Source organism: Micromys minutus (genome assembly GCF_963924665.1).
Source record: "Micromys minutus genome assembly, contig: SCAFFOLD_112, whole genome shotgun sequence".
Lineage (NCBI taxonomy): Eukaryota > Metazoa > Chordata > Mammalia > Rodentia > Muridae > Micromys > Micromys minutus.
The window spans coordinates 675697-747785 of record NW_027667875.1 but is presented as its reverse complement, the minus strand read 5'-3'; the positions used below and the strand labels follow the sequence as shown (position 1 = coordinate 747785).

The window sequence follows — 72089 nt, the reverse complement described above, 5'->3', positions numbered from 1 at the left end:
AGATAAAAGAAAAAAATTTTAAACATTTGTGCATAAATGTATATAAATACAATTGTGTCAGTGCTTGGATTATTTTTTTTTTTTTTAAGTTTGATACTCTGTATTAAGGTCTTACTAGTTACAATGAGCAAAAAGTACATGTAAAACAGAATGTAACCCGGAATTAGTCAACATTTTCTTGGTGTGTAATGATTGAGCATGACATGTTTTTTGTTGTTGTTGTTTTGTTTTGTTGTTTTTATGTTTTTTGTTTTTTTTTTTTCTTGAACTTCACACTGTCTGTGAGTTGTTTCAGGGGCCATCCTAGCCTCTGGGGTTAGCATCCCAATATCAGTGACTGCATATTATGTCTGTTCTTTTGTGACTGGGTTATCTCACTCAGGATGAGATTCTCTAGATGCATCCATATTCTTAAGAATGTCATAAAGTCATTCTTTCTGATGGCTGAGTAGTACTCCATTGTGTAAATGTACCACAATTTTTGTATCCATTCATCTACTGAAGGACATCTGGGTTCTTTCCAGCTTCTGGCTATTATAAATAGAGCTGCTATGAACATTTTGTTGCATGTATCTTTGTTGTATATTGGAGTGTCTCTGGGGTATATGCCCAGAAGTGGAATAGCTGGATCTTCAGGTAGTACTATGTTCAATATTCTGAGGAACTGCCAAAATGATTTCCAGAGTAATTGTATCAGTTTAGAACCCCACGAACAGTGGAGAAGTGTTCCTCTTTCTCCACAACCTTGCCAGCATCTGTTGTCATCTGAGTTTTGGATCTTGGCCAATCTGACTGGTGTGAGATGGAATCTCAGGGTTGTTTTGACTTGCATTTCCCTGATGGCTAAGGATGTTGAGCACTTCCTTAGATGTTTCTCAGCCATTCCATATTCCTCAATTGAGAACTTTTTGTTTAGCTCTGTACCCTATTTTTTAATAGGGCTGTTTGATTCTCTGGTGTCTAGCTTTTTGAGTTCTCTGTATACCTTGGATATTAGGCCTCTATCTGATGTGAAGTTGGTAAGGATCTTTTCCCATTCTGTTGGCTGCCATTTTGTTTTCTTGTCTTTAGCCTTACAGAAACTTTGCAATCTCATTAAGTCCCATTTGTTTATCTTTGACCTTAGAGCTTGAGCCATTGGTGTGTTGTTCAGAAAATTTTTTTCCTGTGCCTATGTGTTCTAAGGTTTTCTCTGCTTTCTCATCTAATAGTTTCAGTGTATCTGGTTTAATGTGGAGATCTTTGATCCACTTACACTTGAGCTCTGTACAAGGAGATACGAAAGGGTCTACTTTCATTCTTCTGCATGCTGAGTGCCAATTAGACCAACACTCTTTGTTGAAGAGGCAGTCCTTTTTCCATTGAATGTTTACAGCTCCCTTGTCAAAAATCAGGTGACCATATATGTGAGGGTGAAAAACCTCCGAAGGGAGACCCTCACTCAAATCTCAGGAGAGGCGCGCACCCAGCGAAGCACCGAGACCAGACTTGCTGCAATCGCATGAGGAAGTTTATTGAAAGTGAAAGAGTGAGATCTCAGGCCAGCATGCTGGGGTCGAGACTCATACACCACGCAGGGGTAGAGGAGTTCGACCCCGGCCTGAACTTGTAACAGGCTTATAAAGGCAAAAATCACAAAGGAGGGAGAGGACAGGGGGAATGAGGAAATTCATAAGGGGAAGAATCATACATTTTTTTTATCAGTACACCCCCAGGCACAACTAGGGCGTTGGAACATTCCACAGAGGTCATCCGGACCTTCTGTGGTATTTTGGGAACTCAAATCTCAAGAAAGTGGGATTTCCTGGGTGGGATTTCCTGGGAGAGGCAGAGGAAATCCCTAGGGTAAGGAATCAGTGTCCTTTGACAACCTTTTACTCTTCATTTCCCCGTTTTTCTTTTTGTAAAAAGCTCTAATCTTAGAGCGATCCCTAAGCTTCTTGTAATATCTGGTATTGTTGTCTTAGGACCATTACCTGTACAGCACTCACCCTTTCTTTTATAAAAGTCACCAGTCTATTGAGGATGCATGGCCCAAAGGTTAGGATTAGCATTAAAATGAGTAAAGGCCCAACCAAAGCAGAGACTAGCTTAGAGAACCAGGGTGACTGGTTAAACCAATTTTCAAACCATCCTTGGTATGTTTCTCTTTCTTTTTTTTCTGTTTTCTAGTCTTTCTCTAAGCTTTGCCATAGAATCTCTTATGACACCAGAATGATCTAAGTAAAAGCAACATTCTTCTTTTAGGGCAGCACAGAGCCCTCCTTCCTTTAGAAAAAGCAGATCTAATCCCCTCCTGTTCTGTAGCACTACCTCTGATAATGAAGTCAATGACTCTTCTAGTTTGGTTATGGACTGTTCTAATGCTCCCAGGTCTGCGTCCATAGCTGCTCTGAGTTCATTATAGTAGTAAGGTTGTTGGATGAGGGCAGCTGCCCCTGTTCCAATTCCTGCTGCCACTCCAAGTCCTAACAAGACAGCTAAGGTCAAATTAGCAGCGGTTAAAAACAACAAATGCACTATCAAGCAGATTGAACAGGCGGTCCTCAGTTCTCATAGGGAGATAGGAGGGTGTGGTCAAAAGGGGATACGAGTCCTCCTTTGGTGACAGAGTGAGACAAGGAGGTCTCTCAGGCCTGGGTGCAGGGCTATCAAGCACCGAATTGGGGCCTACGGGTCGTGTGGGCAGACTCTTTATCTTTATCTTAATAACAAAAACAAATCCAGGGTCCCCTCTGCCAGTATAGACTCTCCATCCCCAACGGTTTCCTCTTACCCACTGAAGATCTTCTTTTCCCTATGGGGTGAAGCTGATATTTAGAGGGTTACAATAACTGTCTTTGCACGGTCCCTGAGGGCTACCGGAGCTTTCAGAGGCACACACAGTCCTATAAGCCAGGTATTTGGATGGATCTCTTTCCCTTTTCTCTGGCTCCCCTGGCCTACAACCCTTTTTAACTATAATTAGATCCCAAGTGGAGGAAGGGTTCCAGTAGGCTTCTCCAGTGGTCTCACATCCCCATTTACTACAAAAATAGTCTGAGGCCCCTCTCTTCATTTCCCTGGTGTGTCCCTGTCCAGGGCAGACATAGAAGTCTGCTGCCTGAAGGTTGGCTCAGTAAAACTGTCCTGAACACCCCAATGTGATCCCTATGCCATGAGGGACACACTGTTCTTCTGGGGGTGGCTTTTCTAAATTGGTATAACTGGAAAGATCCTAGGCCATAGAGCCGGCTGCTAACTTACAGACATCGGGTGCAAGATCAGGCCACCTAGTCCAAGGGGTAGTTGACCACACGATGTCGCCCACTTCATTAAGCACTTCCCAGGTTAATTTTTGAGGGGCATGGGGGTTATTACCCAAGGTTGGGGCTACGACGAAGGTGCAGCTTAAGAGAATTGTCACCAGCTGCCACTGTACCCAAGCAGCAATCTCGTTGACCTTGACTGCCGAGGGGGTAGTCAACAGCACCAGGTAGTGTCCCTTCCACCGGGGCTCAAGCATGCCAGCGCGATGTCGTCTGACCAGAACTGAGTCTCCGACCTGGAACCCGTGGGGCACCGCGGTGTTTCCTGGAGTGTAGGCTTCTTTGATTCGACTCCAGATCTGTGTTTTAATAACTTCTAAGGCCTTTAAGTGGGCAAATAGAGCAGAGGAGGAGGGGGAGTTAGTGCCAGGATCCAATATCCGCACGACTCCGTTAAGGGGGGCGGTCCCCCATGTAGGAGTTCATAAGCGGTAAGGCTGAAATGCTCCGGTGAGTTTCGGACTCTAAGAAGCGCAAAGGGGAGAAGGGTCACCCAGTCTTTACCGCCGGTCTCAATAGCTAATTTAGTAAGGGTCTCTTTTAGAGTTCTATTCATTCTTTCTACCTGTCCTGAGCTCTGGGGTCTGTAAGCACAATGTAATTTCCAATTAGTCCCCAATAAACAAGCTAATATCTAACTTACCTGGGCAACACAGATGGCCCATTGTCTGATCCAATTACCTTAGGGGTGCCAAACCTAGGGAAGATCTCTTCTGGAATCTTCTTAGCTATGACCGCTGCTGCCATTTCTCTCTTTGTGGGGAGGCTTTTACCCACCCAGAAAATGTATCTATAAAGACTAATAGATACTTATATATCTATATCTTCTTGGCTCAGTTCTGTAAAATCCACTTCTCAGTAAACCTCAGGTCTATCTTCTCTCCTCCCAGCCTTCTACATACATTTGCTTTCTAACATGGCACACAGTTATCTAGTCAAATCTGGCACAAAAGAATTTGACCTCAAGACAGTCTTTACAAGTTTGTCTACCTCTAGATGAGTCCATTGATGCATTTTCTTCAAGTCCAGTGCTGTACACCAGGTCCTGGATAGGGCAATGAGCTCAACAGGTTATAGGGGTTAAGTACTGTGAGGTGGAGTTCTGCCACCAATTTGTTTACCTCCCAGAGATCTTGAGCTGTCCAGCAGTCATTGGTTCCATGTTTCCGCACCAGTAGGAGAGGCATACCTCAGGATGATGGACACATACGAAGTTGTTGGAGTAACCGAATGATGAGTGTCTTGATCCCGTCTCATGCCTCCTTTGATATGGGGTACTAACGCACCACTAGCCTGGACTTTCAGCTCCATATGGGCAGGGGCTGGTTCTTAGCCTCTCTCATTCCTGCAGTCTCTGCCCAGGCCTGTGGATATGCCTGCAGCCACCAGTCCGTCTGATCTGAGGCAGGCTGTTTAGAGTTTGTACTTGTCCTCCAACTGAAAGGTTAGAACCTGCACAGGCTCCCCTTCTGGACCTCTAACCTGTGTTCCATCAGAGTGGAAGTGAATCTGTGCTCCATCTTAGTCAGGAGGTCTCTCCCCAACAGGGTGCAGTGACAGTCTGGCATTACAATGAATAAGTGGGATACCCGGCCCACTCCGAGATCCACAGATCTTCGGGCAGTCCATAAATATTTAAAACTTTGGAGCCACATGTCCGGGGCTTCTGTTGCTGGTGTCCCCTTTTTTTCTTGTTGGGGCAATTCTTGTCTCAGTGGCCTTCTTCTTTATAGTAAGCACATTGACCTTTGTCAAGAGGCTCCCTCCTAGTGCCAGACTTGATTCCTAACTCCCTGGCCCTTCACTACTGTGGCCAAAATCCTACAAATTCCTTTTTTGTCTACTACCCTCCGGTCCTCTCTTTCCTCTGCCTTCTGCTTCTCTCTTTCTCGCTTCTCTTCCTCAGTCTCCTCCTTATGAAACACTTTCTCTGATTCCTTCACCAACTCCTGCAAGGTATAGTTTTGGAACCCCTCTAGCCATTGTAACTTTTTCTTAATATCTGATGCTGACTGCTGTATAAAGGCCATAGCCACCTCTGCCTGCTGACCCTCAGAGGTTGGGTCAAGGTATAACCCCTGTCAAGAAACACAAACGGCAGCTCAACAGGTCCCTGAAGAACCTCTCTTACCTTAGCCAAATTCGTGGGTCGCCTTGCGGCTCCCTTGAGACCTGCCACTAGAGCCCGGCGGTAGACCTTGAGACGCTCCTTACCTTCTGCAGAGTTGTAATCCTAGTCAGGGCGGATCAAGGGAAAAGCTGCATCTATAAAATTAGGGATATTGGTGGGGGTCCCATCTGGTCCTGGAACATTTTTTCTAGCTTCCAGGAGGATCCTCTCCCTCTCTTCCGTAGTAAAGAGGACCTTCAAAAGCTGCTGGCAGTTGTCCCAAGTGGGCTGATGAGAAAACATCAGGGACTCAAGGAGTCCTGTTAGGCCCGAGGGGTCCTCTGAAAAAGAGGGGTGGTTAGTTTTCCAGTTATACATATCGGCTGATGAAAACAGCCAATACTGTAGTGGGACTACTTCTCCCGTAGCTGGGGCGGGTCCATAAGCCCGTAATGGTAGGGCAATAGCAGAGACAAGCCCCGCGCCATTTCCCCCTGGGCTTCGAACACGGGGGCTTCGGGTCCCGGCTGCTGGTCCTGTTTCAGAGGCTGTCTGGGAGTCAGTGGGAGTCGGCGCCTGTGGGGGAATTGCATGAGAAGGCAGTTGAGGGTATGGGGGTGGAGGGTTGTCGAGGAGAAGAAAACCATCATCAATTTCAGGATAGATCTGCATGGGGGCCGATGGAGCAGATGCCAGCTTGTTGGAGGCCACGGCCACCATTGCCGTTTCTGCCCCCGCTGTCCAGGGTCTCACCCAGGATGTCGGGTTTTGGACCAGGTCCTCCCACACGATGATGTATGGAACCTGATCGGGGTGTCCCCCTGAAGCCTGAAAAACAATTAGCTTAACAGCGGAGATAAGAGAAAGATTAAAAGTTCCCTCCGAAGGCCATCCTACGCCAAAACTCGGCCATTCGGAGGAGCAGAAAGTTTGCCTCGGTCCTTTCCTGACTTCAACAGAAAGATTATGGGCCCTTGTCTTAACGTCTGTCCAATGGTTCAAAGTCAGTGTTAGTGGGGTTGTCACAGTCTGGCCCATTTCTAGTTCTGACACACACACACAAAACACTCAAAGATACTACAAAACAGAGAGACAAAGTCAGTCGCCGACCTCGAGTCGACCCGAAATCCCGAAAAGAGCCAGATGGCCCAGAATTGGCCCTCTGACACAGATCGTCAAGGAGAAAAACTGATCTCCCGACTTTTCCCGTGGGGGTCCACCAGGCGTCCCTGGTCCTCCCCCTGTCCTCCTGGGACATTTCCCAGGGCAAGCGAACGGTGGACCCTGGACACGTCTATCCCCGTCCACTCCACTCCTCCCTTGGAAGAGCAGACTCGGTTAGAGCGTTTGCGAATACCAAACTGCGATCGCACCAGACCTCTGAACAAATCACAAACACAGAATCACAATCTGGACAATCCACAAAAACAGAGTCACAACAGGACAACAAGAAAAAAAGGAAAGAAAATCCTTACCTCCAAGTAGGTCTAGGGCCCCTGGGTGATCGCGCAAATCCAGGACGAGCCCCCAAATGAAAGACCTCCGAAGGGAGACCCTCACTCAAATCTCAGGAGAGGCGCGCACCCAGCGAGGCACCGAGACCAGACTTGCTGCAATCGCATGAGGAAGTTTATTGAAAGTGAAAGAGTGAGATCTCAGGCCAGCATGCTGGGGTCGAGACTCATACACCACGCAGGGGTAGAAGAGTTCGACCCCGGCCTGAACTTGTAACAGGCTTATAAAGGCAAAAATCACAAAGGAGGGGGAGGACAGGGGGAATGAGGAAATTCATAAGGGGAAGAATCATACATTTTTTTTATCAGTACACCCCCAGGCACAACTAGGGTGTTGGAACATTCCACAGAGGTCATCCAGACCTTCTGTGGTATTTTGAGGACTCAAATCTCAAGAAGGTGGGATTTCCTGGGTGGGATTTCCTGGGAGCGGCAGAGGAAATCCCTAGGGCAAGGAATCAGTGTCCTTTGACAACCTTTTACTCTTCAAGGGCTCATTTCTGGATCTTCTATTCTATTCCATTGATCCATGTGCCTATTTCTGTACCAGTAACATGCAGTTTTCAGCACAGTTGTCTTGTAATATAGCTTGAGGTCAGGGATAGTGATTCCCGAAGATGTTTTTTTGTTGTTGAGGATGGATTTCGCTATTCTAGGTCTTTTGTTATTCCAGATGAAATTGCACATTGATCTTTCCAACTTAATGAAGATCTGGGTTGGAAATTTGATGGGGATTGCATTGAATCTGTAGATTGCTTTTGGTAGGATGGCCATTTAACAATGTTTATGCTTCCAATCCATGAGCATGGGAGATCTTTCCATTTTCTGAGATCTTCCTCGATTTCCTTCTTTAGAGGTTTGAAGTTCTTGTACTACAGGTCCTTCACTTGCTTAGTTAGAGTCACACCAAGGTATTTCATAGTTTTTGTGACTATTGTGAAGTGTACCTTTTCCCTAATTTCTTTCTCCACATGTTTGTCCTTTGAGTATAGGAAGGCTACTGATTTGTTTGAGTTAATTTTGTATGCAGCCACTTTCCTGAACTTGTTTATCAGCTGTAGGAATTCTGTGGTGGAATTTGTTGGGTCACTTAAGTACACTATCATGTCATCTGCAATGAGTGTTATTTTTAGTTCTTCCTTTTTGATTTGTATCCCCTTGATCTCCTTTTGCTGTCTAATTGCTCCAGCCAGGATTTCCAATACTATGTTGAATAGGTAGGGGGAGAGTGGACAGCCTTGTTGAGTCCCTGATTTTAGTGGGATTGCTTCAAGTTTCCCACCATTAAGTTTGATGTTGGCTGTTGGTTTGCTGTATATTGTTTTTATTAGGTTTAGGTATGGGCCTTGGATTCCTGTTCTTTCCAAGACTTTTAACATGAAGGGGTGTTGAATTTTGTTACATGCTTTCTCAGCATCTAGTGAGATGACCATGTGAATTTGTTCTTTCAGTTTGTTTATATGGTGGATTACATTGATGGATTTCCTTATATTAAACTATCCCTGCATCCCAGGGATGAAGCCTACTTGGTCATGGCGAATGATCCTTTTGATGTGTTCTTGGATTCGGTTTGCAAGGATTTTGTTGATTATTTTTGCATCAATGTTCATAAGTGAGATTAGTCTGAAGTTCTCTTTCCTTACAGGGTTTTTGTGTGGTTTAGGAATGAGGGTTATTGTAGCCTCAAAAAATGAGTTAGGTAGTATTCCATCTGATTCTATCTTGTGGAATAGTTTGGAGAGTATTGGTGTTATATCCCCAATAAATGTCTGATAATATTCTGCACTGAACCTGTCTGGACCTGGGCTTTTTTTGGTTGGGAGGCTTTTTATGACTTCTTCTATTTCTTTAGGTGTTATGGGATTATTTAGATGGTTTACCTGGTCCTGGTTAAACAGCTATTGCCACAATGAGGCACATCGTGCTTGGCATGTTGGTCTCGTAGTTCATACTTTTATAACCAGTTAAGACCATTGGTGACTTTTCACCTTTGGTACCATGGAAGCTAACTACCATTTAGGAAGCTTCCCAAATGATTTCTCGATATTTCACTACAAAAGTGTTTAGATCTTGAGCAATAGGATCTTCATATTTAGTTCTGGTGGGAAACTCAGAATAATGGCAATAGCCTGTTTTATTTGGGGGGAGGGGTCTAACAAAATCTCATTTGTCCACCATTGTCCGTATCCTGAGTAGAGTCCTCACCTGTGCTTGTATCTTGAAATGTACCCTCCACCTTCTTTTTCTCTAGCAGGCTCAGAGTGTCACTAAAGTTTTGTTTGTCTGTTTGATTTTCTATTTGAGTTAAATTTTGTACATGTGGGATATGGATCTTTCTAAATGAAGATGTTCCGTTTTTCCAGCACTGTTTGATTAAGATGTGTAATCTTTGTCAAAAATCAGGTAGTTTTACACGTGTAGGCTTATATCTTGGTCCTCTATGCTTTCTTTATTTGTTTTTTTAATTGCTTTTTGAGACAGAGTTTGTGTGTGTGTGTGTGTGTGTGTGTGTGTGTGTGTGTGTGTGTGTGTAGCCCTATATGTCCTAAAACTTGCTTTCCTGACCACACTTATCTCAATCTCAAAGATCTGCCTGTGTTCGCTTCCTGAGTGCTGGGATTAAAGACACGTACCACCAGAAACCAGCAACTCAAAATTTCTTATTTGCTCAGGTTTTTTTTTTTGGCTACATGTAGCCTTTCATATATTTCATTTATAAATTGTAAAATAGATTTTTTTCTGATCCTATGAAGAATGATCATAGAATTTAACAAAGATTGCATTGAATCTGTATATTTCTTTTGGTCAGATGGCCATCTTCACAAAACCAATTTTTGTAATCTGCAAACACACTTCCATTTTCTAGTGCCTTCCTCAATTTCTTCAGTGTTTTATAGTTTGCATGCTAAGATTCCTTCACTTTCTCCATTGGGTTTTTCCAAGGTATTCATTATTTTTGAGGCAATTGTAAATACAATTGTTTATCTCATTTCTTTCTAGGGTGTCTATCATGGTTTCTTATAATGTTCTTATGCTCTTATTAAATAATATGTTAATTTTGTGTCCTCCATTTTGCTGAAAGAACTCATCCACCCTAAGAGTTTTTGGTGGAGTCTTATAGGTCTCATATATTGAATGATACCATCTTCAAATAAAAGATATTCCCATGTCTTCCTCTCCTTTATATAGTTCTTTGTTTTCTGTCTAGTTCTCTATGGTCAAGGTCTTTACTGAATAGAATGGATAGAATGGATACCTTTGGTATGTTCCTAATCTTAGTCCATGTGCTTCAAGATTTTCTGCATTATCATAATGCTGGCTGTGTGGTGGTCTCATCACAGACAAAGGAGGAACCCACTGTTGTGAGCAGGGTTCTTTGCCTCAGTGTCTGTAAAGTGTAGCCACTTGAGGATTTATTAGGAAAAAAATAGAGAGAGAGAGAAGGGAGAAATAACAAATGTTAATTGAGGGTGACAATAATCATAGCACTATATATGAAATTATCAGAAAACAAGGAATAAAGTAGAAATTAAATACAAAACAAAATGCAGTATATAATACAGATCATGAAAGCATCAGACCACCAGAGGAAGAAGCCAGTCTTCCCCAGTACAGCATGGCAGCAAACACCAAGGCTATAAGGAAAGAAAGAAAGAACTACAAATTAGCCAACCAGACAGAAAAAGAAACAAAAACACACACAGAATAAACCACACCCTTTTTGAGCATAACCTTGATCTTAAATGGCTTTATCTCATCAATTAAAGTACACAAATTTAGGATTAGTTTAGAAAAACCAGTTCTAAAATTAGCTTTTTTTATAGAAAGGCACTGACATCTTTATATCACAAGCTAAGAGACTAACCTAGAAGTCAAACTATGATGCAAACCAGAAAATACAGATAAACCACTGTAGCAATGCTCAGATCTGATGTAACCTTCAAATCAAAACTTGTCAGAAGAGATAAAAAGGTCCACTGTACAGAAAGGAAGAAGCCCACCAACAGGACATAATGATTGTAAATATTCATGGGCCAAATACTGGGGCCTCCAAATCTGCCATGTGATTTGATACGGTATAAAAACACTCATATAGATCTAGCTACAGCTTAATGAAAGACTTACATATCTCACTCTCATATCTAGATAGATAACCCCCTTCCCCACCCCATGTTAAGAAAAATCAACAAAACACCTCAAAGCTAAATTACACAATAAATTAATTGGGCCCTGCAAATGTCTACAGAATATTCTACCTAGTGAATATAGAACACACATTCTTCTCAGCAGTACATGGAACTATTTTTAAAATGAGTACTTTGTAGGGCGCAAAACAAACCTTAATAAATACAAAAGAAAGAAAGAAAGATAAAGAAAATGATGCCTTATATCTTATCAAATCATGTAGGCTTAAATATTTGCAGCCTATTTTAGTAAACCTCTCCTATTGCTCACCACCCACCAGAGGTAGTAAAAGAGAAAAGTTATTAGGGTATGGGGGAAGCAGACTTGTTTAGTAATAGTTTTTGGGGGTGAGCTCAATCTTTATTGTCAGCAGTTCAGTCCTGTATCAAACACCAAATACGAATCAACAGCTGCAGTCCAGTCTTCTTGGCAGGCAAACAGCATGCAGGAACCAGCATCTGTAGTTTAATCCTGAAGAAACTGCAAGGCTTGTCAACTGACCCAAGGCTGCTGAAGTGGTAAGAAGACTCAGGAACCTCATAAGCAGTCCTTTGGCAAGTTGTGGTGTTACCCCAAGTAGAGCTCAGCAATGCTATATAAGGGGAACCAATACATGTGTGTCATTAGCAAAGAATAACACGGTGGAGCAAAGCAAAACAATGCTCCAGCTCCCACTGTCTGTGGGGTCAAATTTATACTCCTTCATCACATGTCCTTTCATGTGTTTGCTGACCATCCTTTCACTTGTGTCTGCTTCAGGAAACATTCTTTTATGTGTCTGCTTTAGCAAGACACTTTTTTTACCTGTGTGCTCAGGCAAAACATCATTTGACATAACTAACTTTCCAAAGAAACTAGAAGTTTCCACTTCATATCATAATGGGCTAAACTAGAAATCATAGCAAGATTAACCTGAGGAACACAAACACCTTAAGATTTTCTTAGAGTTATTATTGCTTTGATAAAACACACCATGAAGCCGAGCAAGTTGGAGAAGAAAGGGTTTATTGGGCATATACTTCTACATTGTAGTTCATCCCTGAAGGAAGCTAGGAAAAAAACTCAAATAGGCAAAAAATACGGATGTAGGAGCTGATGCAGAGACCATGGGTTGTGGAGTGCTTCTTACTGGCTTGCTTCTCATTGCTTGCTCAACATCATTTCTTTCTTTCTTTCTTTCTTTCTTTCTTTCTTTCTTTCCTTTTTTTTTCTTTCTGTTTCCCAAAGCTTTATTTTTTTTTCTTGGTCCAAGACTTGTGAGAGGTCCCAGGGCAGTTACAAAGCTGCCTAGTGGCTTCAGAGGCTAATTCAGGTGGAAGTCCTGAGATGGTTGGCACAGCAGAGGAGGGAGCCCCTTGGAAGCCACAGAGGCCTCCTAGTCATGCTTGAGAGTAGGTGCTCAAAGAGATACTCACACAGAGATTCCTGGGGCATGCCAATCTGTGCTGGTTGTGTCCCTGCCAGCCAACAGAGGTTGGTCAGGTGGTTACCTAACTTCTTGATGAGCTTCACTTTCTTATCCAGGAAGTGGCTTTCCAAGAAGGCACAGAGCTTCTTCTCCAGAGCCAAGGCAGCTTCCATCGCCTCCTAAGTTTTACTTAATTCATCTTGAGATGGTTTCTGCACACCCTAGAAGATTTCACAGCCCCCATGATGGTTCTGCAACTTGAGGAAATGTTTGGCACCCTCACACTTCTCTTCATTCAGTTCTCAGAAGAAGTGGCCTACGCCCTCCAAAGCCACATCATGCCAACCAAAAAGAAACCCAGAGAGAGGTAGGTGTAGGAGGCCCACAGGTGCAAGTTGACCAGGCGGTTCACGGCAGCTTCCACTTCAGTGGAATAATTCTGACGAATCTGGGGGGTCATGGCTGATCTGGAGCACGGGGCTAACCACAAAGATGGTGATTGCTGGTCCTAGAAGCCAAAGGCAACAAGCAAATGGTCCCAGAGGATGCGACTGGAGAGACTTATAAGGCACTGGAAGCTAAAAGGTGGGAGTCCCTGGGTCTGTTCTGTTCAAACGCTGTTGAAGCAACACACAAATCCACAGGATCTCAAAGGCTCTGCCTCTACATGATTTCTTACAGAACCCATAAGCCAAGGGATAGCAGCACTCACAAGGGACCTTGCCATCAACCACTGATGAAGTACAGGCCCTAGTGACTGGCCTACAGCCCGAATTTATAGAGGAATTCTTTCAATCAATGTTTCCTTCTCTCAAATGACCACACTTTGTGTCAACTTAACATAGATCTAGCCAGCATAGTGAGTAAACAATTTTTAAATGAGCAATGAGTCAATGAGTCACTGAAGAAGACAGAGGAAATTAAACAAGAATAAAATGAACTTGTGCACAGCCAGGAAACTTCCTAGAGATTTCATAATTCTTTGTGCTCACATTAAAAGTTGATAGGTTTTCCCAAAGAACACAATATGGCCTGGTTTGTGTTGTCACTTGTGGTGGTTTGAATAGGAGTAGCCTCATAAAATCATGTGCTTGAATGCTCAGCCATAGGGAATGGCATGGTTAGAAGGTGTGGCCTTGTTAGAGAAAATGTGTTACTGTGGGGGCAGAACTTTGAGGTCAGATATGCTCAAGCATAGTAGGAAGGAAACTGTGAAGTCTCTTTCTGCTGCCTTCAGATCAAATGTAGAACTCTCAGCTATTTCTCTTCTACCATGTCTGCCATGCTTCTCACCATGATGATAATGGACTGAACCTCTGAAACTGTAAGCCAGCCCCAGTTAAATGTTTTCTTTTAGGAACTGAACTTGAATGGGTCAAGAATTTAATTCTATTATAAAAAGTGAAAGCTGAACCATATTTCAATCTATTTCTTCTTGAACAGTGCAAACATTTCCACTGAAAAAAAATGGGTTGTTAAAAACAACAAACAAACAAACAAAATCTCTTACCAATATGAATAGAGAAAGAAGTCAAACTATCTTTATTTACAGATTACATGAATATATACTAGAGCTCAAATTCTGTCAGAAAACTTAAAACAATAAGAAACTTCAGCAATCTGGTAGGATATAGAATCAAACTATGCAAATCAAAAGCAGTTCTACACACATGCAATAAACATATGGAGAAAGAGATCATGGGCACACTGTCATTCACAATAGCCTCAAAAAAAAATAAAATATCTAGAAATAAATGTAACCAATGAAGGATTATCCTCTACAGTGAAAAGCTTAAACCCTGAAGAAAGAGATAGAGAAAGGCACTAGAAAATGGAAAGACATCGTATGATCATGGATTCAGAATTAATATTGCAAAAATGATCATTCTGCAAAAACCTATTTACAGATTCAATGTAATCCCTGTAAAAATCCCATCTCATTTTTCATAGAAATAGAAAAAACTATTTTAATGAGGTACCTAACAAGGTTCAAAAGGCATACAGAACACCAAATAGACAGGAGCAGAAAAGAAATTCTCTATGACACATAATAATCAAAACACTAAATGTACGAAAGAAAGGATACTAAACGCTACAGGGGGAAAGATGAAGTCACATATAAAGGCAGTCCCATTCGACTAACACCTGACTTCTCAACACAAACTCTGAAAGTCAGAAAAGCCAGAACACATGTTTTACAAACTCTGAAAGACCACAGATGCCAGGCCAGATTATTATATCCAGCAAAACTTTCAAGCACCTTAGACAGAGAAAGTAAAGCATTTCATAAGAGAACTAAACATAATGAGTCTCCAGGTCCACAGGAGACACTAGAAGGAAACTTCAGTCTGGAAAGGTTATATATACCCAAGAAGACAAAAGTAAACCCAGAGTAGTAAATCAAAGGAAAAAATTGGACTTATTATAACAACAAAGTAACAGGAATAAATAAATACTACTCACTGATAATTCTGGTATTACTGGTCTCAATTCTCCAATAAAAAGGTACAGAGTAATAGGCTCGATTTGAAAATAGGATATGTCTTCCTGATGCATCAACAAAACACACCTCAACATTAAAGATAGAAATCTCGTTAGGATAAAAGTATAGAGAACGGCATTCTAAAAAAAATGGACCTTAGAAGCAAGCTGATGCAGCCCTCTGAATGCCTCATAAAATAGATTTCAAACCAAAAGTATTTGAGAGATAGGAAAGGACACTCAAAAAAAAAAAAAAAAAAAAAAAAAAAACAAAAAACAACAACAACAAAAAAAAAAAAAAAAAAAAAACAAAGCCCTACAACAAGGTGGATTCTGTACAGAATTCTCCCAGAACTTCAAAAAAAAGTTAATACCAATATTCTTCAAATTAATATATAAAATAAAAACCATTATCTAAAACAATATACATATCTTAGTTTTTTACTAAGTTATTATTACTCTGATACCAAAGACACACAAAGACCCAGCGATTAAAAAATTATAGACCAGCATCCTTTATAAACAATGTTCAAAACTTCCCGACAAAATACTTGAATTCTGAAGTCCAAGAATACATCAAGGGGGAAGGAAATAAAGATGGAGCCAGAGAAAGCAGACCTGGATCCTGGTAGCCATAATTGGCAATAGGTAGAGAGAAACATTTTAAGGGATTTTATAGGTCTTTTATCTCATATGGAAGGACAGTTTGTATCTTTTTTTAGTTGATGTAATCTTATGGTATAGAGGATTTGTATACTGAGACTATAATGTATACACCTGCATGAAAAGCTAAAAAAAAAGAGAATTCATCAAAATATTCATAAACCATGATTAAGTTAACTTTATTTCAGAGATGAAAGGAATAGTTCAACATATGTAAAAATAATAAATATTACCTGAAAGACAAGTCACATAAACAGACTGAAAAACAAAACTATATGTTCATCTCATTAGATTTAAAGAGAAGGTCTTTGATAAGGATGCTTGCAGCTAACCACCAGACTGAGCACAGAGACTCCAATGGAGGAGCTAGAGAAAAGAATAAAGCAGTTGAAGGGGTTTGCAACCCTATAGGAAGAACAACAATATCAACCAAGAAGATGCTCCAGAGCTCCCAGGAACTAAACTACTAACCAAAGAATACACATGCATTGTCTGGCATCAATAGGAGAGGCCCTTGGTCCTGTAAAGGCTTAATGCCCCAGTGTAGTGGGATGTCAGTGTGGTGAGGTCAGAGTGGGTGGGAGGGGCAGCATCCTCATAGAAGAAGGGAATAGGGATACAAGAGGGAGAAATTGGGAAAGGGGATAAAAATTGAAATGTAAATGTATAAAATATTCAAAAATGCAAAAAATAAATAAATAAAAATATATGACTCATCTAAGGATGGGTTGTATGCCCTCTCCTGAAAACAATGCTGCTTCCAAGACAACAGATCCTAACTGGTTAAAAACAAAACAACAACAGCAACAAAAAGGCATTTGACAAAAATACAACCCTTTCTGATGAAAATCATGAAGAAATTAGGGACATACATCAATACAATAAAGGAGTACGGTAAGTTCATAGCCCAAATGAACAAAAAATGAAGAGACACTCCAAGCAATTCCAGAAAAATCAGGGCCAAGATCATGTTCGCTCTCCATACCTATACATAGTGCTTGAAGTCTGATTAAGAACAAAAAGACAACGGAAGAAGATCAAGGGGGAGATAAACAAGAAAGGAAGAAGTCAAGTATCTTTATTTGCAAACCATATGCTTTTATATATCAAAGACCCAAAAATTTCCACCAGCAATCAAAAAATATTTTGGGATAATTCTGTGAAAGTGAAAAACTTGTATGATTAAAAACTTTGTTAAAAATGTTTACTATTTTGTTTATTGGCATTCCTGCCATTGATCCTCACTCTCAGTCCCCCCTGCAATTCCTCATTCCATTTCTCTTGCTTCCAAGAGGGTTCCCCATCTAAGGATTCTCCCTTTCCTGGGGCCTCTAATCTCCCAAGGATTCATGTATCTTGCCCCACTAAGGCCTGACCTCTGCTATATTTGTGCCAGGGGCCTAGGTGGCTCAGTCTCTAGGCTCTCCATGGGGTCTGGGTAAGTTGAGACTGCTGGTCTTCTTATGGAGTCACTCTCCCCTTCAGCTTCTTTAGTCCTTCCCTTAATTCAACCATAGAGGTCCCAACTTCAGTTCAGTGGTTGGGTGTAACTATTTGTATCTGCCTTAGTCAGCTGCTGCTAGGGCCTCTGAGGGCACAGCCATGCCCAGCTCAGATTTGTAAGCACATCCCTTCAGTCTTTTCCCCATTTTTTCCCTGTGGTTCTTTTAGACAAGAAGAATTCTGGGTCAAGTTTTGACTGTGGATTAGTTATCCTGTCTCTCTATCAGATGTAGGGTTGGTGAAAATTTTTTTCCCAATCTGTAGCTTGCCGATTTGTCCTATTGACTGTGTCTTTTGCATTACTGAAGCTTTTTAGTTTCACATGGTCCCATTTAACAATCGCTGATCTTAGAGCATGAATCATTGGTTTTCCATTCAGGAAAGTTTTTCCTCTGCCAGTGAGTTTGAGGCTTTTTCCCACTTTCTCTTCTGTTAGATCTAGTGTATCTGGTTTTATGTTGAGGTCCTTGATCCACATGGACTTGAGCTTTGTGTAGGGTAATAAACATGGATCTATTTTCAGTCCTACATACAGACCACCAGTTAGACCAGCACCATTTATTAAAGATGCTTTCTTCTTTCCACTGTATGTTTTTGGCTTCTTTGTCAAAGATCAAGTATCCATAGGCGTGTGGGTTTACTTCTGGGTCTATTCCACTGATTCACCTGTCTGTTTCTGTAACAATACCATGCACTTTTTATTGCTACTGTTATGTAGTACAGCTTGAGGTCATGGATAGTGATTCCCTTGGAAGTTATTTAATTTGTTGAGAAGTGTTTTGGCTATCCTGGTTTATTCCCATATAAAGTTGAGAATTTTTCTTTCCATGTTTGTGAAGAATTGATTTTGATGGGGATTCCACTGAACCTGTAGATTTGCTTTTAGTAAGATGGCCATTTTCATTATGTCAATCCTACCAATCCATGAGCACTGAAGATCTTTCCATCTTCTGAGATCTTCTTTGATCTCTTTTTTCAGTTCTTGTCATGCAGATCTTTCACTTGCTTGATAAGAGTTACACCAAGGGGCTTGAGAGATGGCTCAGTGTTTAAGAGCACTGCCTGCTCTTTCAGAGGTCCTGAGTTTAAATATCAGCAACCACATGGTGACTAACAACTATCTGTAATGGGATCTCATGCCCTCTTCTGGTGTATCCAAAACCTCTTCTGAAGCTCAAGTAATCCATTAACTGTAACCCCTGTAAGACCAAAATTAAAAAGCAGATCACATACTTCCAATATACAATGAGACTGAATATGCTTGGCCATTCCAAAAGGGAGGAAAGAGAGCATAGAGAAGAAATACTGGACTAGAGCAACACCAAAAAAACCATCGTGGGAAACTACAAACTGCATCTGCATGTTTGATTTCAGAGTGCTCTTCAGATCTGCAATTCCTGTCAGATTTGTTGACAGCAACACACCTTTCTCTTTTGGGTTGGTACCAAATTGTTAGAAGTTCTTGACAGGTAACCTGTGACTGTGGCTCTCCAACACCTTAAGATCTCCAAAGCAATCCAGGATCACCTTCATAGCTTCATACAATGACTTTCCGGGGCCTCCGCAGGGACACACCTGATACACACCTGGCCTCAGCAGCTTCCAGTAGCCACCAAGGGAAATTAAATCCTTTCTTGTTTCCTTAATTCTAAAGCCAGAATGGTGTGGATAAGAGGAACACTCCTTCATTGCTGGTGGGATTGCCAGCTGGTAAAACCACTGCGGAAATCAGTCTGGTAGTTTCTCAGAAAATTGGACACTCTTTTTGTTCTATTTAGCATAAGGCTTTTATTTAACATTTATGTTTTTGAGCACTAGACTTTGCTCTATTTTACTTCCTGGTGCTTCCTTTCTCATTAAACTGTACACATTGCATTTTTTCCTTAATCATTTTGCTCCTTTAGATTATAGCTCTGCATAAGAGTGACCATTAGTAATCACATGATACAGTCAGTTCTAGCCTGTTTTGAAATCTCTGCCAATACCATTAATCCCAAACTATTCAGTTTAGCCTCAGGCAGAGATTTTAGACAAAAACAAAATGTAACCACATCCTTTTCGAAAATATCATGAGTTTAATCTCTAGGTCACTTACTAACATTCTCCTCTGAAACCTCTTTGGTAGGGCCATCATTAGTTACATTGCTCTCAGCACCACTGTCTTCCATGCTTCTACTAGTATGTCCCATTAAGCCCCACTTAAAATATTCAACTGTTTTCCTAATGCAAAGTCTATGTTCCAGCAGTCAACTGTACTCGTTAGTTTACGTTAACTTGACACAATCTGGAGTCATCAGAGGAGAGAACCTCGACTGAGTCTCCACAATATCAGGCTATAAGCAAGCCTGCAGGGAATGTTTGAAAACAGCTTAGGACACTGGTCATCTGTAAATAGTGTGTAGGTAGGTGTGTCCCAGCAGTCTGTCTGTCTTCACATTGGTAGAGGGAATGTTTTAAAACAGCTTAGGACACTGGTCATCTGTAAACAGTGTGTAGGTAGGTGTGTCCCAGCAGTCTGTCTGTCTTCACATTGGTAGAAGTCTTTTCTATGGAACCTTCACAGGGGCCTGGGCACCTTTAGGAGCCTTAGCTGGAGCTTTGGCTTCTGTCTTGGTTTGAAACTTGGGCTTTTGGTTGGCAGGGCCTTTGACCCTTCTCCATGTAGATTTAAATCTGCTTCCTAAGCTTGGGGTGGGTGATAAGACAGCTAAATTTGCAAATTCTTCTTGGTCTGATGGTCCTCGGTTCATAAGAAAGTAGGCTGGGAAAGCCATGAGGAGCAAGCCAGTAAGCAGCACCCCCTACGATCCCTACTTCAGCTCCTGCTTCCAGGTTTCTACCCTGTGTGAGTTTCTGTCCTCACTGCTTTTGATGATAAAATGTTATATAGGACTGCAAGTGAAATAAACTGGTTCAATTTGATTTTCGTCATGGTGTTTTATCACATCAATAGTAACTCTAAATAAGAAAATGTGCATATACAAATATGTGGGTTATATGTGTATATTTATGTATACGTATATTTGTATACAAGTATGCATTTATGTGTATGTACATATGTATTTTATATTTGTGTGGGCTTTTTGTATATTTTGATTGTGTGTATTTGTATATTTATAGTTCATACATGTATAAATTTTTGTGTGTCTTTATGCACATATTTATCTGTGCACATTTGCTTGTTGCTTGTGTGTACATGTATAAGTTTATCTGTAAATGCAATGTGGTCATTGTAAGGAAAAGATGGCGGGGCACCAATGAAAGGAAAAGTCACTGAAAGGAAGAGTCACAGGGCACCAATGTTGTGAAAGGATAACGATCCGAGTCACGGCACCAATGTTAGGGGAAGGATGAAGAGAGTGGGGGGCATATGGCCCATGGAGGTGCAGCGAGGCCTGGGGTCAAGGGAGATGCCTCTGAGGGGTCCATGTTGAAAATCCCTTCCCTGAGGGACCAGCCACACAACAGTATAGTACGGAATAGAGTTTATTCAGGTCACCGGAGAGTTAAGAGGGTGGTAGAGGCAGAGGCAGAGAGAGAGAAAGAGAGAGAGAGAGAGAGAGAGAGAGAGAGAGAGAGAGAGAGAGAGAAGTAGAGGAGTAGAGGCCAGCCATGAGCCCGTGGGACAGAGGGGGAAGGGAAGGGGACCCACAAGAGCACAAGGGCAAGAGTGGCCAAGAGAGAGAGGAGGGGTCAAGCAGCCCTTTTATAGTGTCAGGTCACTGGGGCAGAGCATACCTGGCCACTGCTGGGTAATTGAGGGGTGGGGCATACCTGGTTGTTGCTAAGCAAATGAGGGGTGGGGTTTACAGAATCCCAACAGTCATTGTGACCACCATGGCTAGCAGTGTAACAGTCTGCAGGTTAGGAAATAGTAGAATAAATGTAAAATCAAAGTTGATAGGTAGAATACTGGGCTGCTGGTGGTGGAAATACATAAGCAAGAAGGTATTTGGGAAGATAGGAGACACCTGAAGGTTACACTTGAAGGAGGAGCATATAAATAATGTGTGGAAATTTGCTTTTGCAACCCAAGTAAACAATATAATTGAAGGGAATGGTAGCATACATTTATATGAAAGATGTTATGGGGACTATTGAGGACTAAACATTTAAGTGGTACTGGGGACATAAATGGGGGAGACGAGGGGATAAGAGTTGGATTGACCAAAACTAAGATCGTATGAAAAGACTTATGGAAACTTAAAGCTAGTAAAGCTAATTTCTGTACTATAATTGAAAAAAGTAAAGGGAGATTAAACAGAAGTATACTGCATGGGTAGGCAATGTTATTCACAGAAGACATGGATTATTAAACAAAAAATGCATAACGAGGCAGTTACTTCCATATGAGTAATTTATCAATGAGGTCCTAGAGGGCTCCAAAGCAAACACAGGCCATTGTCCCTTCTTTTGCTTACATATTGTGGTAGTTTGAATGAGAATGTGCCAGTGAAATTCATGTATTTGGACATTTGGTTCTCAGTTGATTACAGTATTTGGGATGCTATGTGGTCTTATTGGAGAAAATGTAGCACTGAAGGTTGTGGAGGTCACTGTGATCTCCAGTGCTAGCAGAGAGATGACTTTCACACTATCAGGATTCTAGCTTGATACAAAGAAGGAAAAAGGCAAACCCAGGAAATCAGAGCAAGCTGGAAACCATCTACTGATGCTAGCAGAAGAAGCTGAAGTTCAAGTTTCTCAACAGATCTGCTGCTATTCTTGGGCCAGTAGCCACAGCCAAGGAGCCCCAGCCCCTCAGCACTTCTCAGCCAAAAGCCAAGCCAGAGTAGCAATTTGGCAGATAGCAGGATTCCAACTCACCATGTGCCCCTGCAAAATATCTGCTAAATAAACAGTAAACAGACTCTAGGAATGTAGGTATGTGTACCTACAGTGTGTGTGTGTGTGTGTGTGTGTGTGTGTGTGTGTGTGTGTGTGTGTGTGTGTGTGTGTGTGTAAGAGAGACAGGGGAAGGGAGAAGAGAGAACACATAAAAACATTTTAACAGCTATATCTAAGAATTAATTCCTTCAGCCACTATCAAAAGCAACCTCCCTGGAAAGACACAATCACAATTTTCCTTTTTTTCTCTTTCTGAGCCTCTTTTCTATTGGTGCAATCCTTAACCTACTTTCTCCAGAGTCATCTTGTTTGACATTGAAGTCAATGGTATTTCAGATCCCTCTGACATTTCTGAGAATCACTGCTCCCCAGCCTTTTTCTCTAGATTCATTTTCAAGTATCCCACTGTCTCTGTCCAATGTTCTGGAGATTTCAATCACATTTTGTCCCACTAGACATTTCACACGTCTATATTTTAGTTTTTCAACCATCGCAGCCTGTTCCTGTTGGTGAGTATGTGTGTGTATGTGTGTGTATTTGCACACATCTGCATGCCTGTCTGTCCACTGTGTCAGTAAAAGAATCTTAGTGCAATGTCAGGACTAGCTTCAAACTCCTGACCTCAAGCCATTCTTCTACAATCTCTGAAAGATCAGCTCAACAGACACAGGCCAAACGATACTGTGCCCAGCCATTCACAGTTTTTTTTAATGGGAGATGCAGGGCACAATATATAAAGAAAGATAAACGGGGTTGGGGACACAGAGAGATTGGTTAAATCAAATTTTTATAAATTCAATAGAAACAGTCAGATCGTGTACACATTTATGTCCCTAAAAGCACAGCCTTGTCATTATCATGTGATGACTCAAGGATGGCGTGAGCCACAAGACTCTATGGCAGTGATTAGCTGTGGTTCTTAACCTTCCTACTGCTGTGATTCTTTCTTCATATTGTGGTGACCCACAGTCGTCAAATAATGTTTGTTGCTGCCTCATAACTGTAATTGTGCTATTGTTATAGATCACAATGTAAATATCTGACATGCAGATGATTATGGTAGCCCTCAGGAAAGGGTTGTTCAACCCCATAGGAGGCCATGACCCACAGATTGAGGTCTACTAAACTAGAGCAATTCCTAGTCATGATAATAAAACACGTTCAGATTTACACATGAATCCAGGAGTTGTGTGCCAGTCAAAAGTATCTGGAATCTGAAAAAAAAATTTGCATGAACCCTTATATAGGCAGGAAGGTAATTAAGCATTACAGTATTTACCTTATGGTTGCCCTTGTTACAGACAAAATACACAAATCATGTAGCAAGATTGGGAGAAGGAAGGGGTTATTTGACATAGAATACAGTCCTCAATAACATGAACTATTCAGATGTCTCTGACCATTTCCTTCCCTGGAAAGAATACAAATTAAGAATCTCAAAAACATCTATTCTCTGGAAACTATTCAGGAGCAACAATCACAGTATAAGCAAGACCTAAAAGATAAAGGAGGTAAGAGCTTTGAGCCCATGTACAACCTGTCTATGTGGCTCAAGAGAAGGAAAGCCAAGCCATTTCTGAATCTTCCCTCTAGAGAGTTCTGCACCTCTAGAGAATTCTGCACCTCCCCAGAAAATCTCTCCATGCCTGCTTTTTTTTGAGCCAAGACCTTTATAGAACTAACATTTGTTTTCAAGATTCGGCAATAAGATTATTGCTAATATTTTTCTTGGAGCTGTTGTGCAGTTTAAAATGAAGTAATACACAGAAGGAATGCAGCAGTAAGATTAGGAAAGATCAATATTTTTGAAAAGCCTGGACTCTATTCATTTACAGGGGATGCTGGAAGAACTCTTAGTCATCATTTCCAAAAGAAATCATGTCATCTTCTTACATGTGTCCAGAACAGCAGAAACTGCAGCAAGTCCAAATAGAAATAAGATAACTGAGAAACACTAGGCTTCTGACTACAGGCCATAGCAGAACAGACTAGAGACCACAGAAAGAAATAATCTGCAACAAGATCTAAAAATCAGCGAAAGCTGTGAAGGTCTTTTTGAACAGTCAAGAAACTCTGAAAAGTGTCTGCAAACTCAGAGGCAGTAAGAACTAGACATGATGTTAGGATCAACTCTTTCTATGTAGGACATTTTACCAGCCCAACTAATTTCACAAACAACAAAAGTATCCAACACAGAGCAAAGCAAAGCTAAGACCAGGAGACTAGATCTATTTCTGCTTGAGTGTCTGTTCTATGCCTAACCTGAAACAACTCACACAGGTCTCTAGACAGAGTAGCTTCCAAACTTACAGAGCTAAAGCTATGTCAGAAAAAGAAGGTTAAAAAGTTAAAGGAAGCTTTTTGTCTCCTCTTCTCCTTACTCTCATCTGCCCTTCTGCCATTAATATTCTTATACTTGCGGAACTCAAAAGAGGGTGAACTATGACTGGAGAGAGTGGTTAAAAGTCAAATAGTTTCAATGTAAATTGTGAAGTTTAAGAGAATTTCACCAATGTTTCTTTTCAAAACCCCTTATATCCAAGTTTGGAAACTTCAATTATACAAAGCAGATAAATACTAACACTAACTTTTAGGAGATATTCTTCAAAATAAAGGAAAGCATAAATCTGGGAGCATAACTTGGCTGTACAGCCTCTGCCTGCCATATGTGAAGCCCTAGGCTTAAACCAAAAGAAGCAAGAAAGAAAAGAAAGTATAATGGTAGGGAAAGAATGAGAAAAGAAATGAGGACCAGGAGGAGGGAGGGAAAGAAAAAGGGGAAAGGAAGAAAAAGAAGTACTACCGATTATCATCCAAAAATTACTGTTGAAAATATATTAATATCTGCATTTGTGGATACAAAAAAAATTACCCTTTCATGGAGAACCATTTAAAAAGGGAAGGATTGATCAGCACATTCTCCACTCATTTTCTGTTAAATCAACTTTTACCACTATGTGGGAAAACTGTGCCCAGAAAACAACCAACATAGTTATTCAACATATTCATTTCCAAACTAGAGATAACTGGTCTACCTACCAGGTACCTTGCTTAGCTACTGCTTAAACACACAGAGGGCAAAGCTCTATTATTGGTCCAGGATCCTGTGAGGCTTGAAGATAGATTGGCCAATATATGGCCATCTTGTAAGCTAAACTCAGGCTACTGAAGAAGTGGCAAGTGGCAAACTCTTAGGACAGAACACAGCAATATTTTATGTGAATTGTATGTTGTGGTCTGTCCATTCAAATATAAATTGAGTTTATATTTTCCTCCAAATTTTAAAAAATATTTCTTTATATTTTAGAATTTATATTTCTTTTATATTAGAATATTTAGAAAATATTCTTCATATATATGTGAACCGTGTGCATTGAATGCCCTTGGAGGCCAAAAAGATCATTAGATCCATAAACAAGAGTGAGAAATGGCTCTTAACCAACTGATAAGGGTGCTGGAAAAGTTATTAACTATTGAGCCCTCTCTCTTTAGTCCCTTTCCCAAACATTTAGTATACTCAGTTTAAATATTGAACTAGCCAGCTGTTTCTGTAAAAGGTCAGAGACTAAGTATTTTAAGCTATGCTGGCCACAGAGCCTCCAGTGAAACTCTTTAACTCTGTCTCCACAGTATAAAAAGGGTCACAGGTGCTAATTAGATGAATGGATATGGCTGTGTTTCAGTAAAACTATCTATGAACTAAACAGAGAAGTAATTTGGGGCAAAAGCAATTTGCTTTACTACCGTTGCAAAGATGAATTTAAAAATTCCAAATTTAAAAAAAAAAAGAAAAAGAGGGTCTCTGGTACTTTAGTTTTTCCAAGCAAAAGCCAAAGTTTTTAATAGATATGTCAGAATATACCTTTTAGGGTAAGAACTAGAATTAAAATAATTTCGAAAATATCTAATAGTGTCTGTCTAAATGAAAACAAAATTCTCTTTACTTAATGTCAACTTTGAACAAAATTAAATGGAAAACTATCACTGGGGGTACTCTTGCAAGACAAGAAGTATTAAAGAAAATTTGGCCAGTATTCATAATAAGAGGTGGATCAAAAACAATGCATCTATGGGAGAAAACGCATCTTAGGAAGAGCTTCTTGCATCCACCTAGCTCTTCTTCATCTTTAAGCAGTCCTCTTCTCAACTTCAAAAGGAGTCATCTAGGATCAATTATAATCAAGTTTCCTGTTTTCTCTAGAACTTATAAGTAATCACCTGCTAATCTCCCAAACATTATTAGAGACAAGCTTACCAAATTACACTAGTTAATATATTTTTATTGTGTTGAGAGTAATAAGACTTTAAACTCTCTAGAAAGTTCAAAGTGATCAGACCAAGTAGAAAAGATAACTAAAGGGTTATATTTTTGCAGCCAGAGATGGAAAGTAAGGTACCTCCCACTGGTCTTATAATCCAAAGATTCATGGTTCTGAAAGGGTATGTATGCCCCCTTTTATCTACATGATTACAGAGGCAGGTAAACAACAGTGTCTTTCAAACTTGAGATAATTCTGCAGGTATAGGATTGACGGAATGAAAACATATCCTGGAATATTTCACCTTGGTTTTATACCCAAGGGAACTGCCTCTAAAAATTAATGATCTGTGAAAATGTCTTGTATAAATAGAAGCCTGGTTCTCCCCCTCAATCCCCCATCAGAAAAATAAATCCTGGGGAAATAATATTAATTCAAATCCAAACTCCAAACCTTCTGAAAGTCAATTTGTATTCACTGGAGGCGGGTGAGAAACTCATCAACTGCAAATGTGCCTTTCAGGAGACTGCACTGTGTATGACATGGAGATGGGAGCCAATGACTACAACACAACATGTTACTGCAGTAGCTGAAATATTTCCTCCACAAAAAGAGCAACAAAAACCACCTCAATTATGACATCATAATCAACACAGGAAGGGATACAAATAAATCAAACCACAGCTTCCTACCAGGTCAGTAAAATTTAAAAGGCCAATCATACCTTTACTTCTGGAAAGTACTGGCTAACGGTCTCTCTCACATTGTTAATGTGAAGACCTAGAAATCTTATTAATTTCAATGAGTCTGTGTGAGTCATTGGTTTCACAATATAAAGGTCAGATTCCTATGATAGAACTCTGAGCAGAATATCTAGTAAGCAGGTGTTCATATACAATAACTAACATTACTCAGGATATATGGTAATCTTAAAACACAGTATGTCATTAAACCTGAAACCTCAAAGTCGCTACAAAAGCAGTAATAACAGGAAACAGAAACCACTATTCCTTGATATCTATGAACATAAATGGACTCAACTCCTCAATAAAGAGACATAGGATATCAGACTGGATACGTAAACAAAATGCAGCATTTTCCTGCATACATGAAACTCATATCAGAGACAAAGACAGACACTATCTCTGAGTAAAAGGTTGGGAAAAAAAAACTTCCAAGCAAACAGCCCCAAGAAGCAAGCTGGAGTGGCTATTCTAATATCGAATAAAGTAAATTTCCAACCAAAAGTTATCAAAAAAGATAAGGAAGGACACTTTTTACTCATTACAAGGGAAATTTCTCAGGAGGAACTCTCAATCCTTAACATATATGCTCCAAATATAAAATCACCCCCACTCATAAAAGATACCCCACTAAAGCTCAAAAAATGCATTTGGCCCCACACAATAATAGTGGGAGACTTTAATACGCCACTCTCACCAATGGACAGATCATGGAAACAAAAACTGAACAAGGAAACTGCAAAACTAGTAGAGACTATGAACCAACTGGAATTAATAGATATCTACAAAACATATCATCCTAAAGTAAAAGAATACATCTTCTTCTCAGCACCCCATGGCACCTTCTCGAAAACTGACCACATAATTTGACACAGAACAAGCCTCAATCGATATAAGAAGACTGAAATACTCCCATGCATCCTCTCAGTTCACCATGATCTAAGGCTGGTCTTTAACAACAACAAAGAAAACAAAAATCCCACATACACATGGAAACTAAACAATGCTCTGTGAAATCATAGAATGGTCAAAGAAGAAATAAAGAAAGAAATTAAGGACTTAATTAAAGAGAAAACATGTATTCTTTTTAACTATAAGGACTAGTTTGTGACATGTATTACTGTGTTATATTGTGATTGGCAAAAATGTACATTTTAGAAAAATGAATCACCTTACCCATCCTTTCTACTCTAAAAACAGAACCAACATTTGCTCATATATGAAGTCAGGGTGGCACTATACAGTACCCCAACTGGTCACCCAAAAAAAGGTACAGAACTGACTGGTAATATTTATGATGAAGCTTTTCCAATGAAATCACTTTAGAAAACAAAATACCTTTTATGAAGGCTTGAGGTTTCAAATATTCCAATGTTCCTCACCTGCCAGCCACCCACATCAGCTAACTACACAGCCGAGTGGCTGATGTCACACAACTGCCACTCCTACCCTCTGATGAGTCTGTAGGAACTTGTTTCATTTATGTTTGGCACAGTTCTCAGCTATCTCTAAAAGCACTCTCTTCATTTCTTATAATACAACCCCCAGAGCTAAGCACAAGTAAGAAACCAAAACCACTCATGAGCATGCCAGCCAAACTGATTTCTACTATCATTCTGAGGTAATAAGAAGTGACCACTGGCCAGTCCTCTGCTTGAAGGCATCGTCCTGTTTCTTCTCTTCTTCCATGGACTGCCCCCCTGCACACTGAGGTGCAGAGGTATCCAGAGACCACAGTAAGTAAGCATCACTGAGAAACACCTTTGTGGAGGAACTGAGAAAGCATGTTCTAACAGAGCCCCATGGGTGCACAGGTGTGACCTGCCAGACCCACTGCTGACCAGCTGTGCTGCGGCTACCTGTGAACAGCATCAGGTGCTTCCTGCTCACATCACTTACTGTGCCGGGCATGTGACTTCTCTCATTCCTCCCATTCTGTGAGGGGCCATTTTTGAGCTTCTTCTTCTTTTTGGCTGTCTCTTTGTGTTCTTTCTGCTTGTTCTGCACCTCAATAAGTACAGAAATAAAGCTGTTTTCCAGTTCCTTCGCAAACTCCAGTTCATCTCTCAGCGAAAACTGCTGCACCAGCTCCTCAGAGTACACTTTAATAGCTGTCTCAATTTCTTCCAGCAGTTCCTTTAGCTCAGACACTGACAGCCTTTTCACTCCTGTGGCCAGAAACAAAGTACAGGGAACATTGAGACTGGATTGTTTCACGGCAGCATAACGGGTGCTTTAAACCAAAGGACAAATCAAAGTCTAAGCAATTATACTGAGTGTTTGGGATCTTCTCAGAAACTATGACGCTCTGGTGGGTACATATGAGTAGAGATGAGTAAAGTACTCAGCCGAGATGAAAACTTTATCTATTTTTATATGTATGAATCAAGCATCCCAGGAAAGTACTATAGCCAAGACTGAAATGAGCTGGTCTGAGGAAAAGAACAGACACAAAAGCAGAGTGAAGGGACTCAGAGTGACAAGCAAGCTGGCAGGGACAAGAAACAGTCAGAAAGGATCAAATAAAATGCTAGCTCAATCCTCAGGAGGATGAAAGGAGGGACAGTCCATGACAATCACTTCGGTTCTTCCCCAGCACTCCAAAGCAGGAGAGCCAGGGGGCTATCGCTGAAGCCCTACTGTCTGCACCTTGAAATGAGACAGAATGAGCTGGAGGGAAGCGTTTACAAAAGTCATAAAACAAAAGTGAGGTTACTGTAATCCAATGTAACCACTATCTTTACAGAATGGAGAGAACAGACATCACCTCCTGAAAACCAAGGAGAAACACAGCTATCCCCAGCCACAAGCCAAGGAGTTGAATTTTAACCTCTGGCCCACAAAGTTCAGATACGGTAAGTTCCACTGTCTAAGCCACCCAGTCTAAAGAACTTTTTGGGAATGCTAGCTTAACTAATACATACTTTCCATATCTTATATATCAAGACTGGATTTTGGATTTAGTACTCCAGCAGGGCTAATGGCTTATCTACAGACCAAATTGTGGCCAAATCATATCAGAGAAAAAAATGTTCTGTGTCAGAAAATGTTCTGAAGGTTAAAAAGAAGCCACATAATACACAGAGATTAAGGTAGGCCAGCCTCAGACCTTTGGTCAAAACATAGATACAGGAGAGAGTACAATATGGCGAAGACCTACGATTACCATAGAGCTTGATGGCAAGAGGATTAAACTGCAGATATGGGACACGGCCAGCCAGGAGCAGTTTCAGACAATCACGACAGCCTACTACAGGGGTGCCATGGGTATCATGCTGGTCTATGACATTACCAATGAGAAGTCCTTCAACAACATCCGGAATTGGATTAGGAACATTGAGGAGCATGCCTCGGCAGATGTGGAGAAGATGATACTGGGGAACAAGTGTGACGTGAATGACAAGAGACAGGTGTCCAAGGAAGGAGGAGAAAAGCTGGCGCTTGACTATGGGATCAAGTTTATGGAGACCAGTGCGAAGGCCAACATCAATGTGGAGAATGCATTTTTCACTCTCACCAGGGATAACAAAGCAAAAATGGGCAAAATGTTGGAAGGGAACAGCCCTCAGGGGAGCAGCCATGGACTCAAGATCACAGTGGAGTGGCAGAGGAGGACCAGCTTCTTTCAATGCAGTCTTTTCTGAGGACAAGATTTCTGTCCATCCTGAGCCTGTGCTCAGCCCAGCTGACTGTGCCTGCCCCGGGCAAGCCTCCACCTTCAATGCTCGGACTCAATTGAGAAATTGATTATTTTAGTAACCATCTGATCTTCTCCAACTTCAGAGATGGACCAAGTTAGAATTTTGCTGTTTTTCCTGTGTCATCTGCCAGTCAGGCCTATCCATCCCCTGCCGCATTGCCACAGTTGGAGAGAGGTTGGGTGGGGGAATGGCAGCCTCCATCTCCAGCCTTCTGTCCCTCCACCACTGAAAGGAGGCCAGTGGCAGTGCCCAGCCTGCCTGGCCCCATACTCAAAGCACCACCTCAATGAGGGTCAAGCCTGGCATCTGCCTTCACCTGTTCTCAGTTGTAGACAAGTGACAGCCATATCCACTGTCTCCTTATGTGTCAAACCAAAGGGAAGCACAAACTAACTGAAGCCCACTTAGAGGATTTTGGAAGAAGTGGACGGCTCCCATGGTCAGAGCAGGGAGTCTGTGATCCAGACTGAGGTGACCACCACTCTCTCATGATCCACTGTCATTGGGCCACCTGTGTCAGTGACACAGAAATCACCTCCATATCTTCTCCTTCTCTGGCTGGCTCTAATCGGATGTTCTTTTCTAGCTATGATTTTTATATTTCAGATTCCTAACACCATGAGGTGATTCTGTCTTTGATTTCCTAGCAGCAGACCTGGGAGATCGGGAACCATGTGTCTGCCCTGTCATAGGGCACCTGGTCCCTGAGACCCAGACAGACATTCCATGGCACAGTGCGACCCTGCAGTCTTTACACTAACGTTGTGACAGCTCTGTCCTCCAAGAGGGGTGTTGTCTAGGAGCACCTTTTGTTTTACTCTAACCCTTCCCCCAAGCTGACAGTCAAGCTGTCATTATCAAAATCTCTCCCTTTTTTGAAATTAAAACCAATGTACCAGCAGTAGTCACCAGCCCTCCCCTAGAGTCCCTGATGTACCATGTTTACACTGACCAGAGAAAATCCAATTAAAGTGCATTTTAAAAGTAAAAAAAAAAAAAACAAAAAAACAAAAAAACAAAAAACGAAACAAAAAAAACATAGATACAAGCCCAGATCATAATGGGATCTTACCCAGGAGGGAACCAGGCCTGGCAATCAATAATCATGATGCCTCAGCTGCCAGTCTCAGAGCAATCCCATGCTGGGTATGGCTATTCCGGACCTCTTCTTGACAACCAGCCACCAGGTACTTACAGTCCAGTGCTGTCAAATCCAGACACAGATCCAACTCTAAAGAAATCTCACTTCCCCAAATTCTTCAAAGCTACATCAAAGACAACTGTTCATAAACTTAGGAATTCTTTTCAATAAATACATTACTATCTTGCTTTTTATAAGCTAAAGTTTCTCTCCAGAAAATGCATGTTGAAGTCTTAACTCACAGGAGCACAGAATAAACCAGTGTTTGGAATATTTACAGAGATGACTAAGTTAAAATGAGGCACAAGCCAGTTCTCAATCTAATGTGACCAATATCTCACAGGAAGACGAAGAAGCATGAGACACTGGTACATACAGAAGGAAGCCCAGGGAAAGGATGGCCAGCCACAGGCCAGGGAGGAGGCTTGAGAGAAGCCAAACCTCAGACCTTATCAGAACAACCAGGAAATAAACTCAGGCTGTTGAAGCACCCCAGACTGCAGAAAATTCTCCCAAAAACAAACCAGTCCAGGGCTTGAGGAAAATGCAACAGAGTCCTGCACAATGGCCAAAGTATGTGCAAAGAACTTATGGCCAGAGGACCCAAGAAAATTAAAGCTTTCTGGAGACGTGCCATTTTGTGTTGAATGTAGACAGAAGGCATTGAGGCTGACATAAGGAGGGTCTCTTACACTCTTCATAGCTGCTCATGCTAGAACTCTTAAGAGTTTGAATCTCCTGGGAGAGCATGTAGAGGCGGTCTGTCTGTGGGGGGGGTCTCCTCATCTTCTGGGTCTGGTGATTCCTGCATCATTTCTTCAATTTCAATAACCTTCCAAAACATGTACATTGCTGTTAATCAAATAAATTAACCAAGAAAATAACTGATTGTGTCACAGTACTTACTAGATTACCTGAGTAGAGAGATATTAAATGCCTAGTATGTACAGGAAGCACATGTAGAAGTGAACACTGCTTATGGAATTTATAATATATGAACACAAAATTAAATAGAATATGATCTTGTATGTCTACTGCGACTCAACAGACCCTAGCAGATCTTCATGTGTCTGAAAAAAAGGTGCTGTAATTTACTCATACGCAGATCATAGCTAGAGTTGAAAGATGGTAAATACTGGAAAATGTACTATAAACCACACAAGTGTGCTCAACTTCAATGTATTCTACATTAATTTGACAAAAACTTACAAAATGTAATATACATAAAAATATTCACAGATAGAACAGGAAGTTAGCTCTCTAGCAGAAAAAGAATTTCATTTATTAATTCAGTGAAAGACAAATGGGGTATTTTTAAATTACCAAAACCAGAATCAGACAGAAAAAAAGCTTCGAGAAGAAGGAAGACTCCAGAAATGCACCTAGCTTTAATTACACCAGGACCTACTTTAATACTCAGTATGAGTCAAGCCTTACAACTCTACCTTGTCTGATTCCAGATTAAGAGAAAAGGGAAGTAGAAACTTTAAAGGGAAGAGAAAAATACTCACTACTTAAAAAAGAGTGGGAGGGCATTTAAAATTAAGAAACATTTAAAAATGCACTTCAATGTTGATGTAAAACACAGTGAGTACATCTGAAAGAACCTAGGCATCAATTAATGTTACATGTAGCTCTTCAGCTGGGGAAAGTAAAAGCCAACCCAAGAGGGATCGTGCTGAGTAGGAAGGAAGCCTCCCCATATACCAATGTGAACAGTACAGTAAGACATTCCAGGAGGCTGTAGCAGGGGAGTCTGTAAACCTTAAAAACAGAAACAACATGGGATCCAGCATATTTCTTGGGGACTGAGACTGTTCAGGGTCACAGTGCATTCTGAACTGTCATTACCTTTCTCGTTAGCACCACAGTTGCCTAAGCCTAGAACAATCTAACTACAAATGTAATCAGGGAATCAGAAAGACATTCCTGCCGTGCACATGCACCCCTCTGACCTAGCCATAACATATCTTCTTACTGACCTTCTCTTCCCTGACTAAAAATAAAAGGTGACAGAATGCACAGCTGGGCAGCCTATACAGCCATGTCCCACTCTGGCAACAGTTCAGGTGCAGGAGGGGTGCTCAATGGCAGGGCTGACTCAGATGGTTTCAAGATGACTTTGATATTACTACCACACCCCACAGGTATAATGCCAGCTTCTGTCTGCAGAATATAACAAACACTTTTATTGTTTGTTAAAAATTCTTACCCAGGGTTCTACAGAAAGAAGCCTGCTCGGGCCAAGCTGGGCAGCTCAGATCTCTGATTTCAAGCACTCAGGAGGTAGAGGCAGGGGGGTCTCCATAGTCTGAGAACACCTTTGTCTGCAAAGGGAGTTCCAGGCCAGCCAAGGTATGTAAGGAGACCTTGGCTCAAAACAAACTCAAATATTCCAGTCCACTCATGTTTGGGTAACCTTGTAAAAAGCAGAAATTTTTTAAGTTTTTTTTTTTTTTTAAATTTTGGTTTAAACACTAACCCTCTGTTACTTGTAATCAATCACAGACTGTGACTAGCCTGGAAATCTTCCCAATTCAAAAACATAATCTTCCTTGGACAGTAGACAGCTTGTTTCACCTCTCCATTGAAGCCTCAATGTCAAGCCAGCACTGCCCACACTATTCTACAGGAAAGGAGAGTATTCTGACAAGCTTCATTTGCTGCCAGTGTAAGAAGTGGCTCTCAGGCCCAGGCTTCACCTCCATACCTGGTCTGCAGTAGAGAGAGGCTCCTCGTTGACACAGGAGATGATGATTGAATGCATGTCCAGCTGCTCTCTCAGCTGCTCTTTATCTGAGGTGTCAAAGAGCAAGCCACCACTCATCTAGAAACAGAAACACCCTATTTAAAAGGAAGACCTGAGTCTGAGACAATGGGAAAATGTGGTGTGCTCCTTGACAAGCGAGAAGAGACGACCACCACCCCTTCTCAGATCACGCTTTATTGTGGGAGCCTCTTGGTTGAAGGGGAGAGCAGGAAGCAAGAGGCCCTGAACTATCCTGGCTGTCTGCTTATATAAGGAGAAGTGCGTACCGGGCCTGCCATGATTGGTTTTCACCAGTCTGCTGACACCAGAGGCCTCGGGATTGGCCAGAGATAGGTTATGTACTGCGCATGCGCAGGGTGCAGTGCCTTAGCTGACAAGAGCATTACTATATATGGAGTTGTTTACCTCAATCCGTGAGGGAGCCAGCTCCATCTTATAATGGCGTCCACATTCGGCTCCCCACAAGAAAATACATGCAGTTCCTTGGAAGGGGTAAACTGACAGGCACTCCACACACACAGCATGTTGAAATGCTTTTTAACTAATTTATCTAATTTATTAATAAATTTTTACTAATTTATCTACAAACTACTTCCTAACATGCAAATACTCAGAGTAAAAGGAATTGACATCCTGGCAGGCAGTATCTGTCCATGAGACACACTGAGCTTCCCAGATGAACATCTTAAAGAAGAAAGAACATCTGCAGGTCCTAAAACACCTTTAAGCCTAACTATGCTGGAGAACCTCCAGTCACCTCGGAGCCATTTTCTACCTGAGCTCTGTGCACAGGAGGCTGACCATATGGACCAGAACAAAGGATGCCCTTGACTTCAGGCTTCCAGTTGGGTTACACATTACTGATGGACACCAGAAGACTGCAAGGTGAGAAGGAGAGTGCTGGGCTCCTGTTGTCCTCCTCTCTGCCAGAATGCCATTTGCCAGCTCTGGCTCTAGTCAAGCAGACTTCTCAGCTAATCTCTACAGTTTCTAGGAACTTCTCTCTCTCCCCTGTTCATCTCAGGTCTGCTATAGCAGCAATAGCTGTAACCGTTCCTGGAGTACCCAGGAGCTGGAGCCAAGCCTGAGATACTGTGTCATGCCTAGTCACTTTCTCTCATACCTACCCAACCCAATGTAAATAGCCCCTCTAGGAATATTGAGTTTTCTATCAACATCAATGATGAAAGGTACCTGCAAGACCCAACAGAATCAAGGAACTAGTACTGTCACATGATTTAGAGCTCTATTCTCCGAGAAGAACTAGCATACAATGAGAACAAACTATGGAAGAAAAAAATACCATTACAGTACATAGTATATCATTAAATTGATGTATTAATCAATTATTATACAATATTACATGACAGACCAAGGAACCGTAATCTAAAACTTAAGTAAATAAATAAAAATCCTTAATATCCAAATGTTTCAAAATCAGAAGCTTATTGAGTAGCTTCATGATGTCACCAGGAGAAATTTCTCATATGACCTCAGTGTGGCAGGTTGTGCTCTAAACACATGTAGACCAAAAATACTAAAAATCCCACCAGACTATATAAATAAAATAATATTGTAATCATGCTTATACTTGGGTCCCACCTCTGTATCTCATTATATACCCACAAATATTCCAATTAAAAAATCCAAAATCAAAAGCAATCATTTTAGATAGAGATCACTCAACCATTTATAAATATTTTAGCATAACTGAGTTAAAAAATATTAGGCATGGTAATACGGGCCTGTAAAGCCAACAATAGGATGAGACAGGAAGATCTCAGTTCAAAGCCTTTCTAGGCAACTTAGTAACATCCTGTCTTAAAATGAAAAGTACAAAATGGTTAGGGATATATCTCACAACCTGCTTAAAGCCCTAGGTTCAAGCCCCAGTAATTGAGGTAAGAGAGGTTTATCTGAAAAAGCAATTTTATTTACTAGTATATAGGATATATTTGAACTATGGAATAAAATGGAGCAGATGCAGGTCTCTAGAACCTTCCCAGTTCTTTATACAAGAGTTTCAGGAGCTTTCAGATGAATTCCAGCCAGAATAAAGATAGTGAAAGGAAAAAGGGTATGAAGGGGCCCCTGGCATGCTGATTTTTCACGGAAGCATGGGAAAGACCTGCTGCTCTCCACCTCTGTAGGTACTGGTGCAATTCTCTGCCTACCCCCGGTGACAATGTACCTTCTCTTTCTATTTCTCATAGCATCTCAGGCCAGGAAAGGCCTAGCAGTGAGAACAAACACACACAACCATCGTGAAATTTTAGAACTCCATATATGATAGACAAAAGCAAAATAGCAGAAGAAGAATCAGAAATTAAAATTGTTGGCATCAGGATAGCTCCTATCCTCAGAAATGGCACCACCCACAGGTGACAGGGACCTGGCACATCCATCACCATGGAAACAGCCAAGCATTCCCAGGATACACAGGTTCAGAAGCCAACCTTCACCTTTAAGTAAATGATGTCACTACCCCATAAAGACAGAACCATCCTACCCTTCTCTCTGTCTCTCTCTCTCTGTCTGTCTCTCTCCCTGTTTCTCTGTCTCTCTGTCTCTCTCTCTCTCTCTCTCTCTCTTTCTCTCTCTCTCTCTCTCTCTCTCTCTCTCTCTCTCTCTCTCTCTCTACCTCTTCTTTCTCTTTCCTCTTTACCCCATCCCCTGTTCCATAATTCTATTAAACCTCTCCACTTGGGACCAAGCAGGTTTGGTGTAGTTAGAGTGAGCCCAGAATTCTAATTAATGAGAGTGGGAGTCTGTACGGTGATCTTAGATTTTCTCCAGACCTGCCTGGCCTTGGGTCCTTGCATGGCAAGGCAGCTGCCTGGTTCCCTTAACTGCTGACACCACTGCCTAGCGATTTTGCACCACCTCCCAGGCAGCTGATCACCACCACTCATGCTGCCACCTCCACCCACCCACTGTCACAGTCTTCCACCATGTGATTCGCTGCTGCTACTGAGGCCACTGGACATACTCGTGGGCCGCTGCCCACTGTGGCCCACCATGTGCCACATGGGCCACTAAGGCAGGTCAGCTACACACCACACATTTTCACTTTTCCTGATATCAGATTGTGGCTAAGGTTCCCACACAAACACCAGCAAATTAAAAGAGCAGGTTAATAGATCTTACAACTCCAGTTGGAAAAGAGAACCCCCAATTTCACAAACAAGGTTTGGCCAGCCTTTGTGGGCAAGGAGGGTTAGTTCTCTGCAGCCAAGGTCAAAAATAGACATTGACCTTCCCGGAAACGCTCCTTAATTTTCACCCCCTAAGGGCTCTTACAGAAGTCCAGGTCTGGTGGGGAGTGACAATTCAGACCTCTGGTAGGAGGTGGATGTTTTCCTCTCTATTGAGTTTATCTACTGGGACATTAGTTGAGATAACTCAATAGCTCCCCCTTCCCAATGGGCAACTCAATGTCTCAGAAGGTATCACTGGGCTCCCCACTGGGATATCTCTTGGAAATATGTTTTAAATATCTAAAACTTATGCCCCAGCTGAGGACAGACATCTAAAATTGATACGCCTCTGCAATAATATTTGGACTCAATATTCATTACACAATGACTCAAATTGGCCACAAGATGGTACCCTAGACTTGTTAATTTTATGAGACCTTCACTCATACTGCCAACTATCTGGTAAATGGATAAGTGGTTCCCTGTGTACAGGCATTTATCTATCTCTGCTCTAGCCCTTCTCTGTGTTCCTCTTGTAGCCCCACCCAACTCCTTTTAGCAATGAGGCAAACAGCAGATGACAGCACAGCTCTCATCCCAGCTAACAAGCCACTCCCTCTCCGAGGCAAAATACATACTACCAACTCAGCTTCCACTCCTGCTACTCTAAACTTTCCAGAACCCTCCTCTCCTCCACTGCTGGACTCACACTCGAGTGTGACACACCACCCACCCTGAGGACCCCTTCCCGCCATCTCTCATCCTCTTCTGCACCGCACCCCCAATCCCACCCCATCTCCACACACACTGGCTCTCTGCTGGTGCAAGCTGCAGGTCGCTCTACCTTGGTGCCTAGTTTTACTCCTCCCATTACCTGCTCTAAGGCCACAGCCAAACTCCCAACAAATTCTTCATTTCCAGAGACACCTGGCCCAGCACCTGTACTTCTGATAAATGAGGTGGCCGGTGTCAATGGGCTACTCCATGTCCACGTACTTCACTAAATAAACTCTCCAAAATAGAAAGCAGACTGGGTTCCTACACCTCCAACTCTTTATGAAACAGTTCCGATACATGGCCCAATCTTACAGTTTGACATTCCATGAGGTACATATGACCATTACTACTAATTTAATTCCTGAGAAATGACAGCAGGTTTGGGAGTAGGCAAAAATGCATGCAGACAAGATCCATCAAAGAGATGGAACATACCTAATTTGATCTGAGGTAGTACCGGACCAAGATCCCCAATGGGATAATAACTCCGCAGGTGCTATTTTAGCCAGAGACAGATTCATAGCCTTCCTCCTGGCCAGTCTCCACAGAGCAGCCTTAAAACTGGTATATTTTAAAAAACATCAAGAGGTTTTTCCAAGACAGACAGGAAACTCTTAACCCCCTGACACTTGTCAAACTTTCCTGTCTTCACCAACACTTCCATCCTAACAGCCAAGAGTTGTTATTTTCTTAAGATCCATCCACAGCCTACTCCTGAAGATTTAAGTTTCTTAAAATTATCACTGTTTCTTGCAGAATCTGCCAGGCATCAGACTTAAACTCAAAATAATCTAGCGCCTCCTTTTCTACCCATCAGGCCCAAGGTTCTTTTCCTGGAACCGACTGACAACTTTACTTTACCCACATGCCCACTGTCAGACGTGCCATGTACCTCCTATTCTTGGGAGATACCTTCTTGGGGTGGGTAGAGGCATTTCTCACAACTAACAAAAGGGCTCAGACAGTCTCTAATCTCTTTCTCTGAGAGATCATCCCCTGAATCAGTGTCCCAGCTTTCTTGCAGTCAGACAATGGTCCCACTGAGTTTACCTCCCAAATCTCTCAAAATCTGACATTCCATGACATTTTCAAATTCCCCACCACCCTCAATCTTCAGGTGAAGTAGAAAGAACCACCCACTCTAAAACCCAGCCTTGTGCAGCTGACACTGAAACTTCACCTTGACTGAGTAAAACTCTTACCTCTGTCTCTTTTCAGACTACTAGCTCTCCCCAAGCGATGTCTCCAGGCCTCACCTTTTGAACTCATGTATGGGCATCCGGTCCTAACTCCTGGCCTCTCACCTAAATGCTCTCCCCTCTCAGATCGTTTACTCACCCTGTTACTTTGCAACCTCCGTTCTCTCCTATGGAATATTGCTGTCCACCATCTACCTCGACCTCACATTGAAACTTGTCCACTGCCTGTCAACACTGGAGACCAAATTCTTCTATCCCCTCCAGACAACTGGCGCTCATCCCTCTCTTCTAAACGGCAGAGACCTTTAAGGATTTTCTTGACACCTACAGCTGCTTAACTTGAGGGACTCACTCACTGGGTCCATCTGTCCCACCTCAAACCTTTTATCCCTCCTCCTAAACGTTCTTCATACATGTCAACCCTAACAGGACCGTGCTCTGTTAAGTTCCAGAAGACATCGAGACCATCCACATTGTCCCCAGTTTCAGAAAATAAGACTTCACCTTGTCAGTGACATTCAACACCACTGGAGTAGACATGGGTTTCTAATCTGCCCCTTATTGTTTGTTTCTATCTAAGGTAGCCAGTACATTTCGAGATTCGCGGTTCAAGAAACTCTCACAGAAAACTAATTTTTTTACAGTGTAAATGATTTTTTTTAAAAAAAAATCAATACCAAGTTTACTACATTTATTCCACAAAGTTTGGCTGCAAGTTTATATATATATATGTATATATATATATATATATATATATGAATGCATGATGGCACAGCTCAATATCTTTATTATTTTAAATTATATCAATTATGTCTGTTTTCTAAAAGAAACACAAAGTATTATTCCAAGTTTGAGGTATCCACAGAAAACTATTTCCCACATATGGAAAACACGTGGCATGAGCTATGTGTTGTTGTCTAGGATGACTCCGACCAAGTTACTAGTTTTAAAAAAAAAAACTGTGGTTACCAATGTTACAAATTTGTAATCATACCCAGTTGCTTATGAGCCAATACTCTAAGACCAGGACATACAGAGCATATTTATACCTTTTAAAACCAGTCAAAGCAAACATGAAGTAACCACACATTTTATATAGTTAAGCTACATAAAAATTACCTTTTTTAGCTGTAATTTAATGAAATGAGCACCCTATCACCAGCTGAGTTCAATAAATACAGTCAGGGATTTGTCTAGGAAAAACAGCCATCAACTCTAAACTGAGAGCACCTGTGCAAGCAGCCTGGCCAGACATTTGGCTCCAGGCAGGCCTCTAGCTGAGCTAACTTCCGGTGTAGGGCTCCAAAGGCCTGCTCTTATTTTATCTTTTATTGTTACCTTTTAGGTATGAGTTAAAACTAAATCAAGAGGTAAGCGAATATAAAACTCAACTTTATATTTCTTGTGAAACAATATAAGGAATTAAGATAATTATAAATCCTCACTAGCTGGCATCTGACTAGCAGCAGTTATCTGGCTAAGTCCACATGGTCAGCAGCCTGACAAGCTGACAGGGATAAGTCAGCTTTAGCTTGGGGTCTTTGGAGGGGTTAGGCTATATTTTTTTTTTATTCTTTCACAGTAAATGTCCAGAAAAAAACAAAGCTATTATTTCTTCCATTGTGTTATTCAGGTGGGTAAAAAATCTTTAAATAATATATTATAAAATATTTTATATACACACATGCCCAGAATTTGTATAAAATTTATTGGGCAAATTTATCTGGTGAGGGGAAACTGAAGTCAAACATACTGTATGGGAGAAAATTAAATCTGAAAAGGTATGTGTGTGTGTGTGTGTGTGTGTGTGTGTGTGTGTGTGTGTGTGTGTGTGTGAGTGTATGTATTACATAGATGGATAGATAGATAGAGAGATAGATAGATAGATAGATAGATAGATAGATAGATAGATAGATAGATAGATAGGGTCTAGTTGTCAAAGTACCATGCTTTAGCAAATGCTAAACCAACAGTTAAGAAGGCCTCTAAATGAAAATTTCTATTGAAAACTTCAGATAGAGTAATTACAAAGTAACTGAGTTATTCGAGTAAAGAGGAGGTCTGGGGACGGGTAGCATCAAAAGAGACACCAGTAGGTGTGTAGGAGAGATAGACCCCAAGTTTATAGAGAGACCCAATATACATATCAACCAATAGAGAAGAAAATAAAACCAGAATGAAAAGAAATCTATATTGACTCAAAACTTAAGGAAAACCTTTTTTGCTTGTCAAAAATTATTGAATTCTTTCCATTTGTTTTCCTATTAAAAAACAAAACAAAACTTTTGAACAGACAACATACAAAGAAACCATCTTTTTTAAGAAGTTGGATATGCCCATTACCCTGATTTGATTATTATGAATTGTAAGCATTTATCAAGTTACCACATTTTACTACATAAATATGTGTTAAGTATTATATGTTGATTAAAACTAAGAACACTGGCAATCCAGAATTTGTTAATTAACGACATTTCATTCTGGTTATACCAATTTGATATGGGGAGTCTTGGGTGTACAGCTACACTTTGTACTTTAATGATTAAATTGATGTCTTCATTCATTCTGAGCAATAGCAGTTGGTCACCATAAGAAGGAGCCAAGATGACTGACTATGGCTTCATCCTCTGGAAGGTACCAGAAGCCCTGACCAGGTGGCCACTCTGAGTACATGTGTGAGTGTATCCTGTGTCATCTGAGTACATGTGTGAGTGTGTCCTGTGTCATCCTAATACTTGTGTGTGAATGTGTCCTGTGTCATCTGAGTATATGTGTGAGTGTGTCCTGTGTCATCAAAAGCTATTCTCTGAATGATAGCTACAAGGTAATATTGGCGGCAGTTATTTGTCCAACCTTAACATTTATTTACTCTTATTTTACCTCTGAAGTAAAACTATATTTTACACTACCATTATATAAATTAAGTTTACTGCGAGGTGATGTACCATTAATAACTTAGAATGTTGGCACTTGAGTATTCAGAGCAACATCAGAGGCTATAACTATGAAAAGAAGTTCAATGGAAACAGGGTATCTCTAGCAGTCAAGAAGCTAAGTAAGCCCATTCATGTCCTATTCTTATGGGAGAGGGATAAGAAGTTTCTTCTAAATTGTATTTAGTACAAAGAAAAATGGACAATGAAGTGACATTTGAGTAAAGGGGGAGGTCTGGAGACAGGTAGCATCAAAGGAGACACCATTTGTTGTCTAGAAAAAAATAGATAATTTAGAGTAGTCTGCTTCAGAAGTGACACCATGAGCCTGGGACTATACCCACACAAGTTCAGGGGAAGCTCTTCATTGGGATCTGATATAGTTATATATTTCACTTGGATCATATACATCATTGTAACATATCTTCTGGAATACTGAATAATGTATATTTATTATAGAAATAATCTAAATTTTCTACATAATCAGAATTAGGCAATCATATTGCCCAGCAATAGCCTACAAAACCCTCTGGAGCTGTCTCCCAAATTTGACAATAATGAGAGAGACAGGAAAAATTTTCTTTTCCATTGATGCACTTTACTCCTTAGGAATTTTCCCCTACAATCTTGCTGCCTCTTTCCTAAGTTCTGATGTCTAAAACTTTTACAATACTTCTTGCTATCTTGAAAAAAAAGCTTTATAATAGAGGAGATTGTGAGGATATGGATAAAAATATCTACTATACCTATAAACATAATTTCAAATTTTTCACATTTTTGTTGGATATATTTTATTTACAATTCAAATGTTATTTCCTTCCCACTTTACCCTCCATAACTTTCAATCCCATTCCTACCCTGCTTCCATGAGGGTGTCCCCCCACCTTCCACTACCTACTTGCCTGACATTCCCCTGTACGGGGGATGGGACCTTGGCTGGACCAATGGATAAAGCACATTTTTAAATGGAGCATGACATGGATAAAGTGATCTTTTATTGCACATATTTGAGAAGATAATGTCTTACTGAATATGGTGGTGAACATTTTTTAACCCTTTTTAATTGAATATTCTCTGTATTTACATTTCAAATGTTATCTCCTCCCTCCCTCTCTAATCCCCCTTCCCCTCCACTTGCCTTAATGAAGGTGCTCACTCTCCCAACCACCCACTCCCACCTTAGTGTTTTGGCATTGGTCTGTATTGGGAAAACACACCTTTCTGAACCAAAGGCCTCTCCTCCCACTGTTGGCAGACAATGCCATCCTCTGCTGCATATGCAACTGGAGCCATAGGTTTCTCCATGTTTACTCATTGGTTGGTGTTTTAGTTCCTGGGAGCTGCTAAAGGTTTGATTTATTGATAACATTAGTTATCACATGGGGCTGAAAACCTTTCAGTTTCTTCAGTTCTTTCTCTAGCTCCTTCATCCCTGTGTTCAGTCTGATGGGTAGCTCCAAGTATCCTCATCTGTATCAGTACAGCTCTGGCAGAGCCTCTGAAGAGGCATCCACATCATGCTCCTGCGAGTAAGCACTTCTTGGCATCTGCCATAGTGCCTGGGTATAGTGGCTGAATATGGGATGAATCCCCCGGTTTCAGGAATATTTTTTCTCCAATCCCTGCTCCTCTATTTGTTCCTTTATTTCCTCCCGTGAGTTTTTTGTCCTCTTTTCTAAGAAGGACTGAGGCATCCACCTCCTGATTATCCTTCTTTTTATTTTCATAAAGTCTGTAAATTGGGTATTATGAGATTTTTGGCCTAGTATCTACTTATCAGTGAGTACATATAATGAGTGGTTTTCTTTCTTTCTTTCTTTTTATCATTTGCTTGCTTGTTTTGTAACTGGGTTACCTCACTCAGGATAATGCTTCTAGTTTGATCCATTTGCCCAGGAATTTTATGAAGTCATTGTTGAATAGCTGAGTAGTACTCCATTGTGTAAATGTACCACACTTTTCTGTATTATTCCTCTGTTGAAAGACATCTGGTTTTTTTTTTTTTTTTTTTTTTTGGCCTTCTGGCTATTATAAAGAAGGTTACAATGAACACGGTTGAACATGTGTCCTTGTTTTATGGTGGAGAATTTTTTGGGTATATGCTGAGAAGTTGGATAGGTAGGTCCTCAGGTAGTACTATGTCCAATTTTCTTGCAAACCCACCAACAATAAAGGAGAGTTCCTCTTCCTCCACATCCTCTCCAGGATATACTGTCACCAAAGTTTTTGATCTTAGCCATTCTCACTGGTGTGAGGCAGAATCTCAGGATTGTTTTTCTTTGCATTTCTCTAATGATGAGGATGTTGAACACTACTTTAGGTGCTTTTAAGCCATTCAGTATCCCTCAGTTGATACTTATTTGTTTAGCTCTGTACCTCATTTTTAATAGGATTATTTGATTCTCTGAAGTCTAACTTCTTGAGTTTTTGTTTTTGTTTTTCTTTTTGTTTTGTTTTTTTGGTATATTTTGAATACTAGCCCCCTCTCAGATGTAGGATTGGTAAAGATCTTTTGTCAATCTGTTGGTTGTGTTCTTTCCTTACAGGAGCTTTGCAATTTTATGAGGTCTCACTTCTCAATTCTTCATCTTAGAGCATAAACCACTGCTGTTCTGGACCAGAAAATTTTTGCTGTGTCTCTGTGTTCTAAGATTTGCCCCACTTTCTCTTCTATTAGGTTCAGTATACCTGGTTTTACATGGAGGTCTTTGATTCACTTAGACATAAGTTTTGTACAAAGAGATAAGACAGGATTGATTTGCATTCTTCTGCCTGCTGACTGCCAGGTGAACCAGCATTTTTTTGAAGATGCTGTCCTTTTTACATTGAAAGTTTTTAGCTCCTTTATCAAAAATCAAGTGACCATAAATATGTGGGTTCATTTCTGGGTCTTTAGTTCTATTCCATTGATCTACCTGCCTGTTGCTCTACCAATACCATACAGTTTTGATCATGAGTGATCTGTAATGTAGCTTGAGGTCAGGGATAGTGATTCCCCCTGAAGTTCTTTTAATTTTGAGAATCGTTTTTGCTTTCCTGGGCTTTTTGTTATTTCAAATGCATTTGCAAATTGCTCATTCTAACTCTATGAAGAATTGAGTTGGTATTTGATGGACATTATATTGAACCTGTAGATTGCTTTAGGCAAGATGAATATTTTTACTATGTTGATCTTTCCAATCCATGAGCATGGGAGATCTTTCCACCTTCTGAGTTCTTCTTCAATTTCTTTCTTCAGAGACTTGAAGTTCTTGTCAAAGAGATAGTTCACTTGGTTGGTTAGGGTTACACCAGGGTATTTTATATTCTTTGTGACTATTGTGAAAGGTGTCAGTTCTCTAATTTCTTTCTCAACCTGTTTATCCTATGAGTAGAGGAAAGCTACTGATTTGTTTGAGTTAATGTTATATCCAACTGCTTTGCTGAAGTTGTTTATCAGTTGTAGAATTTCTCTGGTGAAATTTTTGGGGTCACTTTAGTACACAATCATGTCATCTGCAAATAGTGATATTTTTTACTTCTTTCTTTCCAATTTGTATCCCTTTGACTTCCTTTTGCTGTCTATTGCTCCATCCAGGACTTCCAGTACTATGTTTAATAGGTAGGGGGAGAGTGGGCAGCCTTGTCTAGTCCCTGATTTTAGTTTCTCACTTTTAGTTTGATGTAGGCTATTGGTTTGCTGTATATTGCTTTTATTATGTCAAGGTATAGACCTTGGATTCCTGCTATTTCCAAGACTTTTTACTTGAAGATGTGTTGAATTTTGTCAAATGATTTCTCAGCATCTTTTGAGATGACCATATGCTTTTTTATCTATGATTTGAATTTATTTATATGGTGGATTATGTTGATTGATTTCCATATGTTAAACCAACCCTGCATCCTACGGATGAAGTCTACTTGATTATGGTGAATGATCATTTTGATATGTTCTTAAATTCGGTTTGCAAGAATTTTATTGAGTATTTTTGCATCAGTGTTCATGAGGGAAATTAGTCCGAAGTTCTCTTTCTTTGCAAGACCTTTGTCTGGTTTAGGTATGAGTGTAATTGTGGCTTTAAAGAATGAATTTAGTAGTGTTTCTTCAGTTTCTATTTTGTGGACTACTTTGGAGATCTTTGGTTTTAGGCCTTCTTTGATGGTCTGATTGAATTCAGAGGCTTTTGATGACTACTTCTATTTCTTTAGAGGTTATGGGGCTATTTAGATGATTTACTTGATGCTGATTTAACTTTGATAACTGGTGTCTCTTTAGAAAATTGTCCATTGCATCTAGATTTTTTAGTTTGGTTGAATAAAGGTTATTATAGGAGGATATGATGATTTCTTGAATTTTCTCAGTTTCTGTTATAATGTCTCCCCTTTTATTTCTGATTTTGTTAATTTGGATACTCTCTTTCCACCCTCTAGTTAGTCTAGCTAATGGACTATTATTAATATTATCAATATTGTTGCTTTTCTCAAAGAACCAGCTTTTGATTTTGCTGCTTGTTTGTATAGTTCCTTTTATTTCTAGTTGGTTGTTTTCAGTTCTGAGTTTGTTTATTTCTTGATGTCTACTCCTCTTGGGTATATCTGCTTCTTTTCATTTTAGAGCTTTCAGGTGTTCAGTCAAGTTGTTAGTTTCTTTCTGGAATCACTCAGTGCTATGAGCTTTCTTCTTAGCACTGTTTTCATTGTATCCCAAAAGTTTGTGTATGTTGTGGCTTCATTTTCATTAAATTTTAAAAAGGCTTAGATTTCTTTCTTTATTTCTTCTTTGACCAAGCTATGGTAGAGTAGAGCATTGTTTAGCTTTAATGTGTATGTGGGCTTTATATTGTTGTTGGTATTGTTGTTGTTACTATTATTGAAGACCAGCCTTAGTGCATAGTGATCTGATAAGATGCATGGTATTGTTTTCATGTTCTTATATCTGTTAATGACTATTCTGTGACCAGCTATATGGTCAATTTTGAAGAAGGTGCCCTGAGGTGCTGAGAAGAAGGTATATCGTTTTGCTCTTTATATTTTTTTGTTCTATTAAAATCATTTGGTTCATAACTGCTATTAGTTTCACTGTGTCTCTGTTAAGTTTCTGCTTCTGTGATCTGTCCATTGATGAGAGTGGTGTGTTGAAGTCTCTCACTAATATTCTGTGTGTGTGCAATATATGCTCTGAGGTTTAATAGAGCTTCTTTTCTGAATGTGGGTGCCCTTGTATTTGAAGCACTGATTTTCAGGATTGAGAATTTATATGGATAGATTTTTCCTTTGATGAGTAAAAAGTGTCCTTCCTTGCCTTTTTTGATGACTTTTCATTGAAAATCTATTTTATTCCTGATTAGGTTGGCTATTCCAACTAATTTCTTTGGACCTTTTGCTTGAAAAGTTTGTTCCCAACATTTTATTCTGAGGTAGTCCCTTTCTTTGTTGATAAGATGAGCTTCCTGTATGCAGCAAAATGCTGGGTCCTATTTTTGTATCCAGTCTGATAGTCTATGTCTTTTTATTGGGGAATTGAGTCCATTGATGTTAAGAGATATTAAGGAATAGTGATTGTTGTTTACTTCTAATTTGTTGTTGTGGGTAGAATTATTTTTGTGTGATTGTCTTCTTTTGGTTTAGTTGCAAAAAGATAATTTTCTTGCTTTTTCTAGAATGTAGTTACCCTCCTTGTCTTGGGTTTTCCATCTATTATTCTTTGTAGGGTTGGATTTGTGTTCAGATCTTGTGTAAATTTAGTTTTGTCATGAAATATCTTGGTTTCTCCATTTATGGTACTTGAGAATTTTGCTGAATACAGTAGTTTTGGCTGGCATTTGTGTTCTCTTAAGGTCTGCATGGCATCTGTTCAGGATCTTCTAGCTTTCATTGTCTCTGTTGAGAATTCTGGTGTAATTCTGATTGGTGCCTGTATATGTTACTTGTTCTTTTTCCCTTACTTTGTGCTTTTAGTGTACTTTCTTTGTTTTGAACATTTGTTGTTTTGACTATTATGCGTTGGAAGAAATTTGTTTTCTGTTCCAATCTATTTGGTGTTCTGTAGGGTTCTTTTATGTTCCTGGTTATGTCTTTCTTTTGGTTATTCAAGTTTTTTTCTATAATTTTGCTGAAGATATTTACTGGGCCTTTTAGGTGGGAGTCTTCATTCTCTTCTACACATATTATCTTTAGAATTTGTCTTCTCCTTGTTTCCTAGATTTCCTGGATGTTTTGTTTTGGGAGCTTTATGGTTTTTGTATTTTCTCTGTCTGTTGTGTCAATGAGTTCTATGGTATCTTCTGAGATTCTCTCATCCATCTCTTTTATTCTGTTGGCGATGCTTGTTTCTGTGACTCCCGACCTCTTTCCTAGGTTTTCTATCTCAAGGGTTGTTTACCTTTTGTTTATCTTTATTGTTTTTAATTCTGTTTTTAGATTCTGGATGTTTTTGTTCAATTCCTTCACCTGTTTACTTGTGTTTTCTGATGTTTCTCTAAGGGCTTCTACTTGTATTTCTTTAAGGGAGTTATTCATGTGCTACTCGAGGTCCCACAGCATCAACAGGACAAATGGTTTTAAGTCTAAAACTTGATTTTCTGGTGTGTTGGGTTATTCAGTACTTGCTGTGGTAGGAGATCTTGGTCCTGATGTTGCCAGGTTGTTTTGGTTTCTGTTTCTTAGGTTCTTGTGCTTGCTTCTTGCCATTTTGTTGTCTTTGATATTAGTTGATCTTGTCTCTGATTGTAGCTTACTCTCCTGTTCATCTTTGGATTCATAGCCTCCAGAGGGATATTGGTCCTGGGTGCTCAGCTTTTTATGAGCATGCAGTTAATTTTGAGCTTTACCTCTGGGCACAGATGAAGTCCCAAAGGATTCCAGACCCATGCAGTACTTCGATACCTGTGCCCTGAAATTACCCTCAGGTCTCTCTCTGGGGTATCAGGAGAGAGTGCTCCTGAGTCTCTTTTGGGTTCTCAGCTCTCTGAGCAGACTGTGTGTCCCAATGGCAGTGTCCAGCTCTGGCTCTGGACACAGATCTACATTCTTTACTTTGTGTGTATACACTGTGCTTGCTCAGGTGTGCCCACGAGTGCCACATAAGACACATGTACAGGTCAGAAGACAGTCTGTGGGGCCTAGGTCTTTTCTGTCCTGTGGGTTTTGAGCCTTGAACTCACATTATTGAACTTGGCTGCAGGCACCTTTACCTGATGAGCCATCTTATTGGCCACTTACATACATTTTTAAATGATTTTTTAATTTTATGTGCATTAGTGTTTTATCTGCATGTTTTGTCAGTGTGAGGATATTGGATTCCTTGGATCTTGAGTTACTGACATTTATGAGTTGCCATATGGGTGCTGGGAATTAAACCTAGGTCCTCTGAAAAAGCAGCCAGGGTTTATAACTACTGTGCCATTCCCTCAGTCCTCCAACATAATTTTAAAGCTATAAGTATAATAGAATATTTTTACCATGTGTCTTAAAAATATGTCAGTGCGTTTGACAGCAAAAGAGCTAAATCTATAACACTGCATCAAAATAGTCTCTTTAAATGTTCTGAACCTAAACAGACATGCTATTGAAGTCAGACAGGAATCAAGTTCACAAGAGCTAAACCAAGTTTACTATTAAGACAATTGTTTGTACAATGTAAGCAAACAAGTAATTACTCAATTTTCTGCTCAATTTGACTAGGATAGACACAGAAGTCGCTAAGTGTTTCGAATTTAGTAATATAGGGTTAAATCTAGGGGTCTTGTAAAGTCCTTGTTATGTAATTTAAAGAAACCTTAGTCTTCTCTGATGTTGTGGAGAGTAACTTGCAACCCTGAGATACTGATTTACTGTTTAGAAAAATGAATCAGTGTGACTCTGAAATCTTACAGGCTGGGAGACTTTTAAAGTCCTTAATTAGCACCAAACCCTGAATTTTACTATTTACCTTAATGAACCCTGGTGGTTTCTAGGGGCACTTGCCACCTGAGTTGTGTTTTTATATTCCTGCACCAGAGATTCAGGAATGAGCAAACATTCTCTATAAAGCATTTGCCCAGACCCCCAGGTAACCTCAGAAGCAGCCATTTCATTTTGTTATGGACACATCTGCATCCCTTAAGTCTCTATGCCAGAACCTTTCAGCCTGGATACCACAGATTTTGGCTATATTTGGAGATACCATTTTAAAGGAGATTAAGGTAGGGTGGAGTCTTTAAGGGGGCCATAGTCCAATTTATCTTAAAACAGAAGAGAGTATTTGGTCCTGAAGATAAACCCCAGGAGTTCACAGGCACAGAAGGTGGCCACATAAACACACAGTACAATGGAGATAAAGAAGCCTTGCTAGTCCTGTTCACATATCAGTCTTGGGCTTTCTGCTTGCAGAAGTAGGGGAATACTTTGTTGTTGTTTAAGCCAGGCAACTTTGTTGTTGTGTTCAACAGGCAAGTTTTATCTCAGACTTGTGATGATCCTTCTGTCATTGTCTCCTGAGTACAGACTGGGGTACTGACATTGACAATCACATCTAACTGAGTACCCGACAATTAAAAATACTTTTCCAGGTTTCCCTGTAAATGTAAGATGTGCTCTGTGTTCATACTGGAATGAGAGAGGACTTTTTCCAAGTCTCTGGTTTTATAGTGCACTGCCTATGAATGATTTATAATGTGCAATTTTTTTCCATTAATTTTTGTGAAGATCAATCTTTTTCCTGTCTGTCCTTTACCTAAAAGTGATATTAAGTTGTTCTCCCATAAGCAAAGGGTGACACAAGCTAAAAACCATGCTCTTAATAGTTAGAGATACAGATATTGACATTGATTTTTACATCAAATGAATCTGAAGGAGAGACTTGTCTCCACTCTCCAATGAATAAACAATATTATGTTTTTCAAAATTACATACTTTAATTGCAGGCCTGATATAAAAAATAAGGCATTTATATATTCTCAAGATGTTTGAAAAAATTATCAAATCCTTAAGTTGTACATATTTAATTTGCAGATGATTCTGGTTACACATTCATCCTATTTTTAATACCATTTTATCTTATTGATTTCAGGAAATAATGTTATTTTCATTTATAGTTTGGACATTTGCAATTGTGAGTAGATTTCTTTCAATTATACATATTCCTTTTCAGTCTCGGTAATTGCATTCTTACACTGGCCACCATGTTGATTTTAATAGGTTTGGCCCCCATAGACTCATGTGTTTGAATGCTTGACCCATAAGAAAGGGCAGTATTAGAAGGTGTGAGCTTGTTAAAGGAAGTGTACCTCTGTGGGGGTGGAGCTTTGAGGTCTTAAATGCTCAAGCTCTGTCCAGTGTGAAACAAGTCCAGCCTCATCCTGGTTGCCTTTGGATCAAGATATAGATCTCTCAGCTGTTCTCCAGCACCATGTCTGCCTGCACACTGCCATGTGTCCCACCATGATGATAATGGACTGAACCTCTGAAACTGTAAGCCAGCTCTAATTAAATGTTGTCCTTTATAAGAGTTTTCTTAGTCAGAGTGTCTGTCACAGCACTGGAACTCTTAAAATAGACATAGTGCAGCACAAGGTGAAGCTATGTGATTTTTCCCCCTTAATACATAATCATTTAGCCCAAATACAGTCTTCAGACAGTACTCATTTCTAACACTTTACATATATACCTTACTTTATCTACTGTTATCCAAATCTTCCTTGTGTCTGTGTGTTACATGTGTTGGTCTGGAGGCCAGAGGCTGAAGCCACATATCTTCTGCATCTCCATTTCCTTTCATTGTCATTGCTTGGTTTTGTTGTGATGGCTGGTTTTTAGGGTCCTTTTTATCATATATTTATTTATATTATGTGTGTTGGTGTTTTATCTGCAAGTATGTCTGTGTGAAGGTGTCAGATCTTCTGCAGTAGAGTTACAGGACAGCTGTGAGCTTTCATGCGGGTGCTGGGAACTGAACCCAGAGCTGGAAGAGCAGCCACTGCTCTTGCATCCCTCCAATGTCTTTGATTTTGCTTTTAAAGACAGGTCTAGTACTAAATCTGGAGCTTTCTCAATTTAGCTAGACTGGCTGACAATCCCGCTGCTGATGTCAGCTAGTCTCTGTCTTTCTCCTCCCCCCATATTTCTTTAGTGCTGGTGTTGCAGACATACTCTCTTATTTTCACAGCAAGCACCTTACCCATTGAGCCATCCCTCCAGTCTTCTGCAGTTACATTTATTTTCAACTTTCTATTTTAAACTGTTTCTTCATTATCTTACTCTGGACAGCCAGCATTGTTGTTCACAAAGACACCTGGAATGTTTTTATTCCTCATCCAACCTTCTTTAGGGACAAAGAAGCTTTTGTTTTACCTAAGGCAGTTTCACCTTTTCTGTAGTCATACCCAGTGAGCAGCCTGGAAAAGCCTGCGGTACCATTGCTACTGGGAAGGTGGGAGTTTGAAACCAGGCCTGCTGCTGGAATTCAACTAACCTTCCATAGAGGGCAGTGATGCTGAGGTTGAGGCTGCATGCAAATCAACTATTCAGAAACCAGTGGCAGTCTCCATAGCAGTGTGCTGGTCTGGACACACTCTGCCCTCACATGTGAGGAGAGCACATTTTCTGTTTGCTGGGTGCTAGGATCAAGGGTGTGCCCTACCTAGGCAAGAGATGTTGACTCATGCCCTTAATCCCAGCTCTCAATTGGATCTCTGAGTTTGAGGCCAGTGGGATCTACAGAGCAAGTTCCAGTGCAGCCAAAACTCCACAGAGAAACACACTCTCTCTCTCTCTCTCTGTGTGTGTGTGTGTGTGTGTGTGTGTGTGTAGGAATGCCCCTCCATGCCCAGCTCATCTGGACTTTACTTGATAGGCTCACTGCAGCTCCTTGTAATCCTGAGAACGCATATAAGCTACATACCCTGCATCCAGACCTGAGCAATGCAAACCTCTAACACAAGCCTCCTGTGTTTCTTCCCATCAGCAATGGGCTCAACACGCATGAGCACATGTGCACATGGACATGGCAGTTGCTGATAAATGCAGTGTACCTGCACAACAAAGAAAGCAGGGTCCCAGTCACTGATTAAAAGTAAAGAACCTGAAAAAACCCACTCTGGACTTCCAGTCAGTGAGAAATCACTTTTTACAGTTAAAGTTCTGTATGTTTTCTGTTACAAAAGCTTTAAAAAAAGAAATGCATTAACAATTTTAAAACAACTTTCAGATTTCTGGCAATAACAACTAGATGGAAGGTCAAGGCAAACCTAAGTATTAGATAAGTTCAGCTTTGCATTTCTGAGTGCCAGTGACATCTTATAATATTAAGCTGATAAGGTAGTTGAAAATGAATCACGCTCAAAAAGGTCTAGATAGGAATTCTTCAAGGAGAGTTCAATTGTGAATGCTGAGCATACAAGAAGAGCTGGGGACCAGCAACAGCTCTGGACACACCCAAAAAAGAGCCCAGCTGACTGGCCAGAGATGGACTCAGATTAATACAGGACTGAGCTCTGCTATGTTATGCAGAGGAAAGGAAAGCAGGCAGATACGGGAATCCCTGCTTTACAATCACTTTCACTTCAGAAATTTCATCAGGAGAGAGAAATCTAGTCACTTCTGCTAGGTTTTGTTTGTCATGAATATTCCTGCCACGTAACCCTGGAATCAGCTTGAGCCAACCTACTAAAAACAAAACAATACACCTAGACTGTACTGACAAGAAACCACAACATACATGAACAACCAGCACTGTTAAGAAATCTTGGGTCTGAGGAAGTTTGTACCTGGACTTGGAGAGATTCCCCACCAGAAGTCTCTGCTGTTAAATCTTACTTAACAGAGATTTGCCAGTCGAACCCCAGAATGCATAAAAATTCCAGCTGAAGGCCAGAGAGAGGATCCAGTGAATACAGATACATTCTACCAAGTTGATCTTGGGTTTGATCCCTGGGACCCACATGGTGGAAGAGAGAGAAAAGCCTCCTCTAAGTTTATCTTCACAATGTGTTCAAGTTCTCTCTCCACTCTCTAAAGAGCTGGTGGGACAAATGTACCTGGAAAAGTTAATAAATACAAGTCTTGAAAAGCACAAAAAGAAAAAAAAGCTACTGCAAAGTGGTGTTTACAAGAAAATGGACATTATTAGGAACATGATGTGCCAGGAGAAATGGTAAATGGCAATCCTTAAAATGGATACCTGGACAGGGGCTGTCTGGCCAGAAACAACTTCTCGTGGGCACTGCACAAGGACTTCTTGAGCTCAGCACATTGCTCCTTTTCTGAAAGCATAAGAGGGGACAGTCATTGTATGTTATGCAGACTCCACATGATCAAACAATGCCAAGAGTCTTCTGGAGACAAACATAACTACACATACATTCAAATATTAGTTTACCTTAGAAAATATGAAATTAGGCAGGTGTGGTAGTACACACCTTTAAGAAGCCCTATCTATAAACAAAGATCTTATGTTAGTGCAAAGAAGGTACACTGTGCAACTTGGAAGGTAGGGATTTCCAAATCTTGGGCCTTCAGAATGTGCTCTCTTTGTTCTGAAGTCCGAATACTGCTTTCCATCTAGACCACGAAGAGAACAACCAAGGCCATGTGGCAGAGACCACCAAATTTCACTGTATCCCACGTGGAACAGCCCATCATTTGCTGGGACAGACGGTCTGTCGAGCACCCTGCACATACTAGGCAAGTGCTCTACCACTGGCTATGTCACCAGATCCATTGGACCTTCTGTTGTGGACAAAACTGTAATCTGGACTTCATACTTACACCTGCCAAAGTCAAAGGTGGGCTTCAGACTGGCACAGAAGAACGCCTGGCAGCTGGAGCATTTGAGCATATCACACTCAACTGTGATCCAACTATATTTTGCACAGATAAGTGGAGACAGTTCAGGGGGCTTCCCCACCCATTTCAAAGAGTATTCATGTTAAGGAAAATCATGTATATGAAAACCAAGCATAATTAAAACTTGAACACATTCTTAATATAGGAATACATTCATTAAAAGCAGGCAGTAAAGAAAATAGCAAAGTCTTTCAGTTTTTCGGGTATGTATTGTAAACATGTATATGTGTGTACGTTTGCATGTGTAGGGGAACACATGTATGTGGAAGTCTGAGTTTGACATTGGGTGTTTTCCTAATGTTTGCCCACTTTATATATTAAGGCAGAAGTGTCTTTTTGAACCTGGAATTTACCATTTTAGCTAGTCTGGTGGAGGCTGAACTAATAGCTCAGAGGTTAAATGCACTTAATGCTCTTGCAAAGGACTCTGGTTCAGTTCCCAGTACCTACATGGTAGCTCAAAAACCATCTGTAACTCCAGGTCCAGGGGCTCTGATAACTTCTTTTGATGTCTGGACACCAGGCATACATGTGATACCTATGGTGCATAAACATTCATGCTGGCTAGCCAGCCAGCTCCAAAAATCCCATTTCTGCTTCCTGATTGCTGGGCTTACAGGTACACTGCCATTTCCACCAGCTTTTATGTGGGTACTGGGATCCCAACTCTCATCTTTATGTTTTATCCAGAGTCTTCTCCCTAACCTTCAGTGTTGTTTTTGGAGTAGAGTTCAATCTGTAACCCAGAGTTCAATCTCAACTCCTGAAGATTCTACTCGATTAAAGGTGTGAGCCACTATTCCAGCTACTAAAGATCACTTTTTATTTTTATTTAAGATTTACATTACATGAGTTTTGGCTGCATGTCTGTTTATACACTATGTGCATGCAGTGTCATAGAGGCCAGAAAGCATTGTATGCCCTATAATATGTGTTAAAGATGGTTGGAAACTGCCATGTAGGTGCTGGGCTTCAAACTCAGATCCTCTGGAAGAAGGGTCAGGGTTCTTTACGACTGAGCAATCTCTTGAGCTTCATTGCCATTTTTAAAATACAAGTTTTACAGGATGCTAGTCAATAAGCAGAGAGGAAAAATTATGAACATTTTGTTTAGAAAGACTCAAATGTTTTATAGCATGCCAATTGTTCTTGCTACTATAAAGGTGTAACAGATGGGCAATTTAGGCCCACAAGGACAGGACTATCTTGCACAGCATAGTGAGAATCTATCTTTTAAAAATAAAAACATAGTTGTAAGTTGAGCATGCCAGTGTATACCATTAATCCCAACACTGGGGAGGCAGAGGCAGGAAGATCTTTGAGGGTGAGGCCAGGCTGGTTTACAAGGACATCCAATATACCCAAGTCTACATAATAGAGGATACATCTCAAAGTAAATAAAAATTTTAATTATGTATGTATTATTAGGTATGCACACATCTGTGCCAGTGCCTCCCAGGCCAGAGGAATTGGTTTGGATTCCTGTGGATGGAATTACAGGCAACCTGTGAGTTAACTGAGCAGCAAGGACTTTTTGGTATTTTATTGAGACAGGGTCTCTTTGCAGTCCTGGCAGTCATGGAACTTGCTCTGTACTCCAGGATGACCTCAAACTCAAAGATCCACCTGCCTCTGCCTCACAAGTACTAGGATTAAAGGTGTGTGGCATGCTATCTTTTGGAAAAACACCCACACATATACAGCAAAAGATCAGAGTCAGCAGCACCTATCCCTTACAGTGCAGCAGTGTCTCTATGGTAACAACTCTGCAGCACATGGGACCACTTACAGAAACTGAAAAGGATATAGAAAAGATTCCACTCTGTGAAATGAGACTTCTTTGCTTGTAGATTCCAATCCAGGCTGTTCTGCTTGAGGCAATCTATCAACTGACTGGAATGTGGCAGATGTGTCCTTTCTGAAACCAAGTTACTGATCGCTATACTATTCTTTTTTCATAGATTTATTTATTTCTTATATACAAATACACTTTACTGTCATCATGCACACCAAAAGAGAGCATCAGATCTCATAACATATGGTTGTGAGCCACCATGTGGTTGCGGGGACTTGAACTCAGGACCTCTGGAAGAACAGTCAGTGCCTTAACCATTGAGCCATCTTTTCAGCATTGTGTCAATCTTCTTAAATCTTCTGAGCCTAACTATCCCACACACATCACATACCAAACCTAAACTAGATTTCCAGTTTCTAAAAATTATTTCAGGCATTCCTCTGCTTAATATACCTCATGACTTCACAATGCTAAATATCCTCTAAATTCTTCAGTCTGGGAGTCAGAACTCTTTACAGTTACCCAGCCTCTCCTACCTCATTCACAGTTCTCCAACAATGTTTTGCATAACTTTAGTACACACAAAATAAGGCCTTCAAGGGATTATATTTTTAATATTAATACAATTTAAAACATTTCCGAGAAAGAGTTATTTTTCTTTTTTGAGACAGAGTCTCACAATATACCCCACGTTGGCCTAGAATCCACAGAATCCCCCTATTTCAGCCTCGTAAGTGTTGAGATCACTACTGTGGGTAATATGTGTGTGTACTTGTGTATGTGTAATATATATCTGCCCAGGCACATGTATAGAAATCAGAGAAGAACTCTGTGGAGTCAGATCTTTTTCTTCTGCCGTTGTGTGGGTTCAGGGCTTGAACTCTGGTCACCAGGCTTGCATGAAAATCACCTTTACCTGATAAGCCATCCTGCTGGCCTATACATTCAACTCTCAATATAAGAAAAAATAGTTTAGATATTGTTATATACATGAACCCTTGCTTCTCACTACCTCAATTAGAAAACTCAAGTCATGGGCTGGAGAGATGTCCCAGCAATTAAGAGCACTGACTGCTCTTCCAGAAGTTCTGAGTTCAATTCCCAGCAACCACATGGTGGCTCACAACCATCTGTAATGGGATCTAATGCCCCCTTCTGGTGTGCCCGAAGACAGCTACAGTGTGCTCACATACATAAAAAAAATAAATAAATTTTAAAAAAGACAGAAAAACATTTATGAAATTGTCACCATGAGAAAAAATTTGCTCACATTAAGGCTGACTATATTTTAAAACAGTATTCACGGTATCATAATTCAATGTTAACATGCTACTAGATATTAACTCTTTTTTCTCCTCTACTTCCACGCTACACTTCTTTCTGGCACGGGTTGGCAAATTAGCCTGGAACTTCTGATTATCCACCTTCCAAGGACTTAAGAGTTTTATGATATTATTACCAGTTTAATAAAATGCTAGGGATTAAATCTTGAGCTCAGTATATGCTATGTTATCTAATTCCCAGCCCAACATTAAATATTTAAAAAAGGAAGAAGAGAGGGAAACGGCATGTTACCACATAACTTCATTTTCCTACCTTGCTAACTTTTTACTGTGTGGTTTTTTCATTTACAATTCCATGTAATTTGCTTTTTACATTTAAGATTGTTCTTCAGTGAAGGGGTCGCTAAGCTTCACTATACTGTGAGACTCCACTGGCTTTAGTATTCAGCTAACAGTTCTCTCAAAAAAAAATTACAAATTTTTGCTAGTGATGTGGTGTCAGGTACAACCGGAGGCAACTGAAGCCAAGCAATCAGAGAAGCCTTGCATCTTTCAGAGTTCAGGAATAATACAACCTCACCCACCAAGTCACAGACTGAATTTACCTGCTGCACTCCCCGCCCCCTGCTCCAGCGCCTAGGGTTAAGTGGCTCAGAAACTTACATTCTGAGTTAAGTCTCGCCCCCTGGTCTATCAAAATAGTGACTGTAAGTCTCACCCTTTCCTGGTTATCTTAAAGAATTTTTAAGAGTGGTTATATTCTTTAAATGTAGGTATTTTATTGTCTGATGAATTAGCATATTTAGATTAACAAAGAGTTCTCTTTTTTGATATAGATTTCTATGTAGTCCTGGAATTCAAGAGATCCACCTGCCTCTGCCTTTGCTTCTGGAATACTGGGATTCAAGTTATGTGCCACCACAATAAAGGGTTTTAAAGGCGATGGCACTCCAGATTCAGAAGGGCTGAAGTACTCTATTGCAGCCTACAAATAAAAGTGAAAGACCCTCGTCCAGAGGACCTTTATCTGAGGGGACCCCAGGACCCAAGAATCAGCTGAGACCACTGGCTGCAATCAGTAGGAGGGATTATTTGATCAAAGTACACAGGTACCTGCAGGCACACAGTCTCTTGGAGGACTTGCGCGCCAGACAAAGGGGCAGTCCCCTCTAATAGGGCTTGGGGGGCAGAAGCAAGGTACAGAAGCAGAAGCATAGCAACAGGGTTCTAATTGGTTAGTTTAAATGTGGCCAGGGAGTGAGCCTGAAAATATGTCTCTAAGGACACGGCTCCTGGTACCAGCTGGGGCTGCAGCTTCTGAGAATAGTTGCTTTGGGCTTATCTAAGTGTGGAAACTGTGGCAGAAATATGGCTCCAAGGAAAAAACTCCTGGTACCAGTTGGGGCTGCAGCTTCTCTGAAAGCTGGGCTTATCTGAGTGTCTTCCTTTCTTTTTCTATTGTAAGCTGGCCACCCACCAGTATCTTGCTTGGCCACCTGGGACCCTGATCTAGCCTCCCCCGTGTGTGCACAGCCTTACAGAAATGGCATTTATTGTTGCTAAGCGGGGGGTCTTTTAAAAGTCACACCGTACTCTCCTAAATTACAATTTTTTCCAGGTAAGGAAACAATAGTGTTTAGGTGAGAACAAATAATTTGAAATCTTTCATAGGATTGTGTTATTATTGGAAGAAGTCTATGGCTTTGACCCTCAACCTCCATTCCTTAGCAACCATTATTAACTTTTGCCCTGGTATACTGGGAAAGGTCGATAAAGTGGTGAACAAAAGAGATGAGCTTGTCAGCGCTGGGGGAATACAACCCACAGCCTCACACAAGCTAGGTAACCAGTCTACCACTGAGCTATGTGCTAAGGTCCATCCTATCTTTTTAAAATTATGACTATATGAAAGAGTTAAAATTTCAAGTTGGCCCCACTGACCCTGCTTTGAGGACAAGTATGCTTCAAGTCTAATAGCAAAATAACTTGTTTAAAGAAATGGCCCAAACCCAAACCGGCTAGACTCAATAAGGTCTGGGCTGGCCTTGCAGTCCTGAGATAAACAAAGTATGAAGGTCAGTGTGCCCCAAAACAGATTGGTCTAGAGTTGAATCATATCCAAAAACAGACAGATAGTGCCAATTTGAATAAACCAATGAAATTATTATGTGCTTGTTGCCAACTGCTTATGTAATTTTCCCTATAAATATGTCCCCCTAATTGAGTTCAGGGTCATTATCTCTGTCTCCTGCGTGAGATATGTATCGGCCCGAATCTCCGTCATTAAACTCCCTCGTGCTTTTGCAGGAAGAAGGTCTCTCGAGTTTCATTGGGTAACCCCGTGTCCTGAGACTCGAGTGGGGGTCCCCAAAAGGGGGTCTTACATATACATACTTTAAAGAATGCTCACTGAGGACCTAATTTGGCTGCAGAGTCTTTTTAAAAGAAGATTTATTTGTTTTATATGCATACATTGTATTTGTCTTCAGATACACACCAGAAGAGGGTATCAAATCTCATTACAGATGGTTGTGAGCCACTGTGTGGTTTCTGGGATTTAAACTCAGAACCTCTGGAAAAGTAGTCAGTGCTCTTAACCACTGAACCATCTCTCGAGTCCCCATTGGCTGCAGAGTCTTGAGAAAACCATCTGTATGATGCCTCTGAGTGTCAGAGGTAGCAGCAGGAGTTTCAGAAACTCTGGGCCAGCCCTACCTGCAAAGTTCAGGGTCAGCCTAGCTTACATTTTAAAAGGGAGTGGACCTGGAGCGAAGACTAAGCCATTAAGAGTGTTTATTTTTCTTGCAGAAGACCTAGATTCAGTCCCAAGCATCTACACAGTGGTTCATAACTATCCCTTTTCACTGGGGATACAAGGCTTTTTGTCAACCTCCCAGGGCACATGGTACACAAGCATAACATGCAGGCAAAACATTCATACACTTTAGATAATGAAACCAAATGTTTATTTTAAAGTGAGGGAGGTTTGGTGCTAGAGAGGTGAGTCAGTGGTTAAGAGCACTGTCCGCTTGTGTGGTTTTGGTTTGGTTTCTGGTACCCATGTTGGGTATGTAGCTCATTAGCACCTGTGATTCAAGTTCCAGGGAATCTGATTGTCCTCCATTTGTTTTTCTAGGCAACTGCATGAAGATGTATACATGCCTATTCTCTCTCTCTCTCTCTCTCTCTCTCTCTCTCTCTCTCTCTCTCTCTCTCTCTCTCTCTCTCACACACACACACACACACACACACAGACACACACACACAGAATTAAATCTTTAAAAGAAACTACTTTTTGTAGAGCAGCAGACGGAGAGGTGGGGAGGGGTTTGTAAACCCCAGTTTTTTGTATGTTTGTTTGCTTGTTTTTCAGATATGGTTTCTTTATGTAGCCCTGGCTGTTCTGGAACTATCTCTGTAGACCAGGCTACCCTTGAACTCACAGAGATCTGCCTCCCTCTTTCTCCCAAGTGCCACCACTACCATGTGGAAACCCAGTCTTAGTACTGAAGTGGGCTTGTTGGGAAGAAACCTGCACAGGGTCTTCCAAAGCTGGAAGACTGATTGACAGGGATGATGAGCAAAGGAGACAGCAGGCTCAGCTCTCGTCTTTCAGCCTATGTCCTATGGCTCCTGACTATAACACAGTTCCTAGACACTGGAACTTGAAACCCATGGATCTATCATATAGGTTTAGAAGCAGGCAGATCTCTGTTCATTTGAGGCTACCTGGTCCCCATAGTTTCAGTTCAGTCAGAATTCCATGAGGCTCTCTTTCCAAAATATGAGGGAAAAGGGAAGAAAAAAAGCCCTCTTACTGCAGAATTTGGTCATATGCCTGCAGCCATCCAAGAGCCAGAAATTTCAGCAAAACCTTATCTTTAAACCTTATCTTAATTACAAGCTTGGATCAATGCAACTTAAGAAGCCACAGACTCATATGACACCTAAGTGTGGCTTTCCTGAGATGCCTGAATCCATGTCTGGGCAAGTGTCCCTAATCTTTTATTCTCTAAATGTATTTATTTGTGTTAATGATTGTCCTGCTGAATGTATGTATGTGTGAGGGCCATGAATGAGCCCCAGGTCCTCTGCAAGGGGAGACTGGTTTACTACTGAGGAGTCTCTTCAGCCCCATTGGTCTTTTGTTTTGGTGCTTATCCATTACTATTATTTTCCTTTTGTGTTTGTGATGTAGATAAATGTACACATTGCTGTACAGATGTGTATGCACTCGTGTGTAATTGCAATTTTGGAAATTTGGTCTCTTTAAAAAACTGAGAACCTGGGCTGGAGAGATGACTCAGTGGTTAAGAGCACCGACTGCTCTTCCAGAGGTCCTGAGTTCAATTCCCAGCAACCACATGGTGGCGCACAACCATCTGTAATGGGATCTGATGCCCTCTTCTGGTGGGTCTGAAGACAGCCATAGTGTACTCATATAAATATAATAATAAATAAATCTTTAGAAAAAATAAGTTTAAGATTATTTTCTGCTACATAGGATGTTCAAGGCTTGCCTGAGCACGCGCTCTCTCTCTCATCAAGAGTTCTATAATTTATTCTGTCCTCACACAGTATGACCATGTGAATGCTCTTTCTGGTTGTTAACTTGAGTACATGTACAAGGAACTATAATCCAGAAATGGAGGGCACACCTGTGATCAGGACCTTGAGGCATAGTGACCATGAAAAGCACAGGTCCAGGTGAGGTACTACAACCCTTTAATCCCAGGAGACAGTGGCAAGCAGATGTGAGGTCCTGGGGAAAAGCAAGTTCCAAATCCAGTTATAGACACCTATATTTGGGCCACACCTTCTTCTGGAGGCCTACTTTATGACAGTGGAGGAGGAGGAGTCACTTTCTTCGCCTGCTTGCACTTACTTGCCATCACATCTGTTGGGACCTACTTCTTAAGGATTCCAGCTTATACAGAAGACCAGAAGAAACAGCCAGCCTCCTGGGACTGAGAAACTTCTAGATTCTTGGACTTTCCATTCACAGCTGCCCACAGTTGCACTACAGATTATCAGTCATCCCAACAAGTTCCCTTAATATATAGATACATTGCATAAGTTCTGTGACTCTAGAGTCTCCTGACTAAAATATAGGCTATTGACTATCTACAGGAAAGAATTTCCTAGCTCCTGCTACTTCCTGGGCAGTTACCCACAAATACAACTTTTGAATGAATGACTTTTATTTTTTGGAGTGGTATTCAGTTTACAGCGAATTACATAGAAAGTACAGATAGTTCACAGCCATCTTGTGCCTGATGTGCAGTTTCCCTATCCAGCCAGGCCAGTGTGTGGCTCATTGGTTAGAATCAATGAACCAGTGTTGCCGCATCATTACCAGCCAAAGTTCATCATCGACACACTGTAATCTAGAATTCTTTCTTTGAAAAGTATTTTTTTAAGATATGTACTATATATAAGTACAGTGTAGCTGTCTTCAGACACACCAGAAGAGGGCATCAGATTCCATTACAGATGGTTGTGAGACACCATGTGGTTGCTGAGAATTGACCTCTGAACCTGTGAAAGAGATGTCAGCACTCTTAACCACTGAGATATCTCCCCAGTCCTGAAAACTCTTCTTAAAAACTTTTCATGGGAAAAAAAAATCAAATCTACATTTTTTTGTTTAATTTGTTTGTATACCAGCCTGGCCTCAAACTCACAGAAATCCATCTGCTTCTGCTTTCTGGGTGCTGGGACTAAAGGTGAGTCACCTCACCCAGCTTTAAAACTTTGTTTCAAAACTAGGGAGACATACAATAAACTCTGAGGATCCATTATCTAGCTGCAACAAGCATCAATTCTCAGCTATTTCTAATCTGATCGATCACCTTTCTCCAGGATTCTCCAGACTACTCTACCACATTCCCAGCCTTTACTCTTAGCCACTGGGCTGTTTTTTTGAGCTCTGTCATAGGATTTTTTTGTATATCTTTTTCCACATAATTTTCTTTATTAAATGTTTGCTAATTTTCTCCATTAAATATTTGCTTTTTATGCTGGGCAGTGGTGGCGCATGTCTTCAGTCTCAGCAGCTGGGAGTTAGAGAGGCAGGTGGATCTCTGATTTCAAGGCTGGTCTACAGATTAAGTTCCAGGGCTAAACAATAAACCTGTCTTGACAGCCACACCCTCGATTTGTTCTTTTTCAGTTTATGAACAGTGTTTGCACCTGTGGCAGCATGGCTGCACATTGAGTTCATGTTGGCCATAGAGGCCAGGAAAGGGGGTTGGGTTTCCTGGAAATGGAGTCACAGATGGCTGTGGGCCACTCTGTTGGTGCTGTGAGTGGAATACAGTTCTTTTGGAAGAGTTCTCAGTGATTTCAACAGGCAAGTCATCTTTCCAGCTAACCCTGCCCCCTCCCAATCCTTCCCTCTGTTGCCAGTATTCCACTTTATATCTCTGGCTGGCCTAGAACATATGTAGAACAGACTAGCTCCAACTCACAGAGATCTACTCGCCATTACCTTCTGAGTGGTTGGAATTACTAGCATGTACAGCAGCTTTTGAAAGATTTATTATTTACCTGTGTGTGTATGAAGTTATGTGTACTCTGTGTGTAAAGAACTGAACTACAGGTAGTTGTGAACTGTCTACTGAGGATGGTGGGAATCAAACCTGCATCCTTTAGAATAAGTTCTCTTAACTGCTGAGCCATAGCTCTTATTTTATTTAAATATAACCACCGAGTGCAGTTGGCCTTCCCTGTGTGTGTGGGTGTGGATTTATACACTGGAGCGTGAGCAACTACCAGAAGCCACACGGTTGAAGGCAAATGACCCTCATCCAGTAGCCATCAGTTGTGCAGTGTTCCTCAGCTAGAAGTAGAGCTTTAGGACTCTGCTTCCTCCACACAGACCTGTGCTGGGATGTTGAGCTGCCTGGTCCTGTGCAGGCAGCCATAGCTGGTGTTTATCTCAAGTGCAATGAGTAGAGTCTCACAGTGCTGCCTCCCACCTTTCGGTTCCTGCCTTCTCTCTGCGTTTCCCCACTGAGCCATTCAACTGGCCCTCATTGTTCCTCCCTTAAGCCTAATTCATTACCATGTTATATTGTCAGGTGATGCTAGTGGTGGCAGACATTCCAGGAGAAGGTCTCTTAATTTGTTAAGGGTGGCAAAATGGTCCTACCATTCCTTAGTTATATAGAGTTCTCCTAGCAAGACAACATTTCTTGGTGCTGGAGAAACGGCTCAATTATTAAAGAGCACTGACTGTTCTTCCAGAGGTTCTAAGTTCAAGTACCAGCAACCACATGGAGCCTCACAATCTGTAATGGGATCCAGTGTCCTCCTCTAATGCAGTCATATGCATAAAATAAGTGAAGAAACCTTATATTAGAATCAGGCTGTTCACTTGGTACAATTCTTTTGTAAAGAATGTATGCATATGAGTGTTTTGTTTGTATGTGTACCTTATGTGTGGGGGAGGCCAGAAGAGGGAATTAGACTCTGTGACTGGGATTACAGGTGTTTGTAAATTGACATGTGTGTACTAGGAATCAAATCTAGTTCTTCTGGAAGAGTAGCCAGTGCTTTGAACTGCTATGTCATCCCTCCAGCTGTAGGAATACAATTCTTTTGAAAAATTAACACTCATTAAGTTTTTTTCCCCTTGTTTTAAGTCCACAGGCTTTGGGGCTTGATTGGGGACAGTCTCATAAATTACAGGGTGGCTTTTAACCTGTTATATACCTAAGGCACTTGAATATATGGGCCTCCTACTTCTACCAGTAAGGTGTTGTTCTTAGGAGACAGGCAGCACCATCACCAGTGAGACGTTGGGCTGGGGAGATAGCCAAGTACCATCACACTGGACTTGTGTTTGTCCTGCCTTTTTTTTTATTAACTTAACTTAATAATTTAATATGTCCCAGCACCTGGAGGCGGTTATGAGAGATTTTCTGATTCTGGATTTGTAGTTACAGATGGGTGTGAGCTGCTCTGTAAGTACTAGGAATTGTAGTCAGGTATTCCATTGACCAGCCAGAGTTCTGCACACATCCTTCTAGCCCCTGGTTTTTTGTTTGTTTGTTTGCTTGTAGAGACAGGTTTTTTTTTTTACCTGGAAGAGAATTGTCAGGAATGATGCATTAGACCTTGCCATGTTTTGTGTGTGTGTGTTTGTTTGTATGTGTGACTAGTGTTGATTGTACCAGTAATATTTATTTAGATAGTTTTGAGAACCTGATTTTTTCTGAATTGTATTCACTGTCGTGACTTGTTATCCTATGTAGTAAAAAAAAGAAATCAATTGATTAATTTGAAGATAAATAAGTGAATATTACTTATTCAAAGAGACAATTACTAATATTTGTGTTATGGTTTTAATGTGTGCCAGGAATGTTCATTAACCCATTTGTGCATGCCATTAAAATAAAATTGAGTCATTTGCATATAATCAAATATACCATGAATTGGATTAGAAAAGGACAGTATCAGACAGGGTATTCTGAAATTGCTAACTATGTGATCTTTAACAAGGAGAAAAGAAGACTTTTTTTTTTTTTTTTTTTTTTTTTTTGGTTATGCCTAGTTAACAACAAAACCCTTGGTTTTGTGCATCACTAGCCTAGAATTTAAATCCCTTGGCAAGCACGATTCCAAGTTTGCTCTCTGCCTGCAATCTTTAAGTCTTTGTGCATGGATTAATAATTACACCATGAACTTCATGTGGGCATTCTCAGGGTACTGTAACTTATTGGTGCAGTTCCACTCTGCTACCACACGAGGGAAGTATAAGCCATGATTTCAAATAAGGGCCTGAAGGGTGGAGCTATTTCTACCTTCTCTTAGTGTGAGAGGATAAGAACAGACATTTGTCCAAAGGTGAAGATAAAACGTGCTTAGGCTGTGAAAATTGGAGAAGTGGAGTCATCAGTCTTTGTTCTGCATCCTTCCTTCTGGATGGCATTCAGCTCCTTCTTCCCACACAGGTGGTCTCCATCTTAACCTCGTTCTCAAATTAGAAAATATCTGAAATCTCAATAATAGACTTTGATATAAATAATATTTTTTTTCAAACCAATCCTTTGTTCTCCTAGGTATTGCATAGTATAGCTCTTTATTCTTTTTTGAAATAATTCAAAATATTTTAAGTGGAAATTGAGGAATAGGAATGTGTAGGTCTGTTTTATGGCTGATGCTGGAAACCTATCTTTTCCTCCTTTTTCTTGATTTTGTTTTTGTCTTTGTGTTTTTTGTTTGTTTGGTTTATTAATTTTCCATCTCTCTTGACTTCTATTCCTATTTTCCAACTCATACTTCTTTACCAAGGCTTCCACATACTGGAAGAACCTTTTTCTTTTTTGCATTTCTGTCTTGTGTCTGGTCCCTATGAAACAAAGCAGTACATCTGGTAGCCGTCCTGGAATGCTCCCATTTTTTCTCAGGGATGGTGTCCTTTGAGAAAGTCTAAAAGACAAAATCTTACTCCATAGCACGTAGACCAGGGTGACTTCAGACTCAAAGAGATCTTCTGGTCTCTGTGTCCTGTGTGCTGGAATTAAAGGCTTGTGCTGCTGTGCCTGGTTTGGTGGTAGGCTTTACCTCTCTACTTATGGGAATCTGAAGTCGGGGTTTCTGTAAGATCTCCACCAACATCATTTGAAACTGGCTAGTCTTGTTCATTTGCATCTGTTGTAAGTAAACCTTTATTGTCCTTTAGAGTCACTGCAGTGGCTTCCTCAGCAGCCTTCCTACTTCTGCTAGAACCTTCCATTCACAGACCACTGACAGGAAAATACAAATCTTTTATAACCTCTACTTACCGCCATTTACTCGTAGCTGTTTTGCTTTTAAGATAGTCTCCTCTTTGTTTAGGCTGGCCTTGAACCTTCTATCCTCCTGTGTCAGCTTCTAGGGTACAGGCATGCAGGCGTGCAGAAACACAGGCATGTGCACATACCTAACCACGTTTGCTGCTTCATTGTGTTCACAGTAAGGCTAAACCCTTAGGGGGTCCTAACAGGCACCACACCATGTGCCCCTTGGTTGGTCCTCTTTGGGTTCTGTGCTCTCTGCTTTCTCACCACAGGAAGCCATGCACAAACCTTCTGTCCAGGAGGAGCCTTCACACTTCCTTCTTACTAACTTACCTTTACTGGATCTCAACTGTTATTTTCCATAGGAGCTTTTTCTCACCTGTCTGATATGGCTCTTCTCCCTGTACACTTTCCTAGTATCATGCATGTTTCCTAAGGTGTACGTAGTCTTTGTGTGTGTGTGATTATTGTTGGGAAAGACATACCATATCTCTGTGTGTTCATACATACATATGCATATGTATAAATTATTATCTGTATGCATGTACCACAATGTAATGTACTAACAATTTTAACTGGAGACTGTAGAGAGCCCAGGAGTTAAGGGACTGCACATTCAGAGAAGCAGGTTTTCATTCCAAGCATTCTAGTGGCTTATGACCAGTCATCTGTAACTCCACTTCCGGGGCCCAGGCATAGGCGGTGTGCAGGCATCTAGGCAGGCAAGATAGCTGAATGGATAAATTAAGATTTTTTTTTAGGCTGAGCAGTGGTGCCCGTATTGTTAATCCCAGCACTTCTTAGTCAGAGGCAGGTGGATCTCTATGAGTTTCAGGCCAGCTCATCTATGAAGTGAGTTCTGGGACAGCCAGGGATACATGGAGAAACCTTGTCTTGAAACTTTTCTCTCTCTTGATTTTAAAAAGATTAAATTACTGCATTGGCATTACATGTAAGATACTAATGTACAATGATTTGATTGCTATAGTTAAGTCCTTCACAGCCCCACTGACTCTGGACAAATAGAAAATATTGAGTCCTTAGAAGTATCAGGTGCTAAATCAGACATTGTGTCAGAGCAGTGTTCTTGACATGTTGAATATTGCCTTGCTGCTCTGTTATCTTTTTTATTCCTAAAATACGTTTTCCTTTAGAACAGAATTACATAGTGTGTGTGTGTGTATGTGTGTGTGTGTGTGTGTGTGTGTGTGTGTTTGTGTCTGTGTGTGTGTGCACTCATTCCTTTATGCATGTGCCACACTGTGCATATGGGTGTCTGAGAGCAGCTTTTGGGAGTCAGGTTTCCTCTACACATTTTACCAAGTGGGTCCTAGGACTAGAACTTGGGTCATTTGATTTGGCAGCAAGCTCACTTACCTGCTTAGCCATCTTTAAACCCTTTTCTGCTATTTTCTATGATATGATGCTATGTTTACCCCACAGCCTAAGAATGTCCTTTGGTTTTTAGTTTAGTAATTAATAATCTTTATGTATGTAGGGAAAAAATAAGGAATGGTGTTGCTGTTTTATAAATTAAAATTTTAGAGATAGAGCTCAGAGAGCAAGGGAATTGTGGGACAGAATACAAGTTAGTATTACATTTTAATATGTGAGTTTAATTAAGTAAATGTGTTAGTAGGAAAAATGGTTAAACATTGTTGCTAACACAGAAAATGACAAAAAGGAAGACATACTTAACAGTAAGCTGGGTGAAAAACAATCATGAGTTCTTAATTTAAAAGCTTTAAATAACTGTAAAATTGAAGTGGTAGAGAAGAAGGTGTGTTAGCCACACATGGTAGTAAGTGTCTAATCTCAGCCTAAGGAGGAGAGGCGGGAAAGCTGGATCTCCTCAAAGTCATAGCTGCACGAAGCCTTGTCTCAGAAAACAATAAAACAAAACATGGAGAAGACAAGTTTTCTTTCTGTCTTCGTGACTATTGTTTTTTCTTCTTAGTAATGATTCATTTCCTTGTGGGGAGTCAAATGCGGATGCCATTACAAGATGGCGCTGGCTCCCTCAAGGTTTGAGGTAAACAACTCCATATATAGCAATGCCCTTGTCAGCTAAGGCACTGCACCCTGCGCATGCGCAGTACATAACCTATCTCCGGCCAATCCCGAGCCCTCTGGTGTCAGCAGACTGGTGACAACCAATCATGGCAAGCCCCGTATGCACTTCTCCCTATATAAGCGGACAGCTAGGGTAGTTCGGGGCCCCTCCCTTCCTGCTCTCCTCTTCAATCAAGAGACTCCCACAATAAAGCGTGATCTGAGAAGAATCCTCTGGTGGTGGTCATCTTTCCTTGCTGGTCAGTCTTCATGATTATGAAGCATGTGTTCTTATCCATGAGTCATTTTTCTGACCCTGACTTTATTTATTGATTTATTGACATGTCTTTGTTTGTGTGTATGCATGTGGTTTATCTGGCACACAAGAGCCAAGGTGTACATGTAGAGGTCAAAGAACAACTCTTTTGGGGGTTAGTCCCTTTTCTTCCACTGGGTTCCAGGGATCAAAGTGAGGTCATCATAACAAACACCTTTACCAGCTGAGACATCCCACTCCTCCTGTTATGCTTCTATCTTTCCCATAATAATTCACCAAACCATCTGTTGATATGTACACAGGTTGTTTTTAGTTTTTGACTGTTAAGTATAGTGCTGATGTGAATATATACCTGTGTACAGATGTCTGGATATGTGTTTCCGTTAGGTAAACTCAGAGTAAAATTGCTGAATCATGTAGTAACTCTGTGGAATATTTTTATCCATTTGATGAATTGCAAGACAGTTTTGCAGAGCAAATGGAATTTTACATTCCCACCAACGCTTTGTCCAATGTGTAAAGACAGTTTCGTAATTAGCGTTTCCATTGCTGCAAAGAGACACCAAAACCACAGCAACTCTTATAAAGGTAAACAATTAATTAGGGTTGGCTATCGGTTTCAGAGGTTTAGTCCTTTATCATCATGGAAGCTTATAGGAAGAAATGATGCTTTAGAAGCTGAGAGTTGTACATCTGGATCTCTAGCACTGACCTGGATTGAGAACCTGAGACCTCAAAGCCAACCTCCTGTGATTTACTTCATAAAAGAAGGCCATGCCTATTTCAGCATGTCATAGCTCCTAAAACTGCCACTACCTATGCAGCTTTGGGGGCCATTTCACTCAAAGCACCATAGGCAGAAAGTTGCTGTTGCCTCAGTGTACTGCTTAAAGACCTGCTTGCGGCTGTTAAGTGGTCCACAGCTCCTTACTCTGTAGCTAGGGTTATAAGAGCATCATCCGAGTACATGCTGAGGCTATCAGTGTTTTGATTGTTTGTGACAGGGTCTTGGGCAGTCTAGGTGGGCCTCAAACTCATAATGAATTGGAAACTGTCCTGCTTTTATTTACCAGGTACTGGAATTACAGGTCTGTGTCACTACTATAGGATCATCACACATGCTCTTAATTAAAAGGTTTTGTTTTCTTTAACTTCAGAAATTTTGGTGTGAAAGAAAACATTACCGTATTCTATTAGTCAACATGACCTGCCTAATCTGGTTTTGACTTTTAATGAGATTTAGCAATCCGCAGTATAATGGAGATAATATAAAAATCATAGAAGAGTAATTCCTTTGAAGGGCTAGAAGACTGCTTTTACTGAGAATCAGTGTCTTAGACTTCATTCAGCAAGCAT

General features: G+C 40.7%; 1 protein-coding gene and 1 pseudogene across 2 annotated transcripts; one reads left to right on the top strand and one right to left on the bottom strand.

Annotated features, from left to right (window-relative positions):
- Positions 1–28633: 28633 nt before the first annotated feature.
- Positions 28634–68416, bottom strand: LOC308416109 (fasciculation and elongation protein zeta-2-like; annotated as a pseudogene). The gene is made up of 4 exons: positions 68411–68416; positions 34575–34691; positions 32557–32696; positions 28634–29190 (listed from the first exon to the last, which is right to left on the bottom strand). The product of its transcript is annotated as a fasciculation and elongation protein zeta-2-like (transcript).
- Positions 29323–30666, top strand: LOC308416100 (ras-related protein Rab-8A-like; the record flags this gene model as incomplete). Its single annotated transcript, XM_080942585.1, has 3 exons — positions 29323–29337; positions 29769–29877; positions 30149–30666. The coding sequence occupies 3 exons, from the start codon at positions 29323–29325 to the stop codon at positions 30664–30666; spliced, it is 642 nt and encodes a 213-aa protein (XP_080798711.1).
- Positions 68417–72089: the final 3673 nt, after the last annotated feature.